The 72,089-nt window shown below is 43.2% G+C and overlaps 1 protein-coding gene and 1 long non-coding RNA gene across 2 annotated transcripts; both read right to left on the reverse strand.

Annotated features, from left to right (window-relative positions):
* Positions 1–44,383: 44,383 nt before the first annotated feature.
* LOC139434098 (uncharacterized) lies at positions 44,384–47,435 on the reverse strand. Its single transcript, XR_011643520.1, has 3 exons — positions 47,346–47,435; positions 46,310–46,457; positions 44,384–44,491 (listed from the first exon to the last, which is right to left on the reverse strand). It is a non-coding gene; the product is annotated as an uncharacterized lncRNA (long non-coding RNA).
* A 4,157-nt stretch (positions 47,436–51,592) lies between these two features.
* On the reverse strand, positions 51,593–52,625 carry LOC139434099 (uncharacterized; the record flags this gene model as incomplete). Its single annotated transcript, XM_071203612.1, has 1 exon — positions 51,593–52,625. A coding segment is annotated over one exon (948 nt), but the record flags the coding sequence as incomplete, so codon positions are not given.
* Positions 52,626–72,089: the final 19,464 nt, after the last annotated feature.

The following is a 72,089-nucleotide window of genomic DNA, read 5'->3' on the forward strand; positions in this document are numbered from 1 at the left end:
TATCTTTCTAGACATAATTGCTTGAATATTGTTGTTCTGGTTATCTCTTTAACTCATATAGGAAGAAGAAAAAGGGCAATCATAGTAAATGCCTGTGTGGCTATTGTGCATATTGATGTAAATTCAGCACCTTTGAGTATCTGTAGATGGGAATGCAATATGTTTCTAAGCATACATGTTCATATCCTCAACACTACTGACACCACCCATCATGCTGCAGATATTTCTGCACCTAAATGCCAACAGGTTTTACCCTACACATACAGCACATAACCGAGGTGTTGCTGTAGCACAACACTTGGACAAAAAGGCTATAATTTGTGTCATAGACATGTGAGATGCACTTCATCATTCCCTGCCACCACCTACCTCATCTCTCTGGGGGAGCAGCCGCCTACAGCCCAGCAGAGAGATATTTGCCATTTCAATCCATAACATGTCTCAGTACTTCTCATCTCAAAACCGCTTAATGAGATCTGTCAACCATGTGCTCATGCCCTGCACATCTCTCATTCTCAATAACATACAATATATAGGAAACAACATACACACAGAACACATATGGCAGCAGATATGAACTTCTGAGAATGTACTTGAAACTTATAAGTCATAAAACTGAGCAGTCTGCTGCTGTTTTATCACCTCTGTGTGTATGGTCACAGCCACCTATCCACTACACTGACATTGGATAATTGGACTTGACATAGTTTAATATTTGATAAAGCTTTCTTACTGCTTTGCTGGTTGACATGGGCTCCAATGTAGTAGCCGGAAGCTAGTAACTTGATGAAACACGTATTGTTGTTCTGCACCACCAGTCTCAAGTTGTAAATCAACTTAAGGACTGTCATTTGCTTTTATTAACCAAGACCATTTTTCTTTTCTTTTCATTCATTTTAAATGAGGCCTTGTTCCCTTTATAGCTTGCTTTGGGACCGTGTTTTATATAGTTTCCAACGTTTTCATATTCATACACATGGGTTTCAGCACACGTTAGTCTTTTTTAAAGCGAACCGATGACACACACAGTGCTATATTTCCCAAACTACTTGAATAACTCATTTCAGTGTAGTTGTTTCAGATATTAAAGGGACATTTTTTATCGGCAAAAACATTTCCCGGCCTGCTGATCGATACGGTTGAGTGTCACCACCAGTATTGGATATGATGATGACCTCAGGCAAAAGTGCCTGCCCTGTAGCTTTCTGCTGCTGTATTATTCTCAAAACGATTTGCACAACACATGTTTCCACACTACTGCCTCAAAGAAGCTACAGTCACCACTGACACTTGAATGTGGTTTGTGGTAAACATGGAGCATACTGTCAGTCGAAGGAAAATTACCACGCCCACAAACATGCAAACAAAATAATGTTTAACATTGATTATCCCTCTCAAAAAAGACCTGACAGCTGTTTTGGAACTGGTATGTGACTGAATGTGTTGTCAAAGCAATTAATGCAAGCTGCCAGTATTGGCCTTTTGTCAACATGTAGTTTCCTTCAGCTGACATTGAGGACATGCCAATACTTTGAGTGATACTTTTGAAGCTACATTTGTTCCCGAAACTCATCTAAATAAAGCCAAAGCTGACAGACATAGGGTACTGAATTAATCCTGATCGTCCTTGTTTCTTTTTATGTAAGGTTAGTAAAAAATATCAACCGAAAAGAGTCCATTACCAATATAGATTGTGAAAATCTTAAGCCATCAGATGTGGAAAGATACAAAGTTTATTTGCTCAAGTGTTGTCCTTGAGTACTAATGTTGAGTTACTTACAGTATACTATTCTTTTGTTTACATAATATGCTGCTTTATACTTCTACTCCATTTCCTACTTTTCAACAGGTCAGCCAGGTTTCCATCCAAAAATGTTGAATATTTGAATTTCAAGAAAGACTGCATAAGAAAATAAAAATAAATTCTTGTTTCCATCCAACAAATATAAAACACCCCTGTGTTCTGCTATGAATCAAAGCCTAATATATAGTTTATTTAAATATTATACAAAGACTGTTAAATAAAATACAGACATGTTCAGAAGGAGATGCCTGCTGTTAATGCGATGTGGATCATGATTTAATTTCCCCATGGTCTCAATCTGAGTCCTTGGAGACTTCTTTGATGGACAACCACACAGTGAGTTGTTAATGCTCCAATAAAAAGATTTAATTAGCAGGCTTTTGAATGTCTGTTAAAATCTACTTGGTTCCTGAGGAGGGGAGCCCACTAGCCATATATATATATATATATACACACGTGACAGTTATCCACTCTGTCCTGCTCTAAATTCTGGGACATGGTCCAAAATCCTGAATGAATATTCACAATAATGCCATGGCCCTTAAAGGCCAGTCAGGGCTCTGTGTTGCAGCCAGTGCTCCTGGCATGAATGATGGTGTATCGCTCCACCTTCCTCCCCAGTGCTAGGTGATTATCAGAGGCAAAAGGTAGCATTGGGTACAGAGTGCAGCTGTTCATAGAAAATGTCATGCATTTTCTCAATTTCAAATAACTCTTTGAATCACTTAACGAAACATGTACGTTTGTGTATTTAATCTGTGGTTTCATATGATGCAGAACGACTTATGATGGATTCACATGACATGCCATGTAGGACACAAACTGTGTTTTTTAGTGTAGGGTGGGTGTGTACAGTATGACGGATAAAGGGTTCAGTCTTCATATAAACACAATAGTATTACTCTGCTATATATGCAGCTTCATTATGTGCCGATGTATACTGTTGCAGTTTCATTAATTTGTCCTTTAGTATGGGCTAACACAATAAATAGGAGAGTGAAGGGGGGCAGTCAATTCAATGTCACTCTCTTATACACTGAACAAAAATATAAACGCAACACTTTTGTTTTTGCTCCCATTTTTCATGAGATGAACTCAAAGATCTAAAACATTTTCTATATACACAAAATAACCATTTCTCTCAAATATTGTTCACAAATCTGAAAAAATCTGTGATAGTGAGCACTTCTCCTTTGCCGAGATAATCCATCCCACCTCACAGGTGTGGCATATCAAGATGCTGATTAGACAGCATGATTATTGCACAGGTGTGCCTTAGGCTGGCCACAATAAAAGGCCACTCTGAAACGTGCATTTTTGCTTTATTGGGGGGGTCTGGGGGGGTCCGAAAACCAGTCAGTATCTCGTGTGAGGGGTAGGGTTAGGATTAGGGTAATCTTGTGAATCGAGTGGCCTGTGTTCGTCGTCCATAACATACGCCTGCCCATACCATAACCCCACCACCACCATGGGCCACTCGATTCACAACATTACCCTAACCCTAACCCTACCCTTCACACCAGATACTGACTGGTTTTCGGACCCCCCCAATAAAACAAAAGTGTTGCGTTTATATTTTTGTTCAGTGTACCTGCACAGTAAAATGAAATGAGGACACGAATAACAAAATAGGTCTGATAAAAAGTCCCCCTATTTTATTAGATTTCCATTTGGGCTTGCAAGTGTGAGCTGCTACACATGTGGAGACATGAACACACAGAAAAACAAAGTAGTGAATTATTCAGGTTGAGAACCGAGAAGCTGACCCTGAAGACTACATATAAATTGGTTTCATGAATGATAACAAAAGAAAGGGCTTTATCTTCAATGATGCCTTCACTGATGAGGTAAGGTTAACCTGACCTCCAATATTTTGAGCCTCAATCAGCCAGCCAACCCATTCCACAAGAAAATTGCAGACAGTTTTAAAAATATGAAAATACGGAAAAGCAATTAGAAGGATTCATTGTGGAAATGTACTGCAAGGACACAATAGGAGTTCACTTGGTGCAACTTTTATACAAATGCAGTTCAATAATAGTACACTTAAATTGGTATAAAAACTCACCATGATAGTTTCCTACCCTTAACCACGTGGTCATTATTGTAACCATGATGACGAAGGTTCCCTAACCTTAACAAAGTATTCATTTCAACCCAATCTTCGATGATACCCCAACCTTAACTAAGTATTTGTTTTAACACAATGCATAAAACAAAACCTAATAAAGTTGTTACTTGTTACTTGATGTGACACTTCCTTTATGCAGGGGTAGACATTAAGGGTAAAATGCCACTGGCCCTCCGGGCCGGTGGAATTGTATTATCACTGGCCCGGAGCATTCGTCCACCAAAAAAAAAATCGACTAATAATGAAGAAAATGAACACATTGTTGCAATAGTAGCCTAATGTATGCACTAACTATATTACTACTTGTACTACAACATTTGAATCATCAGTTCTTCCTCATTTCACCCAACAACGACAAGCGACTCACGAAACGCTATGTTGTAGCGTTAATAAACGAAACAATTCAACTAAATTGCTAGTCAAAATACCAATACCACAGGAAAAAATTTTTAAAGCAATATTTTTAGTGGCCCGAGCGGGCAAGTGGAAAGTACGTTATGCTGGCCCGGGGTGTCTAAATAGTGCTTCCGGGCCAGCGGGCCATTTATAATGTCAAGCCCTGCTTTATGACAAATATCATCAGGATTGAATAAGATTCATTTCTAAGCACAAGTCATTGTTTAAATGGCCCTTTACTGCTGTCTCTAATGTAAAAAAATGTGCTTTAATGGTATTTGGCTAATCCCTTAATCAGTAATACCACGGATAAAATGCGGAATTAGGAGCAGACACATTATATCTTCTGGTTAATTTTAATGCTTTTAAAAAACCAGGCACAAATATTTACAAGAAACCTTCCTTCACTCAGTTTCGCATTATGATCTCACTCTTAAACAAAACAGATTTAATTCACTTACCAAACTTGAACCATTGTCAGTTAGACTAAATGAAATGCAGATTGTTTTTTTGAAGAAGTGGTGTGTTTTAATCACTGCCTGTGAACATCCAAAACAAGGTTTCCTTTGACAGTCCTCATGGGGAGATTTGATAACAAAGCAAAACCCACAGGTGGATGTTGCTCAGAGGGAAGCAGCAGCAGAAAGCAAGCAAGAGCAGTTTGAATGGACTGGGTTTGTTGACGGCACGACAAGAGCTCACTTGACACCGACCTGATCCGGTGTAATTCATTTCAAGTGTTTTAGCTTCAAGACAAACATTATGAAGTTTACTTAATGACACACAGGAAGGACTTGGGACTCATTGAATTGTTTCATGACTCATCCGCAAATAAATGAATGTAGAGGGATTCAAGGACATCACCTGAAAGAGTTGATTATAACATGAGATTTGGCATAGTGTTTGTTGCTTGTCCATGGTTCCTGGGGCCTGTACTACGAAGCTGGTTCAACCTAACCTGGATATGTTTGAGTTAGCCGGTTGGCCTAATCCAAAACATACGCGCTCTCGCTAAACGGTACTACGACGCGGGTTATCAAGTGGATCGCTCAAGCCAGCCGTGTCCTATCTAGTTAGGTGCGCGTTCACATGAAAGGGGTGGTATTTGGAGCATTCAACCAATCACAAACATGGAGAAGCGTACTGACAGCGCAGCGTCATACTTCCTGAATGAAAATTTGTCTATATAATTAGACAAATATGAAGACGTTAAACTTTAAAAATGACTCAAACACTTTATCCAGGATAAAAGCCACAGCTGCACCTGCAAGGTGAACACAGCTGGTAAAACAACAAAGTGAATGCGTACATTAACAGGTTTATGATATCTCTGCCCCGTCTAAGACACGAGTGGATCTGACTGTAATTACATTTGTCTCGAGTGTTTCGTCAACTTAATGTGTTGCTTAAAATAATACTTCTGCATACAGTATGTGACACTGTGAGTGTTGCACGGCCAGATACGGCTCAGCTGACTCAGATAAGGAAATATATTGTAGCGACCCTGGTAGCCTATAGGCTGTTGAGGGTGTCACTCAGGAATCCCCTGTCTCTCTGCCAATCATGGAGCTGCACGGGATGCTGACTGAGGTGCGGGCCTGTGGTTGGGTGAGCAGACGGGGGAGGGCGGGAAGTGTGACGTGTACAATGTGTTATATAGGTGCTGTGTTAGAAGTCAGTGTCAGTGTGTGTGAGGTTGAGCCTCAAGCTATACCCATCCGTAATCATCTGTGTAGAAGTCAGTTATTAAAGCCTAGTAACTTGAAGCTTGCCTCTCGACTCCTTCCTGTGAACGTTACATTGGTGTCAGAAGTGACTTTTCGAACGGAGGACGTCTATCCTGACGGGAGTTCGTAACTGCGTCACGAGCTAGCCGGTAAGCTAGCGGAGATGGAAAAGTTCAGCAAGATGGGAGTGAAGCAAGAAAATAGTGATGGAGAGGAAGATGGAGCATGCGGATGGTCGAAGGACATGAGTGGAGAGTTCAGGAGTGCACAGGAGGCGAGAGAGCGCCTGAGAGAGTCGGCGGTGAAGATGGCTAGAGACGCGGGAATGTCGCCATCTTCAGCGCCATTTCGCGCCATTTCCAAGCGGGATGTAACAACAATGGCGGCGCCCAGCAACCAGTAGCAGCCGCCGCGTCCGTGAAGACACCCAAATACTCGGGTAAGTCAGACTGGGAGGCTTTCCATGCCCAATTTGAACTGCTTGCACATGCCGGGGGGTGGTCAATAGAGACTAAAGCACTACAGCTAGCTTTGTGCCTCACAGACGAGGCTCTTTCATGTCTGCTACTACTTAGCCCGGAGGACCGACTCACCTATGAAGCGTTAGCGTTAGCGGGGGCTTTGGACAGTGTTTCCCACCAAAGCTGCTCCGGAACGAGTTGAGTAACCGCTGTAGAGAGTTTGGAGAGACGCTGCGTGCGCTGGCTAACGACGTAGAGAGCATGACGCGGCGGGCGTATGGGCACATGCCACCCGGAGTGCAGAGTGAGCTGGCACGTGACCAATTCGTCAGGGCTCTTCGCCCTGCGGACTTGAGGGTCGAGGTACAGCTGCAGCATCCACAGTCCTTGCAGGCGGCCTTGGAGATGGCTGTGGAGAGAGAGAAGGTGTGGAGTGGAGCTGCTAGGAGCAACGGAGGGCCGGCAGCACCGGCTGTGAGGAGCTGCAGGGAGGAGGAGAAGCCTGCATGGGTTACCGAGATGACTGAATTGATAAGGGCTGTTTCTCTGCAGCCAACAAGCAGACCAAGTACCAGGGTCTGCTGGGGGTGTGGTCAGCCAGGACATTTGGCCAGGGACTGCCCCAAGACACACCGGACCCAGGGAAACGACGGGGGGCCCGCATAAAGGAGAAGATGCGGAACCAAGCCCGAGGACTCCTCAACCAAACCACAGCTGTAATGTCACCAACTCAGACATCCGAGGAAGGAGCCAGACAGCACAGCCGGGGGAGCCAGACTCTACGGCTTCCTGAAGAAGATGACAGCACATGCGGGGAGCATGTCGTCGCGGTGGGCCGTGCTGGTGGTGGGGAGTCCTGCTATGTCCCGGTCGACGTGGAAGGGGTGCCCTGCACTGCACTGGTGGACACAGGCTCTACAGTAACCCTGGTGAGAGCAGATGTGTTGCCCAGTGGGACTATGTTTGAGCTGACACCGGTGCGTCTACGCACAGTCACAGGAGAGCTGGCGCCTATGAAAGGAAGAGGCATGCTGACTGTGGCGGTGGGGGGAGTTGAAGTGCAGCACCCCGTGTGGATAGCGGATGTACAGGACCCGTGTATTCTGGGTTTGGACTTTTTGAAGGCGGCTGGCTGCCTCCTGGATCTTCAAGCAGGCACAGTGAGTTTCCAGGGGGGGCCGGTGATTACTATGACCCGTATCCACGACCCTGCTGAGCCTGCAGGGAGACCCTCTACACCCACCGTGAGTACCCTAGGAACGGAAGAAAACCCTCCCCCCTTTTCCGTATCCCCGGTGACGGCCGCTCAGGACAATTCCCCATCGGTCACCCCCGGACTGTGCCACCAGATAACAGCCCCCCCTCAGGTACCCCAGGCGGAGGTGGAAGAGGCTCAGTCTGCAGTATTGGAGGTGTGGAGGAAGAACTGTGGCGGCCTGAATCCCGAGCAGCAGGAGCAATTGGGGCAGATTCTGCTAGAGTTCCAGGGCAGTTTCGCCATGAAGGAGGAGGAGGTGGGCCGAACGCACCTGGTAGAACACGAGATCGATACCGGGGACTCGCGTCCCATCAAGTGTCGCCCGCGGCGACTCCCCCTTGCTCGTCAGCAGGCTTTCGACGAGGCAGTGCAGAGCATGCTGCAGGCAGACATCATCGAGCCCTCCGACAGCCCGTGGGCAGCACCTGTAGTCATGGTCCCGAAGAAGACAGGTGGCTGGCGGCTGTGCTCAGACTACAGACCGGTGAACGGGGTCACCAAGAAGGACTCATACCCCCTTCCCTGCATCGATGAGTCCCTGGACCTGGTCGCAGGGTCGTCGTGGTTCAGAGGCCAGACCAAAAACGGCTTTCTGCACCGGCCGGGGACTATGGCAGTTCAAGGTCCTCAGTTTTGGGCTGTGTAATGCCCCGGCCACCTTTGTGCGGTTGATGGACAGGGTGCTGTCTGGGATTCCCCGCCAGCAGTGTTTGGTCTACCTGGTGCATGGCAGCTCGTTTGAGGCGGCCCTGGGATCTCTAAGAGTGGTGCTGGAGAGGATCAGAGCCGCTGGTTTGAAGCTACATCCAGACAAGTGTCATTTCCTGCAGAGAGAGATCACTTTCCTGGGCCACAAAGTGGGGGGTGAGGGCATCGGCACCCTACAAGAGAAAGTGCAGGCGGTCGCAGGCTGGCCAAATCCTCGCAACCAGAAACAGCTGAAGAGTTTCCTGGGCCTGGCCTCGTACTACAGAAAATTTGTACGGGGTTTTGCTTGCACTGCCGCACCCCTGTTCCAGCTGCTGCAGAAGGACAGAGCTTTCCTGTGGTCTGAGCAATGTCAAGCAGCGTTTGACAGCCTTCGGCGTGCCTTGAGTGAAGCCCCGGTTCTCGCCCCAGCCAACCCCGGGCTGCCGTTCACCCTGGACACAGACGCTAGCGGCGTTGGGGTGGGTGGAGTGCTCTCCCAGACTACACCAGAGGGGGAGCGGGTGGTGGCATACTTCAGCCGGGCGTTCAACAAAGCAGAGCGACGATACTGCGTCACCCGCAGGGAACTTTTGGCAGTGGTGCTGTCCATCAGGCACTTTAAGTACTACCTATGTGGGCAGGCGTTCATGGTGAGGACGGATCACTCTGCATTACAGTGGCTCATGACGTTCAAAGAGCCAGAAGGGCAGGTCGCCAGGTGGCTAGAAGAGCTCCAAGCTTTCGACTTCAGGGTGGAGCACCGGGCTGGGGTGCGGCACACCAATGCAGACGCTCTCTCCCGCCGCCCGTGTGCCGCCGGCGGATGCCACTACTGCGAGAAGAGAGAGACTCGGGAAAAGGAGCTGCTGGAGGAGGACATCGTCTGTGCGGCAGCGCGGAAAGTGGAAGAGGTTATCTGCCGGGAGCTCCAGACAGTGGACGTGGCCGAGTGGAAGCAACAGCAGGAGCTGGACGCCGTTCTACAGCCTGTACTGCAGTGGGTTGAGTCGCAGCATCGGCCACCGTGGGAGGAAGTGGCAGTGCTCTCCAAAGCAACCAAGGGGCTGTGGTCTCAGTTTGAGGCTCTACGTCTGTGTCAGGGCGTACTACAGCGGGCGTGGAAGGAGCCAGCAACGGGGGAGAAGAGGTGGCAAGTGGTGGTCCCGAGGGGTCTGCAAGAGGTCGTACTCAAGGCCATGCATGGAACGGCAGGCTCTGGGCACTTTGGCATCACTAAGACTCTCCGGCGCCTTCGTCAGGGCTGCTACTGGGGGCAGTGTCGGAGGGATGTCGAAGACTTTTGTCGCCGCTGTGATTTGTGTATGGCGCGGAAGGGCCCACCTGGTCGGTCCCATGCTCCGCTACAACAGTTTTCCGTGGGGGCTCCGATGGAGAGAGTAGCGGTTGATGTGGTGGGGCCTCTACCCTTGTCAAACAGGGGGAACCGCTACGTTCTCACGGCCATAGACTATTTCACAAAGTGGCCAGAGGCGTATGCTCTCCCTGACCAAGAAGCAGAGACAGTCGCAGATGCTTTGGTGGCCGGCATGTTCAGCCGTTTTGGAGTGCCGGAGACCCTGCACAGTGATCAGGGGAGACATTTCGAGTCCCGGGTGTTCGCCTCCATGTGCTCACAGCTGGGCATGCACAAAACACGCTCCTCCCCCTTGCGACCTCAGAGCGACGGACTAGTCGAGAGATTTCACCGCACCATGGGACAGCAGCTGGCCATCCTCACGTCTCAGCATCAGCGCGACTGGGACGAGCATCTGCCCCTCGTGCTCATGGCATGTCGTTCTGCAGTTCAGGAGTCCTCAGCCTGTTCTCCTGCCCTCCTCATGTTGGGGAGAGAGCTTCGAACCCCTGCTGTTTTGGCATTTGGTCAGCCACCGGATTCCCTGGACACGCCTCCAGGGCCTGAGTACGCCAGGAGACTTCAGGACCGCCTTGATTCCGCTCACGCTTTTGCCCGCGATCAGCAGAAAAGTGCTGGGGTGAGACAGAAGCGGAACTACGACACCAGGACAAGAGGGCAGCATTTCAGGGCCGGGGAGTTGGTTTGGGTCTACAGCCCACAACGGAAGAAAGGGCGGTGCCCAAAACTGGACAGTCAGTGGGTTGGTCCCTGCAGAGTACTGGAGAGGGTGGGGGAAGTGGTCTACAGGGTGCAGCTGCCCCCAAAGGGGAGAAAAGTGGTGCTCCACAGAGACAGGTTGGCTCCGTACAGAGGAGTCGCTTCTCCACAGGCTGAACCCCAAGGAACATCGGGGCCCACAGCCGTTCCCTCGACACCCCCACTCAGGTCCCCCGGCGAACAGAGTAGCAGTCCCCCCATCAGGTACGACCCCCGGGTCGTTTCAGAGACTTTGTTTGGTAGTAAAGTAGAGTGAGACCCCTCGGTTCCTGTAGAGGGCAAGAATGCGCCCTGGTCTCATTGGAAGGGATGGTAGTCCACCCAGACCTTCCTAGTCAATGTACGGGAGTAATTATAGTGTTTGTGCTGAGTTTTTTTTTTTTGTTGTTCCTCGTGGGCGAGGAATTTTGTAGTGGGGGGGTAGTGTAGCGACCCTGGTATAGGCTGTTGAGGGTGTCACTCAGGAATCCCCCGTCTCTCTGCCAATCATGGAGCTGCACGGGATGCTGACTGAGGTGCGGGCCTGTGGTTGGGTGAGCAGACGGGGGAGGGCGGGAAGTGTGACGTGTACAATGTGTTAATATAGGTGCTGCGTTAGAAGTCAGTGTCAGTGTGTGTGAGGTTGAGCCTCAAGCTATACCCATCCGTAATCATCTGTGTAGAAGTCAGTTATTAAAGCCTAGTAACTTGAAGCTTGCCTCTCGACTCCTTCCTGTGAACGTTACAATATGTTACATTATGATGTGATATGCCGCGGACTGTAGGCCTACTTAATGTTACTCTGATCCGGTTACTTATGTTGTGGCAGATATTTAAGTAAGCTTTCTTAACGCTAATGTTATAATAGTCAGATTGCTCTGAAGATGGGAGGTGATATTCTATTAATGTTCACGTTCACACAGTCGGTGATTTTTGCCGGCCGTCTTTCCTGCAACGGCAGCTTTTCTGTATTTCCTTTCTCCTGTAATATGACTTGATCGCTTTAAACTCCGCACACTGAGCTCTGATTGGTCAGCAGGCAGTGCTTTCACTGAGTTGAGCTCTTAGCCTGCAACCTAACCTGGGGGGTATACTACGAAGCAGGATTTTCGCTTAGCCGACTAAATTCAAGGAAAACTCCGGCTTTCCGGTCCTACGAAGCTGGTTATCTTTTTAGCAGGCTAGATCTCCATGGTAACTTATGCTTAGCGGCTAACCTGGTCGGGACCAGGTTAGGTTGCACGCTAAGAGCCAACTCAGTGAAAGCACAGCCTGCTGACCAATCAGAGCTCAGTGTGCGGAGTTTAAAGCGATCAAGTCATATTACAGGAGAAAGGAAATACAGAAAAGGTGCCGCAGGAAAGACGGCCGGCAAAAATCACCGACTGTGTGAACGTGAACATTAATAGAATATCACCTCCCATCTTCAGAGCAATCTGACTATTTAACATTAGCGTTAAGAAAGCTTACTTAAATATCTGCCACAACATAAGTAACCGGATCATAACATTAAGTGCAGTCCGCGGCATATCACTTCATAATGTATCATATATTTTCTTATCTGAGTCAGCTGAGCCGTATCTGGCCGTGCAACACTCACAGTGTCACATACTGTATGCAGAAGTATTATTTTAAGCAACACATTAAGTTGACGAAACACTCGAGACAAATGTAATTAAAGTCAGATCCACTCATGTCTTAGACGGGGCAGTGATATCATAAACCTGTTAATGTACGCATTAAAACACTTTTTCTTTTACCAGCTGTATTCACCTTGCAGGTGCAGCTGTGGCTTTTATCCTGGATAAAGTGTTTAAGTCATGGATGTTTAAAGTTTAACTTCTTCATATGTCTAATATTATAGTTTTCAATCAGAAGTATGACGCTGCGCTGTCAGTACGCTTCTCCATGTTTGTGATTGGTCGAATGCTCCAAATACCACCCCTTTCATGTGAACGCGCACCTAACTCGATAGGACACGGCTGGCTTGAGCGATCCACTTGATAACCCGCGTCGTAGTAGCCTACCGTTTAGCGAGAGCGCCTATGTTTTGGATTAGGCCAACCGGCTAACTCAAACATATCCAGGTTAGGTTGAACCAGCTTCGTAGTACAGGCCCCTGGTCCCGACCAGGTTAGCCGCACAGCACAAGTTACCATGGAGATCTAGCCTGCTAAAAAGAGAACCAGCTTCGTAGGACCGGAAACCCCGAGTTTTCCCTGAAGTTAGCCGGCTAAGCGAAAATCCTGCTTCGTAGTATACCCCCCTGCTGTCAAGTTGTCAGGTTGCCCGTTTTTAAAATTACATGCTGCTCAACACACCACTTTCCTGCAGCACCAGAGGAATATATGCTGCTGAAGCACTGAGAACACATGGTTCAGAAACCATACATGTTTTCAATAGGTTGCTTACTGTAAATGCTGTGAAGTTGGAACATTTACATTCTGTGTGTGTTTCTCTGTGTTATTCAATGTGTGATACAGTAACTCTGCCCAGATGCTAAGGCCTGAAGAGCTTTTCCATCAATCTTTGTCACTCATCCAATGTTAGAGTGAGCATCTGTGAAGCAGTATTTATAGGAAGAATGGGTTTTAACGAACACATCCCCTCAAACAGCAGCCATCATCAATAAATAGACTAATGGAGATTCTCAACATTTTGATAACTGTGGCAGAACTAGCACATCATTTACATCAACTGCTCCCCCTGGTAATTTCTCTGTCATTACCAATGCCCCTCTCCAATATTGTGATGTATTTATGGAGTGAGAAGCTCCCACTGCAATCAGATCTGTATGCCTAACTGGTCTTTTCACTTCAACATTTTGAATATACCATGAGGCTTGTGCTGCAGCTCGACGGTTCCAATTGCGGAGATATAATGTTCCTCATAAGATGTATGAGCTATTAATCTGTTCTTGCAGAATGATTCATGAGTCTTAGAGTTGGGAGACATATGATTAGAGTAATTCATTTGTCAAGGCTGCTGGAGACATAAGGCTTTAAGCTGCAGATATTTTATTTAAAATGCTGTGATGTTGGATCCCAGTCACGTTACTCTCATGGTATTACTCCTCAGTCTGTCAAGTCATGAAAAAGTGACATCTGCAAAATATATGCATGGTCATTGTAACATCTACAAGTACTCATTGTACCACTGCAGAGCAATACACCCACCTAATTAAACACACACACACACACACACACACACACACACACACACACACACACACACACACACACACACACACACACACACACACACACACACACACACACACACACACACACACACACACACACACACACACACACACACACCACTTCAGGGGACATTACATTGACTTACATGCATTTCCTGGAGATTTATCCTAACCTTAACCATAACCAACACATGCCTAACCCTAACCCTTACCCTTAACCAAGTTTTCGCCCTAAAATGAATGATACACACACACACAACAACGTTTAAAAGCCAGGTCATGCAGATAATTCAGCTAATGAACAAAAGCCAGTGACCAAGATAAAGCAGTCAACTCAAGTCTGCGGCTACAACCTTACCAGAACATGCATCAAACGAACGCAGCCTTTTCATCATGGCCACTCTTACTGTAGCTCAGGAAATACTCAGAGGCAATTAAACCTCCAAAACATGTTGTTTGATGTTGCTACGTTTGCACCACCATCAGCTGGAGTCTAACTGTAGTTCCTTTGGCTTCCTTTGGTTTTATCTGCAAAGTTATAAATTATTGGGAAACTCTTTGTGACCTTGCTCTGTGAAATGTGCTGTAATAACTAAACTAATGATGGGGGGAGGTTTGTTATGATTACTGCCAAACCTTTACACCACGACAAACATAAGATCTCCTCTGTTTTTACATAGTGTGATAATAAACCTAAAACCTGATGATTATAAATTGATGATATGGATGATAAATTCCAAAGTTGGATATGCCTCTGGACTAATCTTTTATTTATGGATGTTTCCTTGAAATATCACCATCCTAATATAATAATATTTACTCATACTGTTACTCAACTTTTTGCTCCGACTTGAAAAAGGTCATTAATTTTGAATCAATTTAGTCAGATTTAAAGTGAGGCAACTACACTGCTGCCCTAAACCCCTTACAGTGAATGAACAGAGGAAGTTTCATTCCACTGCACATGCCATCTCCTACTGCACCACATATCTCACAGGATAGAGTCAAGAAACAGTATGATATATACAAAAGGTAGCTTGGTTGAGTTCTCTGTTGAGGGATTATAAAGCTGAGACAAACTCTGTACAATATGACCTTAGCCGACCATCGCAGGAGACTCTGCTGCTCTCTTTCCTTCTTTTGACAGCTGGGATGAAAGTCTATCACACTCTACTAAACCCCTTTATCTTACACACACACACACACACACACACACACACACACACACACACACACACACACACACACACACACACACACACACACACACACACACACACACACACACACACACACACACACACACACACACACACACACACACACACACACACACATATTTATACACACACACACACACCACACACACACACACACACACACACACACACACACACACACACACACACACACACACACACACACACACACACACACACACACACACACACACACACACACACACACACACACACACACACACACACCTTCAAAATGAGGTTTCCATTATATTAAACACTTCCTGACCAAGTGGTTTTTTCTCTTTTTCAGTTATCATTCTGTCTGACTCTGACCTATTTTAAAGCAGTCACATTAACAGTGCTTCACTCAAGCAACTCAGACATTGTTGATAATAGGTGTCACAGAGCAGGGTCACCATTCACTACTTATTATAAGAGTATTGTTTTCCTTCATTTGGCCTTGTGTTCAACATATGTTTGTAGTCACCTGCAGCTCCTGCTTGTGTTTTCATTCCAGTGGAGTAAATGCATTTGGGTTTAGCTGTATTAGGATTCCATTTTGTTACCACCAGTCATTTACCCATCAATTTAGATGACACACAATAACAAACTCCATCAATATGGATCACAGTGATTGAAATGTTAACTCCATAGTCCGTGTGTTGAAAAGCAATAACACATTTAAGAACAATTAACTTGCATAATGCTGTATTTTCTCTTTTGTGAGGCGTTATCCTCTTGCTAAGTTAAAGACTTTTCGTTAACTTAGTGAAATAACACACAGCACAATTGGTTAACCAGCTCATGATGCATTTTTTTTTTACTTCTAAAGAGAAATTCAAGCCAGTAAGTGTTTCAATCTTGCCTCTCATATTACAAGAATGGACGGTTGAAGCACTTTTAGCTGCTTACACTTTATTAAACTTTTACATAGAACGTAGCATAACATTTACACCCTGGCTTCATCCGCATGCCTGCTCCGGTGTGTGTTCCCTCAACAGGGTCCGTGTGGAAACATATAACAACTATTGTAACATCCATTTTCCTTTTCTTTTGAAGTGTAGTTACAAAATCACTTAATTTTCTTTCTTAAATACAAATTTCAAAATACAATTTTCTTTTAAATCCCCCCCAAAGTCCTTGAGTCACATCACATCAGTGAACCCATATCAGTGTGCATAGTCCTGCAAGTACTGTGGCCTAACAACTGGTCGGCCAGCTCTGGTAGTCACAGTCTGTTGTGTGTCACACATGACTCTGTCAGGGGTTGTAACAGTTTCTGGAGTCGTGTGAGTGTCAACAGTCACCGTACGGGCTGTCACACTCGGTACTGTGCCCTGGACCCGTCTCAGGTGACGTCGATTCCTCCTTAGAACACCTCCATTCTCCAGCTGCACCGTGTAGGACCTGTGGTCAACAGGCTCCACCACAGTAGCCGTCCTCCAGATCGTGTGTGGTTCGTAAGGCTGAACTCTAACCCGGTCTCCCTGTTTGAGCATGTCCATGTCCTTAGCTGTCCTGTTGTAGTATGTGGCTTGCTTATCCTGCCTGTCAATCCGTTCTTGTGTTGTCTGTTTCACCTCGGGTTGTCGGAGACTGTCCCGAGTAGGTAGTAGAGTTCTGGTCCTCCTGCTAAGCAGTCCCTGAGCCGGGCTTGTAGTCAGTCCTTGAGTAGGTGTGTTGCGGTGATCCAACATAGCCAGGTACGGGTCCTGTCCCGCCGCCTTAGCTTTCAGCATCAGTCGTTTTGCAGTTTTCACAGCAGACTCGGCCTTCCCATTGCTCTGTGGGTATCCAGGAGACCAGTGCTCGAACTCCCACAGCCGACTGAAACGCTGGAACTCTTGGGACGAATACTGGGGCCCATTGTCTGAAAAAAAAAGAAGTGGAATCCCCTGACGGGAAAAGTGAGCTTTCAGCTTCCTAATTTCAGTACTTGACTTTGTATCAGGTAGGTAGTCAACTTCCCAAAAGTTGGAATAGTAGTCCACTGTAACGAGGTAGTTCTTATCGTTAAAGGTAAACAAATCTGTGCCAACCTTGGCCCATGGTCTGCCTGTTACCTCATGTGGATGTAGTGTCTCTTTTTGTTGTTTCGTGTCAACTGATCTGCAAATTGTTTCATTTCACTATGAACGTTTTTATCTGTTCATTCATTCCCGGCCAGTAGACACATTCTCTCGCACGCCTGAGGCATGTCTCCACACCCAGGTGAGAGGAGTGGATCCGGCAGATGATGTCCCTTTGTAGTGAATATGGGATGACAGCTCTCTCCCCTCTGAAGATGATGTCATCCTGTATACTCAGTTCCTCCTGGAATAAGTAGTAGTGCATAATATCTATCAGTGTGTCTTTCTTATGTTTAGGCCATCCCTTCTGAATGGTGTTGCTAAGTGTCTGTAGCGTTTTGTCTCCTTGTGTAGCAGAGCGGATTGTGCTCAGTCTCTCTTCAGAGATAGGCAAGTAGGCCACCATATTGACCGTCTCAATCTCAACTTCCACTGTTCCTGCAGATGAGCTCTCTGGTAAATATGCTCTACTCAATGTATCTGCAAGTAACATGTCACGACCTGGGACATAAATCACATCAAAATCATATCTCTGAAGTCTGAGCAACATACGTTGGAGTCTTTTTGGTGCACTTAACAGTGGCTTCTTGACAATGTTCTCCAACGGCTTATGGTCACTCTGTACTGTCACTTTCCGGCCATACGTGTATTGATGGAACTTTTCCATGCCATAGACAATAGCTAAACATTCTTTTTCTATTTGGGCATAGCCCCTTTCGGTTGGTGTCAGTGCTCTGCTCCCGAATGCTACAGGTTTCCCTTTTTGAGTCAGTGCTGCTCCCAGCCCCGTTTCTGAAGCATCACACTGCAATGTCAGTTCCTCTTGTGGGTCATAGTACTTCAGTACTGGTGTTTTGGCTATATTGTCCTTGAGCCTGCTGAATGCTTCTTCGTTCATTTCTGTCCATTCCCACATATTTTCCTTGTGTGTGAGCTGTCTCACAATCTCAGTCATCCGACAGGTGTTTGTAGAATTTAGAGAGATAATTTACCATGCCCATCAGTCTCTGTACACCCTTCACGTCAGTTGGTCTTGGCATGTCTCTCACTGCCCTGATCTTCTCGGGGTACATTTTCAGTCCATCTGCTGTCAGCAGGTGTCCAATATATGGCACCTCCTGCTGCCTCAACCTGAATTTCTCTGCATTCAGTTTGATATTCTTTTCTCTGCATCTGCTTAGAAACTGTCTAAATTTATCATCATAGTCTTTGAAGGCCATTTCTTGTGTGTCACCTTCTCCTGTGATCAATACGTCATCAGCTATGATGTAGATGTCTGGCAGACCATCCAGTGCTTGATTCAGCATCCGCTGGAAAATCTCAGGTGCTGGGCTGATTCCCATCGGCATCTTGAGCCACCTAAATCTGCCCAACGGTGTAGCAAATGTTGTTAGATAGCTTGACTCCTCCTCCAATTTCACATACCAAAAGCCATGTTTGACATCACAGACTGTGAACACCTTCGCTCTCGACGAGGTCTGGAAGGATGTCATCAATGGTAGGAAGTGGGAAATGGCTCCGCGTTCAGTGGTCTTGGATCAATACATATTCTTGGCTTGCCATTAGGTTTCTGCACTGTGACAAGACTACTTATCCAGTCTGTGCTTTTCTCCACAGGTGTGATGATCTCTCTCCTTTGTAGATCCTGCAGCTTTAACTTGAGAGGAGTCATCATGGTAACCGGGACTCGTCGTTTGGGGAGTTTCACCGGCTCCACCCTCTCGTCGATCTCGATCTTGTACTCTCCTTCCAAGCAGCCGTCACCTGTGAACACATCACTGTACTCCTTCTGTATTTGTTGCATGTGTAGACCACCGTGGGCTAATTTCACTTCAGTGACAATCAGAGTTGGGTGTAACGCGTTACAAAATTGTTCCTACGAAAATAGTCTGTAGACTGACACTGTAAATCCTGTTTTCCCCAGGTGTTGCTAGCAAATAGTAAGGACATTAATGTGTACAAACAAAGGGTGGCGCGCCATACAGTTGAATTTTGATCTCAGAAAAGTGTTCCCACCACTTTTGAAAACAAATTGACGCCTATGGTCACAATAACAACAAAGTGTATTTCTGAAAAAGGGACTCACTCCGCGTAGATCCCGTCTGCCTCGGCCGGGGGAGCCTCTCTGTCGGCCCTGGTCCCTCAGACAGCTGAGGAGCAGGGAGCCTCCGGGGGCCAGATCCGTCTTCTGGAGCTCCGAGATCCCGGCCAAAGTGCAGGTTCTCCGGGATCACACACACCTCTGTGGAGCTGCTCCACAACATCATATTTAATACATTGAATCATGGGCGTCGCAGCCATTATATGAGGGTGGGACAAGTCCCCCCCACTTTTTGAAATGATTAGTTTAGACCCCCCCACTTTTACCATGTGGAAAGTCCGTGAATCATCGGTCTCTCCACAGAGCGCTGTGTCAGTGCTTCATATCAAATCCATTCCACTTGCTTATTGAGAGAATGCCCAAATCAATGAAACTCCGTACCATGTTTTCACTGCTACTTTGTACCAAGGCAGATTCTCCCATAGCGCGCATGTTGTTGTCATAGTTGGACAGCTCAGATCTGTTGTATGAAGCGATGCCGGTAGCGGAGGTAAGGCACACACACCAAATGTTCAGGAAATGGTTAATACAGCGAAAATCAAAGCTGACGATCTCTTGGTTTGATATGTTTTCTCCCCCAGACAACATGGACATAAGAACACTTCAAAGAAGAGGAAAGTAAGTCATCAGCTGGTAGCAGTTAATCAGTTAACAGTGATGGCGGCGGCGTCTCACTTCTGGAGAGGAGTTTCGGCTTTATGTCATGATAGAGAGATACAAATACGGAATAGTTTAGATGAGAAAAGGCATCGAAATGCCAGGTTACTAGTGTAACGGCCCCTATACACGGCGGCGTGCGTTGCCGCTTCAATGTTTCTGCCCATTCACTTTGAATGGGGTGACGTCACGATTCGCCGAACTGCATTGTGGGAGCAAAGCGTAGCTTCTCTCGCGGTGCTCGCTGCAAAAATAGAGCAATGTTCTACTTTTGCCGCCTCGACGGAGGCGTCAGCCAATCAAATCCCGCGTATGCAAATCTGACAGTACAAGCGCTAGCCAATCAAACCGTGTGTATGTTGGGAGAGCCAGACCGCAGTTATTTCCCATATGTCAACAAAAGGAGGAGAAAATGATCGTGGCAGTAGGGAATCACCCGGTACTATATGACCAGTCCCTCTTTACATACAGGGATACAAACCGGAGGAGCCAGGCATGGGGGGAGGTGGCAGAGACAGTGGGTGAAACTGGTAGGTTTTCGCCTGTTTGGGGAGTTTATATCCAGTGTACTTCGTTTGAATGGACAGCTAGCAAGCATAGACAGTATATTTAGCCAGCATGGATGTAGCATGAATGCTTTGCTTTGTATGTCCGGGGCGGGACATTCATGTGATTGGTTGTTGGTCGCGTTGCTCGCGTTGACTCCCCAAGCTCAAGACACGCCCACCGCCAAGCGGCAACGCACGCCACCGTGAGTAGGCTCCGTAACTGTACGTCCACACAGCAGCTTTAGACGAATCTTCCACCGCCTCCAACGCTTCTCTGCCGATTGACTTTGAATGGGGATGACGTCACTTTGCCTCGCTTTTCGCCGAACTGCATTGTGGGGGAGCGAAGCGAAGATTTCCAGGATTTCCAGGATTCAAAAGTTGAGCAATGTTCAACTTTTGAAGCTGCTGGAAGCGTCAGCCAATCAAATCACGTTTATGCAAATCTGACAGTAGATGCGCTAGCCAATCAAACAACGTGTAAGCAGGGAGAACCAGACCGCAGTTCATTTCCTCATATTCCAAACGAGAAATTACAGTAGCAAATCACCCGGTTCTTTACGACCAGAAATATTAACGGGATACAAACCGGAGGAACCAGGCATGGAGGGAGGTGGCAGAGACAGTGGGTGAAACTGGTAGGTTTTCGCCTGTTTGGGGAGTTTATATATATATATATATTGCTCGCAAAATCCCCGAGGTTTTTTGCTTTGTATGTCGGGGGCGGGAGATTCATGTGATTGGTTGTTGGTCGCGTTGCTCGCAAAAAATTCCCAAGCTTTCAGACACGCCCAGCTCCAAGATTTTCAAGATTTTTGAAAAGCTGCTGTGTGGACGTACCGTAAGCATTGGGTTGAGAGGTCATGTGTTGTGAGCATGCACAGCTCTATCTGGGATGCTCCAAAAAGTACTAAGTTCCTGAGTTTTTGTTACACAGAAGTATCATTGAAGCCTTAACACCTCGGACGTTACACTAGTATTTATAATATCCGTATTTTCACTGAATTGTCGTCTTGAAAAGGGTACTCACAACAATTCCGCAACAACTTCATCTTCACCTTCACGGAGCTGTAATAATGGATATATTGCACATGTTTGCTGTAATTCATCATTTGTAAAATATTATACTACATGGGCTGTATGATGTAAATCTTGTACCGTAAATGTTGTATTAAATAAAGTTAATATTACGGCCCGTCCACACAGCGGCGTGCGCTGACGCTTGCCGGCGGGCGTGTCTGAAACTCGACCAACAACCAATCACATGAATCTCCCGCCCCTGACACACAAGCAGCGGTTTGATTGTCTAGAGCTTGTACTGGCATATGATTCGATTGGCTGACGCCTCTGCCGAGGCGTCAAAAGTTGAACATTACTCAACTTTTGCAGCGAGCCATGCCAGCTACGCTCCACGTCGCTTCCCACGATGCATTTCGGCTAAAAGTGACGTCACCCCATTCAAAGTGAATGGGGAAGCGTCAACGCACACCGCTGTGTGGACGGGCCATTACCGACGTAGATTAACGTTCCTGTAGCTTCTTATATATATATATATATATATATACACAGTGCAATAATTCTTTCATGCTAAATGAAGCTCTGTTGGATATCACTAGATCCTGTTACAGCATAATAGAAGTATATAACGATTGATGTCACATTAGCATTACTAGCGAGCCGCTAGCTGCTAACTGCATAATAACAAGCCATTACCATGCTGTCATGAGCGCACGGTGCTTTTACGTGTACGCAAATTGACGTGCTTGATGTGAACGAGCATGTTGGTTAAAGTTGCGCATGCGCTATGAGCGCACATACGGGTACTTCTCAGGCATGCCGGGTAATCTGTGACGTTTCACTCTCTCAAAAATTGGGCCATTTTATCATCATGCGCTAATGAGCAACTCTCATAGGAATGAATGAGGCCCCGCCTCCCACGCTGTATCCAGTTCTTATTATACATCCATGGTACAAACTGGATAAAACGCGGGCTTGTAGTTGTTGTTCAGGAGTTGATCTGTCTCTGCCCCTGCCCCCGCCTCGACGTAAGCGTGACGTATGTGGTGCTTTTGCTCTGGCCGGACAATTTTTTGGTGCTTGAAACCATATACATCCATACATTTTATAACATTTTATTTATATAATTAAATCGATTTTTTGTTTGTTTTATCTGAGTGTTCCAGGGTATTCTCTGAATACCTTGACGGCCCTGACGGTTCGCCACGTTTTACTGAGTGCTTATAGGCAATTTCCATCCCAGTATTCAGTTAACTATTTATTTTCTGTGCACATTACATAGACTAGCTAATATTCTACCTACTGCTTGGGACTTTGAGTCTTCAAAATGTCCAATGTCACAGACTGGGACTTACTTTAGAGTCAGTTGTATTTACATTCAGTATGACTTGTTATGATTCAATGTGAAAGAGTATACTGCTCAATAAATAATGATCACTTCACCACCTCTCTTGAAATCTTGAGAGTGAGTCAGAGGCAGAACACAGGGACAGTGGAGAGAGGTCCATTGCTGAGGTGAGTGAATAAAGGGAAATGACAGTTTAGAGTAAATTGTGATGTGGACTCTCATCCCAGAATGTTAAGGAAATCAGTGGGGATATTGAACAGGAAACATTTCAGTCAAGGGGCATCATATGACCAATATAGACAGAAGAGCAACATTTATTTGAACATTTAAGTCGATACCATTCCTAGGTGAACTTAACATCTGTATGGATGGAGTCAGATCAGTCTCAATATTAATAAATGCTCACAGAAGGATTCACAAATGTATTTTGCGATTTATATATAAATGACTCCACAACAATATCTCTCAATGCACTCACAAATATGTATTGTTGTTTATAAATGTACAAAAAATGGGCATTTAAACTGCTTTTTATTAATTCAAAGACGGCTCTGAATTAATAATCAAATATGTTTCCTTTCTTTACTACTGGATGAAATTACAAAATACACCCATCATTTCCCTCATGCTAGTATAGCCACATAAAAGTATCAAACCACCTGTTAAAATGCACATGTTAGCTAAATGAAGCTTTGCGCAAGTTCAATAAGGAAGACCCGTAAGCTCCGGCAGTGATTCCGGCACTATGTCGCTCATATATGTGTTAATCTATTATCTTTCCTTCCCAGATCACCAGTCACCCCACAAGGTAAGCAACTCAGTTCATCTCAGTATTTCATACTTCACTGGTTTTGGGGATTTCATCGGAGCGGTGCGTTCCCTCCTGAATGATTATCCTGCAAACCGGGGCCTAATCGCCAAACACCATTACATTCTCCTGTTGTACTATCATGGCAATCATTTCATTCATATGACGTGTAACAATAAATATGTAATTCTTACATCACGTCTCTCCGGTTTGAAATGAAGCTTAGCGCAAGTTCAATAAGGAAGACCTAACACGAGTCACTTACACGTCACTCTATGGCTCACTTCCCCCCTCATTAAATATGAGGGCGTCACCCCTCAGCAGCCAATAGCTGCACATGCTAAATTCCTTAAATGACTGCTCTTCCTCCCTGTCAGTTGTCATTTGCAGATGACCGCAAACAGTAGCAGTAATACTACTCCTCCTCGTGAGAAAAACAAACAGAAAAACTAGCGCAAGATGTCCAACTCGGACAATTCAGACGAACCTGGTATTGATATATTTGATCCCGGTTTGACTCCCCACAGCGGCCTATCATCGGAGGTAGACTTCCTCATCGCCCGACTCCAGCAGCAGGGCATCCCCACAGCTCCAGGCCTCACTCTCTCGCAGCTCCGAGAGCTCTCGGATCAGGTCTCCAGCACAGCTCCCCAGCCCGGGGAAGCAGCTCCCCAGAGAGACCAAGGCGAGGACGCGGCCGAGGCCGCGGAGGAAAAAGGACCAGGAAATCGAGCCCTCCAGGACCCCGTCCGCCTCCCAAGTCCACCCCTTCCCAGGCTCACCAGGCCGGGAGCGGGGTGAGTAGCGTCGCCAGCGCCCTGCAATCCCTGGATAGCTCCATAAGAGCCATCGATGCTCGCCTTCAGGCCATTGAAGACTCCGGCACAGGAGCGTCAACGTCGGTCGCACTCAGAGCAGCACTCGCTGCCCCAGTCCCGCTGGGGTTTTCAGGTCAGGGTGTTCCACGCATCCCAGCGGCAGCTCATCCTTATTCTCTGGCTTCGGCCCTCTCAGCCCCCCTGCAGGTAGGCCTTTTATTTCCCAAGCCGCCAACATCTCCACACGGCTTAGGTCAAAAATTCTCGAAGGGAAGGATGTTAACCTGCTTAGCCATATTCTTCCCTCCCCGGAGTGCGATAAAGCCATCGCCACAGGAGGAAATATCACCGCCGTCTTTAAGACCGCACACCTCAGGCTCATCAGAGACATCAGCGTAGGGCAATTTATGGTAGCTTTCGGCATCTTCCGTGACGTAATCTGCTCCGTCTACCCTGAGAGAAGAGTAGAATTAGATACATACATGGCCATTATCGGAGATATCAACCTTAGATACGGGAAATCCATCTTCTACCAGTATCACAAAAGCTTTTCTAGTAAAGCAGCGCTTCACCTAGCGCATAGCAATATCCACCTCGACTGGTCAGTGATGGACATCGAGCTGCTCGTGATGGCTACCGGCGGGCAATCCGCTATTTCCTGCAACAGCTGCGGAGCGCAGGGCTACATCGCTGCCCTCTGCCCATCAGTGCCTTTCTCCGCGCCCAGAGCCTCTCACATGCAGTATTCCGGAATCGATAGACCAAACCGTCAGTTTCTGCAGGGAGGCACACCCGAAGTCCGTATGCCCCAGGCGTAACCAAAACCTAGTAGCTCTGCGCCAGAGACCTCGTGGTGGAAAAACATTCTGAAACATCACCCCTCCACTCCCATTAACATCCCTCAGCTAGCAGCAGCGCTATCCACCCACCCAGATTCCGTGTTCGTGGACTATCTCCTATCAGGGCTCTCCCAAGGCTTCAGGGTAGGGGTCCTCTCATCTCCCACAGTTACTTTCGTAGCAAAAAATCTTCAGTCAGCCGCTAAAGAACCTAACATAGTCTCCCAGCTCATCGACAAAGAACTCCAAAAAGGATATATAATCGGTCCCTTTAGCTCCTCCCCCTTCCCAGTGTTCCGTTCAAATCCCATCGGAATAGCCACACGCAAGTACTCCGATAAGAAAAGGCTGATGTTCGATCTGTCCGCTACCCGTTCCGGCCCATTTTGCAGCGTCAATAGTATCATCCCTTCAGAGCAGTTTTCCCTTCACTATGCCTCAGTGGACAATGCAATCAAATTGATTAAGTTCACAGGGCACGGAGCGTGGCTCTCCAAAGCGGACATTACTGACGCCTTCAAAATCATTCCTATTCACCCGTCCCAGTGGAATCTGTTCGGCATTAAGTGGGAGTCCAAATTCTATTTCGCCGTTCGCCTAACCTTCGGGTGCAGAAGCAGCCCCTGCATTTTTAACTCCTTCTCGGAAGCGCTTTGCTGGATCCTGCTAAACATAGTTAGAATCCCCTCCGTCCTTTACCTACTGGACGACTTCCTCCTCATAGATCCGCCACAGCACAGCTCAGGGACCTCACTAAGCAAACTAAAACACTGCTTTCAGGAGTTAGGCGTCCCCCTCTCCAAGGAGAAAACGTTAGGTCCCAACACAAGCTTAGAGTTCTTAGGCATCACCCTCGACTCTATAGAGATGAAGGCATCTCTCCCCTCAGACAAACTGCAGCGCATCCGGGACATCACCAAATCATACTGCGAGCAACACATCATCACAAAACAACAGTTGCTCTCCCTTCTAGGACACCTCAACTTCGCCATGCGCGTCATCTGCCAGGGGCGCTCGTTCATCTCCTGCCTCCTGGACACAGCATCAGCGGTGGAAAATCTTCATGACCGCGTTCTCCTAGACGAAGGCTGCCGCTCAGACTTACGTTTCTGGTCTCTCCTGCTCGCCCACTGGAACGGAGTTACTTTTTTCTATGATGACCTTGCGTGTTCCTCCGACTCAATCAGGTTTTTCACGGATGCCGCCCCATCCGTGGGTTTTGGGGGTTTCTTTCAGGGCGAGTGGTTCGCAGGGTCCTGGCCCCCGTCATTCCCTAATCATGCCTCATCCTCCGCTCTGCACGAGATATTCCCGATCTCTGTTGCATGCCACGTATGGGGTCACCTGTGGTTCCGTAAACGCATCTCGGTGCTGTGCGACAACCAATCAGTGGTTGAAATAATCAATAAGGCGCACTCCCAGTGCAGCGACATCATGCCATTCATGAGAAGCATTACGCGTTCCTCCATAATCCACAACTTCATCATCACAGCTCGCCATATCCCCGGTCACCTCAATGTTGTCGCTGACTCCCTCTCTCGCTTTCATTTCCAGACAGCCTCTGCCCGGAAGCCAGCTCGCAACCAGTCGGAATCCCTCCACTTCATCTCCTCTCTCTGCACTAATCAAGAGTCCCCTAGCTTTGCACCTCGAGTCTGCCAGATTCTAGATGAGAAAGGGCTTAGCCGCATCCACCCTCAGATCCTATGATTTTGCATGGAGAACGTTCGCTTTCTTCTGCCGCTCAGTAAATGTTCCCCTCAAACCTGTCCTCATCTCCACCGTGTGCGCCTTTATGGGCTACTGCACCACTGATCGACACCTCAAACCCCAGTATATCCGGAGCCTCTTAGCAGGAATTCAATTTAACGTTCGCTGCTCCGATCCTAGCTTTCCCAGCCTATTCTCAAACCCTACGGTTAAACTCATCCTTAAAGGGCTGTATAAGACATTTCCCCCCGCTGCAGACCCGAGGCTCCCCATCACGCTCCCCGTTCTGCACCTCATTCTGTCCACACTCAGGAAAGGATTATTCTCCCCCTACATCGACGCACTGCTCGATTCTGTATTCCTACTAGCCTTCTACGCGCTGATCCGACCCGGTGAATTCACCACAGCTTCCCTCACGTTCGACCCCAGTCAAGACGTCTGCCTCTCCGACCTAGTCTTTAACACCAACCACTTTAGTCTTAGCCTCAAACACTCCAAATGTGGAGGAGCCTGCTCAGTCATCGCAGCTCGCATCGATTCCCCGTTCTGCCCTTTTAATTCCATGATTAAATTCCTGCGCTGCAGACCCTCCACCAATCCGTCCTCACCACTTTTTCTCATCAAAGGAAATGCCCCCCTAACGCTTCGCCTGTTCACCTTCTACCTCAAGCAAGTCCTCACTAAATCCGGCCAATCACCTACATCATACTCAGGACATTCCTTTAGGATAGGTGCAGCCACCTCGGCTGCTAATCAAGGTCTCTCCACCTCATCCCTTCAACAACTAGGACGGTGGACCTCCTCCGCCTTCGCAACCTACATTCGCCCAGACATCAGCACCGTACTGGCTTCCCAAAGATCTCTCTGACCCTAACTATGGTATTTATACATATAACTGGTGGTGGCTCATAAACACATTCACAACATGTCTCACTAAGGTTCCTGATATTCAAAACTGCATTCCTGTCCTAATTCCGCGGGCCCCGCCCACAGGGAATAATGTCTCGTCTCACGCTGCAACTACATGTAACAGGCTTCATCTCCGGCACACAGGTATTTCATTCCCAGGCCTTGCTCAAACGTATCAGTGTAAAATGTATTTCCTGCAGTCAGGCGTGGACTCGGGCCACCGTACACCCCCGTGGCAGTTACAAAACAAAGAAAATAAAGAAAGAGTAAAGAAGGAAAAGAAAGAGATATCCTGTGAAGTCAGGCGTGGACTCAGGCCACCGTACACTCCGGTGTCAGTTACAAAACAAAGGAAAAAAAGAAAGAGAAAAGAGTAAAGAAAAAGATATATATATATATACATATATAGCCTGCGAAGTCAGGCGTGGCGGAAGGCCACCGAACACTTCGGTGTCGTAGCTTCGGGCTACCGTACACTTCGGTGTCGTGGACGTTGGGCCACCGTTACAAAACGAAACCGCTCGCTCCTCGGCGTAGTCAAGCCCTGCTGGCCAGGAATGCGACCCGCAGGTCGTTTTCAGGTAAGACCGGCACTGATTTCGGCTGTCAGAGTCTCAGCATGACCCGTAAGCTCCGGCAGTGATTCCGGCACTATGTCGCTCATATCTGTGTTAATCTATTATCTTTCCTTCCCAGATCACCAGTCACCCCACAAGGTAAGCAACTCAGTTCATCTCAGTATTTCATACTTCACTGGTTTTGGGGATTTCATCGGAGCGGTGCTTTCCCTCCTGAATGATTATCCTGCAAACCGGGGCCTAATCGCCAAACACCATTACATTCTCCTGTTGTACTATCATGGCAATCATTTCATTCATATGACGTGTAACAATAAATATGTAATTCTTACATCACGTCTCTCCGGTTTGAAATGAAGCTTAGCGCAAGTTCAATAAGGAAGACCTAACACGAGTCACTTACACGTCACTCTATGGCTCACTTCCCCCCTCATTAAATATGAGGGCGTCACCCCTCAGCAGCCAATAGCCGCACATGCTAAATTCCTTAAATGACTGCTCTTCCTCCCTGTCAGTTGTCATTTGCAGATGACCGCAAACAGTAGCAGTAATACTACTCCTCCTCGTGAGAAAAACAAACAGAAAAACTAGCGCAAGATGTCCAACTCGGACAATTCAGACGAACCTGGTATTGATATATTTGATCCCGGTTTGACTCCCCACAGCGGCCTATCATCGGAGGTAGACTTCCTCATCGCCCGACTCCAGCAGCAGGGCATCCCCACAGCTCCAGGCCTCACTCTCTCGCAGCTCCGAGAGCTCTCGGATCAGGTCTCCAGCACAGCTCCCCAGCCCGGGGAAGCAGCTCCCCAGAGAGACCAAGGCGAGGACGCGGCCGAGGCCGCGGAGGAAAAAGGACCAGGAAATCGAGCCCTCCAGGACCCCGTCCGCCTCCCAAGTCCACCCCTTCCCAGGCTCACCAGGCCGGGAGCGGGGTGAGTAGCGTCGCCAGCGCCCTGCAATCCCTGGATAGCTCCATAAGAGCCATCGATGCTCGCCTTCAGGCCATTGAAGACTCCGGCACAGGAGCGTCAACGTCGGTCGCACTCAGAGCAGCGCTCGCTGCCCCAGTCCCGCTGGGGTTTTCAGGTCAGGGTGTTCCACGCATCCCAGCGGCAGCTCATCCTTATTCTCTGGCTTCGGCCCTCCCAGCCCCCCTGCAGGTAGGCCTTTTATTTCCCAAGCCGCCAACATCTCCACACGGCTTAGGTCAAAAATTCTCGAAGGGAAGGATGTTAACCTGCTTAGCCATATTCTTCCCTCCCCGGAGTGCGATAAAGCCATCGCCACAGGAGGAAATATCACCGCCGTCTTTAAGACCGCACACCTCAGGCTCATCAGAGACATCAGCGTAGGGCAATTTATGGTAGCTTTCGGCATCTTCCGTGACGTAATCTGCTCCGTCTACCCTGAGAGAAGAGTAGAATTAGATACATACATGGCCATTATCGGAGATATCAACCTTAGATACGGGAAATCCATCTTCTACCAGTATCACAAAAGCTTTTCTAGTAAGGCAGCGCTTCACCTAGCGCATAGCAATATCCACCTCGACTGGTCAGTGATGGACATCGAGCTGCTCGTGATGGCTACCGGCGGGCAATCCGCTATTTCCTGCAACAGCTGCGGAGCGCAGGGCCACATCGCTGCCCTCTGCCCATCAGTGCCTTTCTCCGCGCCCAGAGCCTCTCACATGCAGTATTCCGGAATCGATAGACCAAACCGTCAGTTTCTGCAGGGAGGCACACCCGAAGTCCGTATGCCCCAGGCGTAACCAAAACCTAGTAGCTCTGCGCCAGAGACCTCGTGGTGGAAAAACATTCTGAAACATCACCCCTCCACTCCCATTAACATCCCTCAGCTAGCAGCAGCGCTATCCACCCACCCAGATTCCGTGTTCGTGGACTATCTCCTATCAGGGCTCTCCCAAGGCTTCAGGGTAGGGGTCCTCTCATCTCCCACAGTTACTTTCGTAGCAAAAAATCTTCAGTCAGCCGCTAAAGAACCTAACATAGTCTCCCAGCTCATCGACAAAGAACTCCAAAAAGGATATATAATCGGTCCCTTTAGCTCCTCCCCCTTCCCAGTGTTCCGTTCAAATCCCATCGGAATAGCCACACGCAAGTACTCCGATAAGAAAAGGCTGATGTTCGATCTGTCCGCTACCCGTTCCGGCCCATTTTGCAGCGTCAATAGTATCATCCCTTCAGAGCAGTTTTCCCTTCACTATGCCTCAGTGGACAATGCAATCAAATTGATTAAGTTCACAGGGCACGGAGCGTGGCTCTCCAAAGCGGACATTACTGACGCCTTCAAAATCATTCCTATTCACCCGTCCCAGTGGAATCTGTTCGGCATTAAGTGGGAGTCCAAATTCTATTTCGCCGTTCGCCTAACCTTCGGGTGCAGAAGCAGCCCCTGCATTTTTAACTCCTTCTCGGAAGTGCTTTGCTGGATCCTGCTAAACATAGTTAGAATCCCCTCCGTCCTTTACCTACTGGACGACTTCCTCCTCATAGATCCGCCACAGCACAGCTCAGGGACCTCACTAAGCAAACTAAAACACTGCTTTCAGGAGTTAGGCGTCCCCCTCTCCAAGGAGAAAACGTTAGGTCCCAACACAAGCTTAGAGTTCTTAGGCATCACCCTCGACTCTATAGAGATGAAGGCATCTCTCCCCTCAGACAAACTGCAGCGCATCCGGGACATCACCAAATCATACTGCGAGCAACACATCATCACAAAACAACAGTTGCTCTCCCTTCTAGGACACCTCAACTTCGCCATGCGCGTCATCTGCCAGGGGCGCACGTTCATCTCCTGCCTCCTGGACACAGCATCAGCGGTCGAAAATCTTCATGACCGCGTTCTCCTAGACGAAGGCTGCCGCTCAGACTTACGTTTCTGGTCTCTCCTGCTCGCCCACTGGAACGGAGTTACTTTTTTCTATGATGACCTTGCGTGTTCCTTTTATGGGCTACTGCACCACTGATCGACACCTCAAACCCCAGTATATCCGGAGCCTCTTAGCAGGAATTCAATTTAACGTTCGCTGCTCCGATCCTAGCTTTCCCAGCCTATTCTCAAACCCTACGGTTAAACTCATCCTTAAAGGGCTGTATAAGACATTTCCCCCCGCTGCAGACCCGAGGCTCCCCATCACGCTCCCCGTTCTGCACCTCATGCTGTCCACACTCAGGAAAGGATTATTCTCCCCCTACATCGACGCACTGCTCGATTCTGTATTCCTACTAGCCTTCTACGCGCTGATCCGACCCGGTGAATTCACCACGGCTTCCCTCACGTTCGACCCCAGTCAAGACGTCTGCCTCTCCGACCTAGTCTTTAACACCAACCACTTTAGTCTTAGCCTCAAACACTCCAAATGTGGAGGAGCCTGCTCAGTCATCGCAGCTCGCATCGATTCCCCGTTCTGCCCTTTTAATTCCATGATTAAATTCCTGCGCTGCAGACCCTCCACCAATCCGTCCTCACCACTTTTTCTCATCAAAGGAAATGCCCCCCTAACGCTTCGCCTGTTCACCTTCTACCTCAAGCAAGTCCTCACTAAATCCGGCCAATCACCTACATCATACTCAGGACATTCCTTTAGGATAGGTGCAGCCACCTCGGCTGCTAATCAAGGTCTCTCCACCTCATCCCTTCAACAACTAGGACGGTGGACCTCCTCCGCCTTCGCAACCTACATTCGCCCAGACATCAGCACCGTACTGGCTTCCCAAAGATCTCTCGGACCCTAACTATGGTATTTATACATATAACTGGTGGTGGCTCATAAACACATTCACAACATGTCTCACTAAGGTTCCTGATATTCAAAACTGCATTCCTGTCCTAATTCCGCGGGCCCCGCCCACAGGGAATAATGTCTCGTCTCACGCTGCAACTACATGTAACAGGCTTCATCTCCGGCACACAGGTATTTCATTCCCAGGCCTTGCTCAAACGTATCAGTGTAAAATGTATTTCCTGCAGTCAGACGTGGACTCGGGCCACCGTACACCCCCGTGGCAGTTACAAAACAAAGAAAATAAAGAAAGAGTAAAGAAGGAAAAGAAAGAGATATCCTGTGAAGTCAGGCGTGGACTCAGGCCACCGTACACTCCGGTGTCAGTTACAAAACAAAGGAAAAAAAGAAAGAGAAAAGAGTAAAGAAAAAGATATATATATATATACATATATAGCCTGCGAAGTCAGGCGTGGTGGAAGGCCACCGAACACTTCGGTGTCGTAGCTTCGGGCTACCGTACACTTCGGTGTCGTGGACGTTGGGCCACCGTTACAAAACGAAACCGCTCGCTCCTCGGCGTAGTCAAGCCCTGCTGGCCAGGAATGCGACCCGCAGGTCGTTTTCAGGTAAGACCGGCACTGATTTCGGCTGTCAGAGTCTCAGCATGACCCGTAAGCTCCGGCAGTGATTCCGGCACTATGTCGCTCATATCTGTGTTAATCTATTATCTTTCCTTCCCAGATCACCAGTCACCCCACAAGGTAAGCAACTCAGTTCATCTCAGTATTTCATACTTCACTGGTTTTGGGGATTTCATCGGAGCGGTGCTTTCCCTCCTGAATGATTATCCTGCAAACCGGGGCCTAATCGCCAAACACCATTACATTCTCCTGTTGTATTATCATGGCAATCATTTCATTCATATGACGTGTAACAATAAATATGTAATTCTTACATCACGTCTCTCCGGTTTGAAATGAAGCTTAGCGCAAGTTCAATAAGGAAGACCTAACACGAGTCACTTACACGTCACTCTATGGCTCCCTTCCCCCCTCATTAAATATGAGGGCGTCACCCCTCAGCAGCCAATAGCTGCACATGCTAAATTCCTTAAATGACTGCTCTTCCTCCCTGTCAGTTGTCATTTGCAGATGACCGCAACCCGCCTCCACCCCTCTCGCCTCCAGTCTCCTCCAGGACAAAGCTAAACCTTCCTTCTTCAGACCGGTCTCACCTACTCAGCACCACCACCAGTGTCTAGACCCCGGGGATTTCATTGGAGCGGTGCTTTCCCTCCTGAATGATTATCCTGCAAACCGGGGCCTAATCGCCAAACACCATTACATTCTCCTGTTGTATTATCATGGCAATCATTTCATTCATATGACGTGTAACAATAAATATGTAATTCTTACATCACGTCTCTCCGGTTTGAACTAACATTGACTGAGCAAGTTGATGTAAGTGCTGTTTCTCTGGCCGTTACTGTGGGTTACCTTTGTGTAGACTGAATAGAACATCTGTGATCTATTAATATCCCTCCTACCATGCATATTTCATGTGTTTTTGCAGCTATTCCTCAAATCTGCTATGGTGAGTCATGTAGTCGTACATTTAGATGTCACTACATACCTTGGCAAATCAGGATCCATTTCCTGCACAAATTACTGCTCATGTTTAATTCACGGCCAATACATACATTGTAATTTGCCCATACTAAATTATGAAAGTAAAACGTGATAAATGATTTGGAAGCATTAGTTATGTGACTTCATCAAACTGAATATTTGAATGCAGAACATAAACTGCACACTTGGCCATGATAATACCTAAGACTAATTACTCCCACTCCCACAATATATTTGCCAAGACAGTACAACATAAAGTATTATCAATTGCACTGTTCAACCAATCAGTGCAGTGAATGATTCAACTGAGGTAAAAGGCAGTACAAAAACACAGTAAATGAAAAGTGCACACAGTATTATTAGAATATGAACTTAACCCGTTCAGTTCCCTGTCCATTTCAGTCAACATGACTTTTCTGGGATTTCTAGATCTATGATCGTTGTGATTGGACTCCTGCGAAATGAACACACATTTTTGATTGGATGTCTATAAGCCAATCAAAGTTTGTCACATCATTTAAAGTGGCCTGCATTGGAGCTATGCCCCCTTTTTAAAGCAAGCATGGCGGACCATGCTGAAAGGAAAAGGACTAAGGTATGTTTTATTCATCATTAAATTACATAGTTTTTGTTGAAAACTGTTTCACTGCTTAAAAAAGTGAATATATCATATGAGATATGTATAGCATTTGCAAGCATTTACTCAGCCAATGAAGATTAGCCGGCTCAAAAAATCTGACAAAATGCTGCATTCTTCATCCAGTTCATGGGGCAGCATGGTACCTCATTAGTGGACCCTAACGGAGCCTACACACGGCGGCGTGCGTTGCCGCTTGGCGGTGGGCGTGTCTTGAGCTTGGGGAGCCAACGCGAGCAACGCGACCAACAACCAATCACATGAATGTCCCGCCCTGGACATACAAAGCAAAGCATTCATGCTACATCCATGCTGGCTAAATATACTGTCTATGCTTGCTAGCTGTCCATTCAAACGAAGTACACTGGATATAAACTCCCCAAAACAGGCGAAAACCTACCAGTTTCACCCACTGTCTCTGCCACCTCCCCCCATGCCTGGCTCCTCCGGTTTGTATCCCTGTATGTAAAGAGGGACTGGTCATATAATACCGGATGATTCCCTACCGCCACGATCATTTTCTCCTCCATTTTTTGACATATGGGAAATAACTGCGGTCTGGCTCTCCCAACATACACACGGTTTGATTGGCTAGCGCTTGTACTGTCAGATTTGCATATGCGGGATTTGATTGGCTGACGCCTCCGTCGAGGCGGCAAAAGTAGAACATTGCTCTACTTTTGCAGCGAGCACCGCGAGAGAAGCTACGCTTTGCTCCCACAATGCAATTCGGCGAATCGTGACGTCACCCCCAGTGGCGGCCGGCCCATAGGGGCGCCGCCCCACCTCTTGCCAGATACAAAATAAAAAATAAAAAAAAATATTAAATAAAAAAAATATATTTAAAAAATATATATTTAAAAAATATATATATTTTATATTTTAATTTTTAATGAACAAGGTAAATATCATACAATTGGTATCACAAAAATGTATAATCTACAATACAATCTCGTTTAAAATTGTGTTACGATAAGTCACCTGTTTCCTGCCTGGCCTTGCCCATGGCATTAGTTTATCATTACCGGGCAGAGCCCCCGAGCGAAACAGCAGCAACCAGCAGGTTGCAAAAGTCTCAATAGTAAACTGTGCCGCCGAAACATAATTTCAGCCAATCAGCGCCGTCAAATATTTTGGTCACGTGGGCGCTCACGTTGATGCCCATGTTGCTTACGTGCGTTGACGTGAGTTGTTTTTTAGACTCGTGAGTGACCAAGGTGACGCAGTATTTGGATGAGAATGGTGTGAGTCGCCGGAACCTCGGTCCGCCCAAGAGCTACTCTCCAATCCTTTTGAAAGGAGAAGTTTGGGAGATAAATTGATACTTAAAAAGAGTCACGTGGGCGCTCACGTTGATGCCCATGTTGCTTACGTGCGTTGACGTGAGTTGTTTTTTAGACTCGTGAGTGACCAAGGTGACGCAGTATTTGGATGAGAATGGTGTGAGTCGCCGGAACCTCGGTCCGCCCAAGAGCTACTCTCCAATCCTTTTGAAAGGAGAAGTTTGGGAGATAAATTGATACTTAAAAAGACCTTGGACCGGACCAACCCGATTTGTATATATCACAGCAAGCTCGTGAAAAAGACAAAACGTAACAAGGCTTCTCACATGGCTAGCTGGATGCAAACAGGTAAATGCTATCTTTTGTTTCACATGCTTGCTCTTCAAACAGCCGGGGACAGATACGATCTGTTCAGAAACTAGACAAAAGTTAAACAAGTACAAACCACAGACTGTCTGTGTCATGGAGAATACAGTCGCTGGTTTATCTATGTCCGTAGGCCGTTGTTGTGAGTGTGGACGGTCGGAGCATATATAGCGTTAGCTTAGCCAAGCTCCATTCAGGGAACAAGCATTCTAAAAGGTTTTTCGCCTGCCGTCTGTCTGCAGACTTGTCAAAGCATTGATTCATGGTTTTTACTAACCGGTATCAGTATGTTGTTACGTCGGCATCATTTAGAAACGTGTATTACAATTTAATCACGGTAAAATATGTTCATGTTGTTGTAGCTCCCGAGCCAGCGCGTCTTGTTTGAATGATGCGAGTAAACACAGCTGGCAGCTGTGGTGAAACTCGAGCGACTAGAGCGATGCGATAGGAGCGTTTAGAGCGAAGCGAATATTCGCATCGCGTCCGGTCTGAACGCAGCATTAAAGCGAGCTCCGCGCTGCACTGGAAACGCGCCATTACATCACCAGAAGTCCTAATTTAATTTTTTTACTCACTCTATCAATAGCCCCACCAAAAATATTTTCCACCAGCCGCCACTGGTCACCCCATTCAAAGTGAATGGGCAGAAGCGTTGAAGCGGCAACGCACGCCGCCGTGTGTAGGGGCCGTAACTAACACACACCAACCATTTTATATATTTCTACCTCTAATATAACTCTATTCCCTTCTGTTTTGAACAATGACTCCACTGACCTGCTGCAAAAAGATCAGGCTGACAACTTGCCAAGCACGGGTCTGATTACCAGCCACTGTGCATACAAATAAGTCAGCCAGGGTCAGAGACTCCTTCACCCATTAATAGTGGAAAGGGAGCTAACCTCATGTTGTGCCTGTCAATCCTTAGCTGCCAGGTTCACAGGTATGACCAATGCAGTGAACGCTCTCAGTTTCAGTGCCCAGTGTTAAACACAATGTGACAGTGTAACGGTACATCCACACAGCAGCTTTGAAAAAATCTTGAAAATCTTGGAGCTGGGCGTGTCTGAAAACTTGGGGATTGTTTGCGAGCAACGCGACCAACAACCAATCACATGAATCTCCCGCCCCCGACATACAAAGCAAAAAAACCCGGGGATTTTATGCGAGCAATATATAAACTCCCCAAACAGGCGAAAACCTACCAGTTTCAGCCACTGTCTCTGCCACCTCCCTCCATGCCTGGTTCCTCCGTTTTGTATCCCGGTAAATAGTCTGGTCGTAAAGAACCGGGTGATTTGCTACCGTAATTTCTCGTTTGGAATATGAGGAAATGAACTGCGGTCTGTCTCTCCCTGCTTACACGTGGTTTGATTGGCTAGCGCTTGTACTGTCAGATTTGCATAAACAGGATTTGATTGGCTGACGCTTCCAGCTCAGCTTCAAAAGTTGAACATTGCTCAACTTTTGAATCCTGAAAATCCTGGAAATCTTCGCTTCGCTCCCCCACAATGCAGTTCGGCAAAAAGCGAGGCAAAGTGACGTCATCCCCATTCAAAGTCAATGGGCAGAGAAGCGTTGGAAGCGTTGGAAGATTTGTTTAAAGCTGCTGTGTGGACGTACAGTAAGCGTAAACCATCAGCATTATCCCAGAATTTAGTTAACATTGGAAATATACCCAGACAAGTCCAACAGATGACACTAAATCCGTACGCTCCACTTACTGTAATCTGGTCACTGATTAAATTAGGCGAAGATTATTACAGTATAAATTCAAAGAAATATAGTTCATTTGTCTTTTAAATCTCTTACTGTACATGCCTTTACATCTATTTGTAACTTACCTTAAAATGAGAGTGCTGATTCTGATTTGGACTGTCAGCAGGACTGTCAGTTTTTGAAACTGACAGTTTTTTAAACTGATCTGAATTCATTATTTAAAAAAATGTGTTTCATTTTATGATTAAGGTTTGTTTAGTTCTACTCGACTGTTCTGGTTACTGTTAAGAAAACCAAAACCTTGACTGTCGGTTGGGAAAAGGAAACCAACAAGCCCCATTCATCCACCTAGACCTGCAAGTGTTCTTTAATAATGGCAAATGTCCTCCTCTGTTGCCCTGTCATAATTACTAAGGCTGCTAGAGTGCTGTGAAAATAATGCATTTACAGGGAACTGCTATTACAACTGACGTTTTAAAAAAAAAAAAGCTGAATTGTTGTAAACACAAAAAGAGGTGGTTAACCTGCCAACTGAGCCTTTGTCTGAATGACAAGAACATGCCCTATAGAACCAGAATAACTTTTTATTATTTAGGAACACGTTTTGACCCTTCCTTTCCTGGGACAATGAGGATTAACACAAATAGAGAAATCCGCCATGGGTGAATGTTTGCGGAATTGTTAAATGTCAAGGGTGATGGAGGCTCTAATCATCTGCATTTCGACAGTGAGGTCATGACACACCTTGCAATGGTCATGTCAAACTTTTCGGTGTGAGATCCAAAGTCAAAGGTGTAAAATTAAACAAATTTCGCAAGCTGGCACAGATTCTTGCCCAAGCGCCCCAGGTTGTGAGTGGCCTTTGCTGACTGTGCTGCCAGGCAGATTGGGTCTCCTACTCCCTGACGAACAAGCCAGGCCTAGCAAAAATGAACAGCTAATTGCAGAAGAGGTGTTCCATAGTGCAAAACATTGATTATTTTAAATGAATATGACCTCTCAGATGTCACCCAGACTCCAAAAGTGTCACCCATAGTCCGCAGTCAGCAGCAACAGCTACAGCTTGAGGCATTCAAAATTGTTTAAATGAAGCTGGTTCCTCTGAGGAGAAGGAGCCCAGCAGGCTGTGCATTTCCAGATGTTCCTTTACCCCATGAGACACAGGCTCAGCACTGTGACACTCAAAGCATTGCTCATGGGAAATGAAAACAGTGGTCTGACGGCATCACATCAAACAAAGCCACCCTTGAATAAGTAATCATCGCAACAAATTAAGCTATGTACGAGACCAATTTATACACACAACAAATAAACAACACTACTGTATGTGTAAAGAAGGCTGCACCAGGCAGCCTACCGTGCCTGGAAGTGGGATCACTACATTTGAAATGTGATTATTACATTACATGTCACTTTTTAGACGCTTTTTTCCAAAGCGACTTACAATACTGAGGGCAATCCCCACAGGAGCAATTTGGGGTGAAGTATCTTGCTCAGGGACACAACGACATGCTGACTGCAGTGGGGTTTGAACCTGTGACCCACTGATCCCAACACCAAGGCTCTATCCACTGCGCCACACGCCTCATTATGATTATGTGTTGCACAGCCAGAAACTGCATTGGGAAATACATGTTTTTCAATTACTTTGGCACAATTCTATGGAGCCCTGGAGAAAAGACAAAGAAATGTATACATCAAGGCTGCAATTGACTAATTTGTGTGCAAAAGATATAATTTATTACATTAATTTAATGAAATCATTACCATGTTTTGATTAATGTGTGCACACAAGATAGTAATTTGTAGCCTCAGTCCAATTAATTAATTCCCTATGGAGTTCCAGATGACATTCTGGCCAGCCTCGTTAAAAAAAGATGATGGCAGCCATTACCCGATGTTTAGGATGGAGACAGCGGCTAAAAGAACAGGCGGTCCTGAGGGAGTTGTAAGCCGAGCAAGAAGTTTTTAATCTTTCACCAGTTTTTTTTCGAGCTGCATGAACCATTTCCAATGTCATTCTCCAACACCTGTTTTTTTGCAGAATAATCAGAGTAATTACTAAGCCAAATGACATGTTTGATGTGCACGGGGAGAGCTGTGGTTAATTTACAACATTATGATGCTGCCTGCATAAAACATAACTTACAGGTCTGTGGGTCATTGCGTCATTGCGTCTGCATGGCATAGCAGCAGGCTGCGGAGGGCTGGCTTTTGTACATACACTTATCCGGTGATGAAAAATGACCAAATTGTGGAATTAAATGTTAATTTGAGGCCACAGATTACCTTTTATATATATCTTCTTAAAATAAATTATATAGATATATTTTCACCTTCTTGTATCACTCACAGGGGTAGACCATATTACCAGGTCTCACAGTGGCAGTGGTTTTTCTAATACAGTTAATGTATGTCTGAAATACATATTAGGAATACATGAGGTAACCAGTACAGAATACATACAGTAATTGTATGCTATTCAATTATATATCTTGCAAATGATGTGCATTGTTCTTCATAAAACAGTGTTTACATCCTGCGTGATATGATTGCATGAGTCAGTTTTTGATTAAATTGTTTATGCCACTCTACAGCCTTTGGTGTTGGTCACATACATTTTCTTACAGTACATTTTTGCAGATGAACAGTTGGTTCAGACTGAAAGTGGGTCCATTCATTAATGTGGGCACGCACAGTGAACATGGGGAAAGTCAGTGCAATATGTACCTGCGGTCGATCTCTATGTAATGGAGTCATAATCATTGCATCCCTGGTCATAAATCTCAATCAGAGGGGGACTGTTGCACACTCTAACAGTACAGTACGTATCAAGGTGGATGGATAATGACGTAATGAATCATGGAGAGGTGATAATGATGATGAAAATGATGGTGACAGCAAAGGTGATGATGATGATGATGACGACTACGGAGCTTGTTTATTGAATCACAGTAACGCACTAACATATTACTGACTGAGCTTTCTTGAGTCACACGCAGTATTTTCAACTGATTTATTAGGAAAACATTTTACAGTAAGTTGAAGGCTTAATAGTGTATTTTCTTGAATGAAATCCAGAAAAGGAAGAGGTTAAATTAACAGACAGTCACCAAAAGAAATATTTGACCATTGTTAGCATATAATGTAAAAACTCTGAATCTCTGTGTGTGTGTGTGTGTGTGTGTGTGTGTGTGTGTGTGTGTGTGTGTGTGTGTGTGTGTGTGTGTGTGTGTGTGTGTGTGTGTGTGTGTGTGTGTGTGTGTGTGTGTGTGTGTGTGTGTGTTTAATGAGGTGTTGTAGTAATCAAGCAGCATATGGTGAGGGCCGTATTGCAAGCACTGTTAAGAGGAACGTGAAGCAGCCGCAAGCTGATTTAGATTAGCCCACTTAGGAAGGAAAAGGCAATGCTTACTAATTTCTCTTAAACTCTTAACCCATAGGGGTTAGTTAGTCTGCTGCATCCATTCAAGGTACTAAACAGCACCAAGACTCAATAGTAACATATACTATATAAAAGGGAAGTACCACAGTAAATGTATCCAGTCTCCATTAACTTTGATGTTAGTTTGGTCTGTCCATGTTCCACAGCAGCGTTTAATTGTGCATTTATGGACATGGGTTGCTGTGTGTTACGATGCAGAACTGCTCAAAACCGCCTTAGGCAAAGACACATATTGTGATTGTGGGCAAATTAGAAATACCATTTGGCTGTCACGCCTGATAAGACTAAATTTGACCGAGCTGTTCTAGTCTGGGTGAGTTGATGTGGACTGTCGAAAGACGAAATCATACAGTGTTGAAGGATTATAATCAGGGTTGCCTGTCATTTATGTTCAAATAATTTTAAACATGTTTTATATTTTTTACACAACTATAAAAAAAATATTAAGAGTATGTTTATGTTAGCAGATCTATGTTTAGGCATGGCATTGCTTTCAGCAAGACATATATTATACCAACACGTTCTCACTCCCATCCCGTCATATATTGACGGACGGTCAGGGCCCCTCCCCGTCGCTATATTACGTACAGGGTACCCCTTGCCCGTCAGGCTTCTACGGGCAGGGCATCCCATAGACCTTCATTGCGGACAGCGGACCCCTTGACCGTCAGGCTTCTACGGGCAGGGCGTCCCATAGACCTTCATAATGCCTATTTTAAGGTTCATTTGGCCATTTGATGTGATTTTATGCGAGTAATGAGTTTTTATTTCTGATTATTTGTGCAGTACATGTACATGATGTTTAGTTTGCTAGTTATGACGAAGATTACTTCATGAATGTGTACACATTCATGGTTGCTAAGGTGGTTGCTATGGATGCTGCAACAGCTCCCAGACCACGTGATCAACAACAATGGCCAACCTTCGTGTTATTCTCGGTGGAAAATGCCTATTTTAAGGTTCATTTGGACATTAAAATGTGTTTTGATGTCATTTTATGCGAGTAATGAGTTTTTATTTCTGATTATTTGTGCAGTACATGTACATGCCCTTAGCAAAAAAATCTATAGAATACTATAGAAAAATCTATGGACAAATTCTATAGAAAATTTCTATAGAATAATACAGGATTTTTGCGGATATACTATAGAAATTGCCTACGTGTTTTACTATAGATTCTGGGAAATAATCTATAGAAAAATCTATGGACAAATTCTATAGAAAATTTCTGTAGAATACTACAGGATTTTTGCGGATATACTATAGAAATTGCCTACGTGTTTTACTATAGATTCTGGGAAATAATCTATAGAATACTATAGTATAGAAAATATACACTGTAGATGGTTTTTTTGTAGAAAATAGTCTATAGAATCCTATAGAAAACCCCATGGATGCTTTCTATAGAACTGTTCTGGAGAATACCATAGAATTTGTGACCTATATTCCATATAGGTCACAAATTGATGTTTCTATAGAATTTCTGTAGAATATACTGCAGAATATTGGCAAATATTCTATAGAATTTACCTATGGATTTTACTATAGATTCTGCAAAATAATCTATAGAACATTGCTATTGTTTTCTATAAAATGGTTCTGCAGAATTTATAACATTAATTTACGGGAATTGTCCTTAAATATTTTACAGGTTTTACAGATGTATCTGCTCTTTTTACAGTCAATAACGTTTAATAAAAGTACAGCACTAAAACTTCTATGGGCAAAAAAAATGGGAAAAACGGTCAAATGACTGGCAGCAGGCTGCCAAACAAAAACCATAAAATTAAAGTAAAAATACTTTAACTGAAATAAAGTGCAAAAGCAATTAGTATACAGAAATTGTCCTTACATATTTTAGAAGAAACTTTCCTCTCTTTTCAAAATCCATTGTCTTAAAATGTTACATTAAAATACCTTAAATAAAGTTCTGATGAGAAAAACAGTTTTTTACATTTTCTTTTATTAGATTTGTATGATCAAACACTAAAATAAATACAGAACCTAAAGAGCTAGAATACTGTTATTTTACAGCTTTTTCTAACATATTCCAATCAAACAGGTTCAACAAAATGACATCACAAAATGTTCTGTAGGAAACAATTACTCTGAAAACTTAAAAATATTTGTAAAATTATAGTACAACTAATGAATACAGCATTTCATATTTAAACATCATACTTATAAACAGTAGAAACAAAAAGTAAGTTGAATTTTTTAAGATTACTTTGAAACATTCAACTGAAAATAACAGAAATGGCAAAATGGCGACATATGTTCACATTGTCAATGTGAAGGAGCAGTGTGCAGGATTTAGTACGTCTAACAATGGGGATGTAGGTTCCAACCAATGGATAACTTGTTCACTCACCCTCCTATCCCAAGTTTGTAGGATAATGTATATTGGCTGCAAAAAACTTGAGGCCCAATCATGTTTCCTCTGTCCATTCTGTGCTACTGTAGACGTGGCAGTGCAACCTAGAGGACAAAAAGATCAGAATTAGAAACGGGTTTATTGCCAGGTATGTTCACACGTATGAGGAGGTGTCGTACATACAAATAAAAAAATGTAAAAACTACAGAGATAGCGAACTATATTAAGAAATAGAATGCAATAAATTATAGAATATAAAATATTGGCAGTAAGCAATATTTAAACATTGCATTATTTACCATCCTGTGATCTCCATGCAGAGTCTGCGTTGTGGCTGAGGTAAAGTGTCAGTGGGGGGGGCGGGCCTTGTTGAGGTGCCGAGAGGTTCTGGTCCTGATGGAGAGAGGTTTTGGTCCTTATGGAGAGAGGTTCTGGTCCTGATGGAGAGAGGTTCTGGTCCTGATGGAGAGAGGTGTTGGTCCTGATGGAGAGAGGTGTTGGTCCTGATGGAGAGAGGTTCTGGTCCTGATGGAGAGAGGTTCTGGTCCTGATGGAGAGAGGTTCTGGTCCTGATGGAGAGAGGTGTTGGTCCTGATGGAGAGAGGTGTTGGTCCTGATGGAGAGAGGTTCTGGTCCTGATGAAGAGAGGTTCTGGTCCTGATGGAGAGAGGTTTTGGTCCTGATGGAGAGAGGTTCTGGTCCTTATGGAGAGAGGTTCTGGTCCTGATGGAGAGAGGTGTTGGTCCTGATGGAGAGAGGTTCTGGTCCTGATGGTGCGCAGCCTCCAGCCAGAGGGTTGTGTTGAAGGCAGAGCTGAAGTCCACAAACAGGATCCTGGCATAGGTTCCTGCTGTGTCCAGGTGCTGGAGGAGGAAGTGAAGTGATAACTATTAGTAAACCATAATGATGGATGTTATTATCAGGGCATTGATTATTTCATAAGTTTAGAAGGGGGGAACATAGTCTAACAACAGTTAGCTTTTGTTAATTTTACCTCGAGACAAAACTTGTGAGACTTGTTTCTGAAATCCCTTTCTCTTAAAGTGAATAAATAAAAAATAAAACAATGGAGGTGACCCTAAAACTAACCACTGGATTGCTTGTCTAACATGACCTAGTCCATAAGTGAGGTAAGGGTGGGAACAATCAAACACACCCTCCCAGGCACTACGTGTTAGCGAAGTACAACTGGGATTTCGAAGAGGAAGATATGCTTGCTCAATTCTTAATAATAAAGAAAAACCAACAAATTGAGCACTTGAGTTTTCATTAGCAGCGCCTAGCTACAGCTGTGGAGCTTCGGTCAATACCACTAATGCCCCTTTCACACCAGCGCCTTTTCAGCTCCGGCTCGGAGCTAGAGCCTGAAAAGCGCCGGGTTTTCCTGTTCACACCGCAGCGGCGCCGGCTCTTAGCTCCGGAATCCGCTTCATTTTCAGCTCCAAAAAATTGTCGGTCCAGAGGCAAGAGCTTTGGAGCTAAGAGGCGACGTCGCTTACGTCTCTCTTACGTCGAGGCGTGCAGGAAACTAAACCCACCTCCCCTAAACATGGGTCGACTGTTATGCCTGCCTACAAGCAGTAGTGCCTATAAACACACTTTATAAAGTCAGGCAACACTAACCAGGTTTCGTGTGATTCTGTTTATTTGTACCTTACTTTGACCATCCGTTCACTGTTATCGATCATTGTGGAGAGAGGCAGACGTGTTGTTTTGTATTATTGCAGCTATCGGATGCAAGTAGTCAGTTTAGCTTCGGTTGCTATGCTAACATCACCCGTTTTATACCAGAGAAACTTTCATAACAGCGTTGTGATACCAACAGTGTCAATTCAGACTGACACACATTCACTTAGGCTAAGGGGAACTGGGGATATGCATCAGCTGCTTGTGTGAGTCGGACAGTGAATACTTTAGAGCGGCCGCTGCAGTGTGAGCTAACCGGGAGCTAACGGGAGAATAAACTCCCGTGGAAGAGCAGCACTGCAGCGGTCGGTAAATTCTGCAGAAACACATTAATAAACAATGAACCACGGCACTCTGGAGCAAAGTATAAGGTTGGAGAAGTCGTTATTCAATTTATTCTGGCTTCGTGTGATTAAAAGCAACACGATCATCGACCCGACGCAGTTGTTGTTGTGAGCGCCGTAATGGCTGCCGTTGGGGAGCAAATCAGCGATGTAAACGGTGACGTCATGACGCAGCAGGGGCAGCTCTGGAGCGCCAGTGGGCGGTGTGAACAGAGCGGGAGCTGAAAAGGGAAACCGGAGCTGAACCAGAAAAGCTCCCGCTCGGAGCTAGAAACTGAAAAGCGCTGGTGTGAAAGGCGCATAACAGTCTATTTCCTTAAAATGGTACATATCGATGAATCTATATTTTCATCTTCAGGTGATTACATCTGCATAATGTCCCTGTACAATAAGATTCAAGCATTTTGTAATCCAGTGAGGAAATTCAAGACCAGTAAATATTGATTGATTAAACAACACTAAATAAAATGTTAGTGCTTTCTTCAAACTCAGACTCTCTGCTGCGGCTGTACCTCAAAGACAAAACAATTGTCTTATGATCTTTGTTGAACAAGGTCTGATTGTCCTGTACATGTACAATGTGGGGTATTTTTAAATACTTTACTAAACCACATTCAATACTATGTTAGACACAAGTTAGTTATTACTCACATATCGTATAAGTCTTTTCATCTCCAAGATGGAAGAATAGCTGGGTGCTGCCTGGAGAGACTGATGAGGGACACAGGCTGGCGTCAGCAGCTTTCCACACAAAGCCATCACATCTTCTCTTCCATAGTCCTCGCTGTCCACTGGTGCTCTGTAAAAAGAGTGAACATCACAGCCGTCATGTTAACCCTTTGTTACACAACAACATACAACCAACATGTGTCAAAAGTGACCCGAATTAGTTTTAATTGTAAATATATTTGCAATACATTACTTTAACCATTCAGGATTCCAGGTATTCCTCAATTAACCTGTTTTGGATCAACACCAATTTGTATTTTTCCCTTTCTTACTTTTTGAATAAAAATAATGTTTGTATCACTACACTTCTAAGGCACAACATGGGTCAAACATTACCCGTGTTATTTCATGCATGGCTGAGTGTTTCTTTACTATACATTTTCAAAAATAATTAATTTTAGCAGTGATTTGGACCAAGCATGTATGATGTAGTAATACAAAAAGTATTTTAGTTCACACAGTGTGACATTAGCTACTAGCTAGTCATGTTAGCTTGTAATATATAGAGCAGAGCTAACTAGCAAGTTAGCCAAACGTTAGCGGTTAGCTGTTTATGCTATGCTAGCTGTTACTGAACATTAACAAACTAGATTCCGCTATAAGAAAGCTGTGAAACTTTACATTAAACTTGGCGACAACATTGTGACACCCCGCTGCATGTTTATGTGTAATTCTCCCGTGTTGGAGACGAGAGGGTGGGGGGGCAGCACTGCAATAAACTGTAAGCTAACGTTAGCAGCCACCTGTTAAGCCAGGTTTTTCGGGCGCAACATCTTGCAAGAAACAGCATGTCAGGGCTTCTTAACATTTAACAACCTATTAATGATGAATACCAACTTAACGGGAAGAAACTCAGCTAACTAGAAGAAGAAACGTAACCTTAAATAAAAAATAAAACATTCACAAACTAAGGATTATCTAAATACATATTTAACTCCATTACAGTTGCAGGACTCACCAGATCTCAAGTCTTCTGTTCTTTGTTGACGTCCCGATGCTCATATTTAACGTGTAAAACGATCCCGATATAAATCCATAAAATCCTGCAGCAGACTTAGACAGCTGTAGCTCGCAGGAGGAGACCCACTCAAACTGACGTGGATGTTTCAAATGTGAACGACAGGCGCGGACAGTTCTCATTGGCAGGTTTCTTCGATGACGTTTATATTAACCAATCAGGAATGTTGTGGACTCATTCCAAACATGCCTGACTTGTCTGCCGTGTTTTGGCTGAATTCTATTTCAATTGCCGTAGCTCTGGCTGTCGGCCAGAATCCGAAAACCATACATTATACTGTAAAACTAAGGCTTATTACTGTGTATTGACCAATGGGAGAAAAAAAAACAGCAACATAAATAAAACAAGGATAACTGTGACTTGTTGAGTAAATAACAGTGTGTGTTCTAAACCTTGATCCTCCCTGCAGAAATGTCTCCACTTTCTATCATTTTAATTTGTTTGAATGATATTGTCAATTGTAGATGTTTACAATATAGTAAGTTAGGAATTTAATGAGAACATATTTATTTACTTTTGTTTCAACATTGGATATTTTGTGTTTGTGGTGGATTCAATCGAATATTGAGAAAATTATGTATGTAAAAAGGTTTTAATTACATTTTACGTTTTTTTTAGTTGACGCTTTTTTTTTACAGTTTTATGATTACCTTAAAATTACAAAGAAAATCTTAAAGAGCTTACGAAATGCTTTTAGCACCTGTTAGTGGGCTTAGTATATGATAGAGGTTGCATTTGTATTGTGGAATGTGCCATATGATTTTTTTATTATTGATCTATTTTGAATAAATCACGATTATAACAGCATACAAAAGTTGTCAGTTAGTAACAATCGTTCGTTGCGCCGGAAACATCAACTTCGGCCATTTCCGGCGGTGACGTCATGAGTGGAACACAGCTGAGCTCAGTCCCGTTTGAATGCATTGAAGGGCCAAATATTACGACAAAGGATGCACAGCAATAAGACGCCAAGAATAATTGGCAAGCGATATGTTGTATGGGGATGTGGGGCCGTCTCAACATCTGGTTATGGGATGTTTTTGTGGCCAAAAAATGATCAAATGTTGCGTATATGGACAAAACAAGTGCGTCATACGAGGCGGACGTTTGCTAGACCAGGTAACCCGGGGTCGATGAAACCGACGATGTGTGGGCAGCACATCGAGAGATCGTGTTTCGAACAATCAACAATGCCCGCTAAGGAGAGAGAGTAAACGCTTTCTCGAAGGTTCGTTTTGCTTTCTTACAACGTTACGTTAACTCAACCTTACGTTTGCCATGAGGCTATGTTACTTCCCTTAAGAGCTAGCTGTCTTAGCTAACAACAGTTAGCAGCTAACGTTTTCTGCAGTTTGTGTTTCCACTGAAAAACGTGATGTAGTTATTTAAGGGTAAGTTAACTAAACGTTATCTTACAAGTAGAGAGAGTTAAGTTGTGTTTAAAATCGTCAATGTAATGCACGTTAAAGGTTTTGTGTTGAGCATGAAGTTAGCTTTACTGTAGCTCACCAAAGGTTAGCATGTTAAGCTGCACTTTCTGTGGCAGCTCGCTTAATACAAAGAGGGATTTTGTGCTTCATTGTAAACATTTCTTACAAATGTGTGTTAATCTACCTGAAATTGTAGGGACAGTTTTTTTCTACTCAACTATACAGACCATTATTGAGGAGATGCAAAACATACTGTAAATGAGTTGGGTCTGACATATACTTTGAGTAATGTTACTATGCTGCTAAAAAATGAAACATTATCAGATGAGGACATCACCAAAGTGTGTGAGTCTGTCAGGGGATTAGATCTGTTCTTTGCATGTCGTACAGGGCCTGTACACACTGCTCTGGTATGAATTAAAAATATAATTGTAAAATGTATGTCTCTCGCTCTTGTCATCATTCAGGCTTTGCATTTGAACTCCTATGACTGGTTGCGGACTTGAAGGGAACGACTCCATGGCCTTCCTGACATCCAGGAAAAAGGTGAGATTCTAATCCATTTCAATGCCAACAGCCAGTCATTGTTTTTAACTTTTTTAATAGGATTTTTTGAGGAATTTAAGTTGTATTGGACAGTAGAGATGTACTGGAAACGGTGGAGAGGGAGGAGATGATATGCAGCAAAAGGCCGAGCCGGATGGTTGCTGCTCCGTGTGGAGCGTGTTCTATCAGGTAAAGCACTTTGGTACCCAGTTATTTATGGTATTGAGTTTAAATTTAGCCTTTGGAAGGTCATTTCTGCATTGTAAAGACTGAAAAAACATTTATTTGTCTCAACATTCCTGTAATAATTTGTTTTTTTTATTGTTGATATTGTTTTGTTCTTTATTTTTGTTGTGAGAATCACTTTGCAATTGTGTAAGTGCTATATACATAATTATACATAATTATACTAATATTATTGTTGTTACCATCATTACCATTATTTAAAAAAATGTCTTTGTTTTCTTTATTTATCGCTGCAGAAAGGATCATGCCAGCCCACATCAAACACCTGATCAAGAACTTGTGAATCTTCAGGCAGAAAAGATGAAAACACCTGTTCAAAGTTCCAGTTTCCTGTACATGGAACCATGCCTGTCCTCTGTTCCACATGTCTTCAGTCAGTCCTGAGGCCTGTACTACGAAGCAGGATGTTCTCTTCGCGGCTAACTTCAGGGAAAACTCCGGCTTTCCGGTCCTACGACGCTGGTTCTCTTCTTAGCGGGCTAGATCTCCATGGTAACTTATGCTGAACGGCTAAACTGCCCCGGAGCAGGTTATGTTGCAGGCCAAGAGCTCAACTCAGTGAAAGCACCGCCTGCTGACCAATCAGAGCTCAGTGTGCAGAGTTTAAAGCGATCAAGTCATATTACAGGAGAAAGGAAACACAGAAAAGCTGCCGTTGCAGGAAAGACGGCCGGCAAAAATCACCGACTGTGTGAACGTGAACATGAACAGAATATCACCTCCATCTTCAGAGCAATCTGACTATTAGAACATTAGCGTTAAGAAAGCTTACTTAAATATCTGCCTCAACATCAGTAACCGGATCAGAGTACATTAAGTACAGTCCGCGGCATATCACTTCATAATGTATCATATATCTCCTGATCTGAGTCAGCTGAGCCGTATCTGGCCGTGCAACACTCACAGCGTCACATACTGTATGCAGAAGTATTATTTTAGCAACACGTTGAGTTGAGGAAACACTGGAGTCAGAGGTAATGAAAGTCAGATGGTGTTTTAGACGGGGCAGTGATATCATAAACCTGTTGATGGACGCATTCAAACACTTGTTCTGTTCCCAGCTGTATTCACCTTGCAGGTGCAGCTCTGTGGCTTTGATCCTGATCAAGTGTTTAAGTCATGGATGTTTAAAGTTTAACTTCTTCATATTTGACTAATATTAAAGTGCACTTTTCATTCAGGAAGTATGACGCTGCGCTGTCAGCACGCTTCTCCATGTTTGTGATTGGTCGAATGCTCCAAATACCACCCCTTTCATGTGAACGCGCACCTAACTAGATAGGACACGGCTGGCTTGAGCGATCCATTTGATAACCCGCGTCGTAGGACAGGTTAGCGAGAGCACGTATGTTTTGGATTAGGCCAACCGGCTAACTCGAACATATCCAGGTTAGGTTGAACCGGCTTCGTGGTATCAATCAATCAATCAATCAATCAATCAATCAATCAATCAATCAATCAATCAATGTTTATTTATATAGCCCAATATCACAAATGTTACATTTGTCTCAGTGGTCTTCACAGTGTGTACAGAATATCAGTATGACAATACGACACCCTCTGTCCTTAGACCCTCACATCGTACAAGGAAAAACTTCCAAAGAAAACCCAGTTTAAAGGGAAAAATGGGAGAAACCTCAGGGAGAGCAACAGAGGAGGGATCCCTCTCCCAGGACGGACAGACGTGCAATAGATGCCGTGTGTAAATTGAAAAGATAATACATTTGCAACATAGGTAGTCCAAATGTTTGGAAATGCATGTGTGTATAATAGGAAGATGAATCCACGAGGATATCCATCCAGGACCTATGATCCAGGACCACAGCCACGACTCAAGATCCAGCGCTCGCGATCCAGGACACAGGACCGCAGGATCATCCATGACTCCGGATCCCAGCGTATATAGACACCACAAAGAAAGACATGTGGGGAAGCTGGGTTAATCGGAACATGAGAGTACACGGGTATAGACAGAGAGAAGGAAGAAGTAAGATGTCCCCCGACAAACTAAGCCTATATCAGCAAAACTAGGGGCTGAATCTAATCAGCCCTAACTATAAGCTTTATCAAAAAGGAAGGTCTTAAGCGCACTCTTAAAAACGGATAGGGTGTCTGCCGCCCGAACACAAACTGGAAGCTGATTCCACAAATGTGGAGCTTGATAAGAAAAGGCTCTGGCTCCCATTGTACTTTTAGAGACTCTAGGAACAACCAACAACCCTGCATTCTTGGAACGCAATGCCCTAGTAGGACAGTAGGGTATAATGAGTTCTTTAAGGTAAGATGGCGCCTGCCCATTAAGGGCTTTGTAGGCGAGAAGAAGAATTTTAAATTCTATCCTGTGTTCTATAGGGAGCCAGTGTAAGACAGCCAGAACAGGAGTAATGTGGTCCCTTTTCCTAACTCTGGTTAGTACACGAGCCGCAGCATTTTGAATCAGCTGAAGCGACTTGATTGACTTCTTAGTACTCCCTGATAATAAAGAGTTACAATAATCCAGCCTAGAAGTAACAAATGCATGGACTAGTTTCTCTGCATCGTTTTGAGGCAAGATATGCCTGATTTTTGCAATGTTACGTAGATGGAAGTAGGCGGTCCTTGAAATTGATTTTATGTGGGCGTTAAAGGATAAATCCTGATCAAATATAACACCAAGATTCCTTACAGTCTCACTGGAGGCCAAATTAATGCCATCCATAGTTAGTATATCTTTAGATAATTTGTTTCGTAGATTCTTCGGGCCAAGTACAATAACTTCAGTTTTGGTCGTGTTTAACATCAAAAAGTTTAAGGTCATCCACGTTTTTAAGTCCTTAAGGCAGTCTTGAATTTTATTTAGATGATTAATTTCATCAGGCTTGATTGATAAATATAGTTGAGTATCATCCGCATAACAATGAAAGTTTACAGAATGATTCCTTATAATATTGCCTAACGGAAGCATATATAATGTGAACAAAAAAAGTAGTAGTAGTACAGGCCTCTGGACCCTATGACTCGGACACTAGTTCTACCAAGGCTTATTAGAGGTAAGAGTGGTAGGAAAGGAGTGGAGTTATCTTTGTATTTAGGCTGCAAGTCGACAAAGGTGATCAGATGCTAATAATGATCCGATTCATTTGATATTGATTGTCTGCCAATACCGAATCCTGATCCGATTCTTCTATTTCCCAGATAATACAGCTGCACCGTGTACACTAGCTCTATTTGTTTTTGCCATTGTAATTCACCATAAGCAATTGTTGACTGTAACGTCTAGACTCTATGCCAACCAACTGTAATTTGTAATGTATTATACTTTAACGGTTCTGGCAACCACAGCAGCCCAAATGTTAACGTAAATATTAAGTTTTCTTTTTACAGTGTACTTATATCTGTACATTTCTTTTCAGTTTGCTTCAAGAAGTGGCTTCAACAGACAGAAGTGCAGGCCAGATTGGGAAAGGCTGGACGCTACACAACGGGAAACATTATAGACATGAACAAGGAAAAACAACAAACACTTTCTTTGTTGCCTTGTTCTTATCATACATAGTGTTACGGTTTTTGTTACCATTTAAATATTGAATTCTATGTATTACTTTTATTTTAAATCAAATGCACCGGTTTTAGATAATATATTTATTTTGATGTGTAGGTTGATTTGCAGGTTGGTTGTTATTTGTATAATTATTGTATTGTTACTGTGTATTTTATTATATTAACTAGCTATTTATTAAATTAAAATACTATTATGAACACTATACAATGTCTTTATTTTGTAGATACCAGAATACATGACACAATGAATCTTTGTAATATATTTATGTTCTCTTGTTTAAATAATCATACCAGTATTTAATGTATGCTGGTCACCTGGAATCCTGGTAAGCTCCCAGCAGGGTATATTTAATACTATTATTAAACATAAGCTGGTGATAGATGGATAAACCAGCCATCCTGGCCAGCTGAAGTGTCCAAAACCCCTCTCCAGCCAACCATTCCAGCCTAATATATACTGGCTGGTCAATTTACAACAGCCTGACCAGCTACATGTATCTAAACTGGTTATTTCAGCAGTCATTATTATTTATTTACTATTTTTTGAGAATCTCTGAATTTTAGTCAAATGTATATACCAGTCTCTGTTCTGTTGCCTGAGCCAAGTTTGCCTGCTACATTACGATGTATTATTATTGATTTACTATTTTTTGAGAATCTCTGAATTAAAGTCAAATGTATACCAGTCTGTGTTCTGTTGCCGCATCGGATCTCCGCCAAATGAGTCTTGTCTGTCACTCGATTCTGTCTCCAGAGTCCGACATCAGCCACAGAGGTAGTGTATTATTCAACAGGTGTTCTACTCGTGACGTGCGTGACGTCACTAACCGGCGAAAGCTGTTTTGTTCGGAGCGGTCGTGTAACATCGGAAGTGAGCATGGAAAGTTGTAATAAACCACGATTTATAAATACTGCGGGCATATTGTCATGAATGACATGATTTCCCATTAATAATAGTATTTATATTATCGTAATAAGAAAAGTATTGTCCTTCATTTCGTAAGCTCTTTAAAGTCTTATAATAGTAATACACTTTTATATTACGAGTTACATATTTAATTACAGATAATACTTTTTATTTGACGTACATCTGCATTTATTTTCTGAAAGTGCAAAAATACTGTAAATATTATATAGTACATTTACTGTAAAAAAAAGGAAATAAACGTTATTTGTGGTTATTGTCAAAATACTGAAAATAATGTTTTGGGTTGTTAATTTATAGTTAATATCTGCCATTTTACAGGATTTTGCAAGTTATTTAAAAAAACATGATACTTACTATAAACATTTACAGTTATTTCCTGTAAAATTACAATCTTTTTTTACAGTGTATAATAGACTGCAAAACAGAGTAGAGTACTGCAGACTCAAATGAGTTGTTTATAACAGACTCACACTAACAATAGATATTGTTATATGTCACTTAGCTTTAATCTCCAGTTGTAACAGATAATTAGTTACATAACAAAAGTGATCAATGTATACATACAGATGCGGTCACAGAAATTCTGGAGCATTGACATCAGATTACAAGGACAGTGACATTCATTCAGTTTAGAGTTCCATTCCAATATGTTGTATGGTTGTATATGGTTATGTATAGGTTACATAATTTAATTGGGCACATAATCCAGTATACAGTTGTAAAGATTTCAAAGGGACCCATACAGCTTTTGCAAAGCAGCTCAGTTCCACAAAATGATGTAGATTACTATGATTTTCTCTATTCCAATTTAAAGACGAGTTTTATAGAATTCTATAGAATTCTATAGAATTTAGTATAGGTTGCATCAGAGAGAAAATGTCATGCATGTTTTCTTTGAATGCTATAGATTTCTACACATTTCTATAGATTTCTACAGATATGTCATGAGTCGGTTCTGTCCTATAGAATTCTTTAGATTGTTATAGTTTTAATTATAGAAGTTTATAGAAAAGTACACATTTATAGTATTCTACAGAATGATCTAGAGATTTCTATAGTATTCTATAGAATTCTTTAGCATGGCTTACAAATACGACTATGTTCTATAACATGCTATAGATTTCTACAAGATTCTATAGGATTCTATAGGATTTTATAGATTTTTATAGATTTTTTTGCTAAGGGTGATGTTTAGTTTGCTAGGTATGACGAAGATTACTTCATGAATGCTAACGTTTTTTTGGTGGAAATGTGTTTTTTCACAGCAAAGATCACCCTCTGTACTTGGACTTATTGGGAGAATTTAAAGGCAAGAACATCCCAAATATTCATTTAGGTCCTTATTTTAGACCTTTAGCGTTGCCGTCTGTGAGGGAAATACATGGGGCTCAGAGCCTCGTATTTTTAAAATCTTTTTTTCCTTCTAATTTGTTATTCTTTTCAAAATAACACACTGTTATTTACTCACCAATAACACACAATTATCCTTGCTTTTATTTATTGGTTTAATTCCATAATCTCGGGCTTTTTTGGCGTTCGTCAGGAACTGAATTTCAAAATAAAAATAACCGGAAACAGACGTAGGCCTATAAGAGACATTTCGAGCATCATTGCGATTGTCAACATTTTTGAGTTTAGGATGGCCGAAGACACTACACTACCCATAATCCCCAGCTATCGTTTAGGACTACAGTCCCCGTGATTACTCTTCAAGGTCTGGGATTGGATGTTGGAGTGGCAGTGCGCCAAGGTTACGCCGAGCGTCAAACAGCTGTTTGAAATGGAACGAAACCACGCCAGACTATCCAAAACCGGAATCGAACGCCCCCCCAGAACTACACACTACACTATTGTGTTTCGCAAAATGTTCTATGGGACGTCTCTACTGAACGTTTTCGTTTTTCCCACAAGTAGAAGTTGCCAGTATTAAACACATTGGTGTTATCAAATGTAAAACATATAATTAATAAATGGGTGAAAATCGCTGTCCATAATGCGCAGCATCAATATATAGCATTAATATATACCCACATGACAGCTCATTGATACTTTGTAATTCTACTCCACTACAATTCAGAGGTTAACCAGGTATTTTTACTCCACTACACTTATTTGAGTTACTTTGCAGATTCTGATTAATGATGTGAAATATAAACAACCCTTAAATCAGACTTTAGTTACACCTGAGTAAAATTCAGGGAAGTTGATTGTCAAGTGCCAACAATCAGGAGAGATATTTGATAGTTGGTGCTTGTGAAGACTAAACATGTATCTGCAATTGACATTAATGGAAACGAATAATAAAGTATATTAATTACTCGTTATTCTCTATAGTTAATTAAAGACTATATATTATGGCTATTTTGCACATCCCTTTCAAGATTTCAAGATTTTAAAGGTTTATTGACATATCATATACACAACTACGGTGTAGTTATGCAATAAATGAAAAACTTGGGTCACAGGTTTCTCAACAGTGCATTACAAGACATCTATCAATATGTGTGTACCTCCACCATTAAACTGTCATATTCTGCACATTTCTTATTCTATCTACATACATAAGAGTATAATCCATATGTATAATATCAGTTAAAATAAGTGCTTCAACATAGTTAACATTGCAGGAAAGCAATATATTAGACGTTAAGTACTTTGTCAGGCTTAATATTTATCTGTTGATAGATACCCCCAAAGTGTTTTTCTTATTTAAAAGAAGACCTTAATCTGTTATTTAATGTTTAAATAAAGGTTAATTCATTTTTCTGTTTTGCACCTCCTCCTATTAATATCTTAAACTGTTTTATTGTAGAGATCACTTTTAGTATCTTCTTGATTTTTTATATTCTATATTTCTATCACAGACCTTCTACTTTTCCCCTATGAAAGTATATGTACTCTTAATATTTTTTTAATCAAATATAACACATAAAAACAATAATTCAATAACGTGCTTTAACCACTAGGCGGTGCACACAAGGTACACACAGCCATAATAACTTTGTATTATTAGTGTAGGACACTTGTATGTACAACCTCTGAAGATGTGTAGTTTTATTCATGCTTTCACATAATTTTACAGCATTTTGCTATACGAGGCTCTGAGCCCCATGTATTTTCCTCACAGACGGCAACACTAAAGGTCTAAAATAAAGACCTAAATGAATATTTGGGATGTTCTTGCCTTTAGATTCTCCCAATAAGTCCAAGTACAGAGGGTGACTTTGCTGTGAAAAAACACATTTCCACCAAAAAAACGTTAGCAACCATGTGTACACATTCATGAAGTAATCTTCGTCATAACTAGCAAACTAAACATCATGTACATGTACTGCACAAATAATCAGAAATAAAAACTCATTACTTGCATAAAATGACATCAAAACGCATTTTAATGGCCAAATGAACCTTAAAATAGGCATTTTCCACCGAGAATAACACGAAGGTCGGCCATCGTTGTTGATCACATGGTCTATGAAGGTCTATGGGACGCCCTGCCCGTAGAAGCCTGACGGTCAAGGGGTCCGCTGTCCGCAATGAAGGTCTATGGGACGCCCTGCCCGTAGAAGCCTGACGGGCAAGGGGTACCCTGTACGTAATATAGCGACGGGGAGGGGCCCTGACCGTCCGTCAATATGTGACGGGATGGGAGTGAGAACGTGTTGATTATACATACATTACATTATATGGTCAGAATTGCTAATGATCACTTAACATAAAAACATCGTTCTTGCAGGAATTTGATCATATAGTTGAATATTAGGCTCATTAAATTGTTGTTAAAGTCAACTTTGTCTTGATATTACTGCTAGATCAGAAGGCAGGTCTCGAAAAGTCAAAAGTTAGCTTTTGTCATGTCCCTTTGTCCTGTGCCTTCCCTGTTTTATTTTTGAAAAGTAATTCTCCCTCTCGTTTCAGGTCACTGTGCTCCCCGCCCCTATGTGTCTCCTGCGTTTGTGATTGTTTACCCCGCCATGATTGTTTCCACCTGTGCCCCTTACCTCTGGTGAATATATTGTCTGAGTCTCCACCTGTCCTGTGCCAGTTCGTCTTCTTTCATGACTCGACATACCAGCGTACATTTAAGCCTGATCCATGTTTGTTGTTTTTTTATAAGTTCCTTGTGGAAGTATTTTGTTTCTCCTCGAAAGAGTGATTTTCTGTTCTTTGTTTTCTTACTGTGGAAATTCAAGTAAAGTACGTTATTATTTGAAACCATCTGAGTCTGAGTCTGAGTTGTGCATTTGAGTTCATGCCTCTGAGTTCACCCCTTGACATCAGTGAAGTAATTACAGCCCTTTGTGATATTAAAGTGTGTTTCATATTTAATGTAAGTTCATCCAACTGTTGTTTGGTTGTTTCAATCAAAACTACAACATGTTATGCTCATGGTGGCGGTTAGAAGATAAATCTGGGCATTACCAAAGTTATTAGGATTCATACTCTGAGAAGCCAAAATGTCTTGACAAACTTTATAAAAGTTTTAGACATATTTTTCTATTGGACCAAGGTGGATCATCTGACCAAGAGGCCAACATTGTCATACTACCTCGCTGGTGGTAACAGCAAACTAGTTTTATGTTTTGTGAGTGAGCAAGGTTATCATTGTATGATTAACTTCTTCAGGTTTTAGAGCAGAGCTACAGCTTATCTGAAGTTAACCTCACTGACTGAGTTCACTCACATCCAGCTCTCTCTGCACATTTTGTGTTGCCCTTATTTATCCATCTCACTACCTCACTAAATTAAGCATTTGTGTTCTCATTGATGCTTCTGTAAGATCTTTAGATAAATGTTTGTTGGTTTTTGTCCAGGAACATAAAATAATGAGTGTTTTTTCAGCCTAACTAATTAAAGCCAACCTTTTGCCTTGTGTCTCTTTATCGACTCATTTTTTTTCAATGTCTTGAGGAAAACTAAAATAACATTTTAAATTGGTAGAAAAACAACATTATGTTTGGTTTGTTAATTATCAGTCAAGTCAGGTCTGTCCCTAACCTGAATTGGCTCTAGTAGAACTATCAATGGACCATGCACGCACGCACGCCCGTACACAAATATATAATTCCTTGTGAATTCATAATATCCTTAATGATAAAACTGGGTTGCATCTGCATGTATTATGTGTCATTTGTACCCTGCTTTTCCTTTGCCTAGTTCTCATTGACAAAGAGCCGAGATCATTAAAGAGAAGGCTAATTATCAACTCTAGAGAAAGACCTGACAGGTTAGAAAAACACGGCCAGTGCTGATCTGCTTTATAATTATTCTGTACGCTGTACATTAATAATCAGAGCTATGTGTTATGATAATCAGTTGTGTTGTGCTGCATATCTAAATCTGTGTGACGGAGGCAGCAGTGTCCCATATGTATGCCAACATGGAAATGCAGTCCTGACAGAGAAGAAAGGGTCTTCACTGGTGGAACTATTTCTCTCACCTTTACAAAGTCAAACCAAGGTCACTTTGGGGCTATTGTAACAGATCCAGACTAATTTGCCAGTGCAAAACATCATGACCACTTGATTATTTGGGTGAGTCCCTATTTCTCTATTCTGATTCATTCAGCTGGAGTGGGATAAGGAGAAGGGATAAAAGGCAATGCAACAGAGGCATGGAAGGATTGATGAGATGGAAACAGAAGTCAACCCCTGATTGAGTGCTAGATCAGTAAACTCTGTTTGTCTCTCAGCTTGGCTTCATGTTACACACGCGTACACTGTACACATTTCACAAAGTCACTCAGCAGGATTTGGACAAAGGCAGATTTCTCACAAAGGTTGAGTTAAAAAAAAAAACAGGAAATGGCTGCTTCTAGGATGTTGAGATCAGGAACTGGATTAAAGAATTATTTTTATTGTCTGGTGAAGAGATCTGAAACATTTGGATAATGGACAAATAGTGTTTTTTCCCCCCTATTTGTCTGTTTCTAACCCATTTTTGTCTGCCTCAAACCTGACAACTGTCTGAGAACAGAAGGGTACATGGGGGGGGGGGGAAGTACTTGTGCTTTAGGGCATTATTTCAGTGCATTTTACTTTTCAACCTCAAATGTCCTTCTGTTCTGCAAAACACATAGACTAAAGCAGAAAAACACAGACATATACTTGAATACATATTTTAAACGCTCAACCCTGCCTTTAATCATTAGCCAATCTAATAGCAAATCATTTGAAATGCGTTTTATGTTCCGCTATTGATAGTTTTTTGCCCCAATAAATGCTTGATTTATTTGCCATTCTGCTCCACACTACTATTTTTTAATTGTGTGCTCATGGTAAATTGCAATGTCCAAGGTCGGAACATTTTAAAAATAATTTATGACCAGGATAAAATGTTCCTGATATTCTCTTTTGAGTGTATTGACCCCTTTAACCCAAATAACTGACTGCTATAAAACCTGTGAAGCATAGTGGTACCCTCTGCAGTTAAGCTTAAGACATTGTGGTGAATTTTCATTATCAAAGAGCAACGACCAATGGGAAACTACAAAACTATGATTTGCCCCCCACCTCTGCATAGCCCAGCTCTCACTGCCTCACCAACTGAATCCCGTCCTGCAATCATGACTCTTACAGAGACTCAGCTCTGACAAATCCACCTTGCTAGATCCTCCCCACCTCTGTCTCCAGTCTCTTCCCCTTTGGCCTCTGTTCTGCCCTGGATTCACGGTTAGTTCAGCTACACTTCAGATTCCCTTCTGGACCTTTTTCTGTTCATTTCCCCCTTCTTGGACCCTAGCTCAGTTCAGACTTTCTCTCAGCTCCAAAACCAGCCACTAGGTCCAAACACCCTCAGGCTTCCCCTCTGCTCATATCCATTCCGTTTTTACCCAGCAATAAACAAATCAGCTTTTATTTATACTCCAGTCTCCTGACTGCCTGAATCATGCACTTGGGTACAGCCTTCACACACCAGACCAATGATTCAATTTCATCACAAACTCACTTACCCTTTGGCATTTGTAGAAATGGCTTAGCTTTCACAAAACTGGAGATGGTACTATTTTGCTGAAACTTCGTTAAGATCAGGGAAAAACTTCTTTACACCAGAGACTAAATATTATAAATATCTATAACAATACAATTTAACAACACCAGTTGAATAAACACCTCCTAAAAATAATAATGATAAAAACTACAATGATTGTTATAACTTTTTGTGAAGGTAGGATTTATTTCAGGGCTGTTGTAATGTAACTATACCTTGCACCTACTTGTACTGAGTGTAGTTACTGATACATGTGTGTGTTATCCAGCACCGTATAGCCTACTGCTTGTTGAGGATTACAAATCTACTGTATGAGTTTTCTGACTTTGGGTATGATGAAAAAATATATTCCCCGAAACCTAAGAGAGCCCTTTAAAAAGACAGGATTTATGGAGCTGAAATGTTATTATGGGGCCACTATGCTCCATTAGAAGTTATTGTCAAATGTTCAGACGACCTTTCCGAAAGCGACCATCCGACAAGCTTTGACCAAGTTATTGGCCAGGTTTGTGGAGAGGAAGAAAGATGTGATTGAACTTCTCTCTTGAAGCTCACCTATATTATTCTTTAAGGAAAACTAAACTTTTGGTATGAACAAATGTGTGCAACACCAGAAACGTTTTTCAGGAGTAACTTTTTATGATGTGTGCTTTCATTCATCTAAATTAGTATTATGTCTCGCCACCACATGTGAGGGTGGACATTCTGAATGGCAATAAACACTTCTGCCTTGTGACGTGACTGCACGACCCATCCAACACATCCTCACTCCCAGGTCGGCCTATGTTGACGTTATGTCAAGTCCCCTGTGTCGGCTTTTTCCAACGCAAGGGGGGGGGGCCTTAGCGTACATTTTGAACTTTCCGGGATGTCCATAGTCCTATAGGCTATAGCTCCCTAAACGTATGTTGTAGACGACTTGAGATCGCGAGCGAATGCTACCGCAGATCCATTCTCACAGCATTTATCAACCTTTTTCTTACTCAATATCAAGCCACACTTATTGTTTTTACTTCTTCATTTTAATTGAATAATGTAGGACTTTTGTTGCCGTCAGTTATGTGGAGAGTATGCTCAGAATACTGAAATCTGTATCTGTCTGTATTAATGGACATGCCGTTGTGCGATTAAGTGATTGCGCAATAATTTACAAACTCTTCAACTACAACCCTAATTATATTTTAAAACATTTTAGAAGGCCTCACGAAATACTTTAATGTAAATTAAAATGTAAATGTGAAGGGATGTGTGTAATGTGGTGATTGACATTATTCACCCACGAATCTATGGGTTGGGGTATTGTTGCGCACGGACATTTTAGTTTACCGGACTTCCTGTTGATGTGAAATACGAAAAAAGGAATTAATACTTTATTCCGAGTGTACTTGCTTTTCTCTTAGGAGGTCATCACATAACGGCATTGTAATACACGGTTCGGCTGCATTAAATATTACATATCTGCCGTAGTTCTCTATTTATAGAGCCCTGATGAGAAGACTTCTAGACAAACAGGAAGAACTGCTGCCGAAACTGAATATGTGACGTGGATCATAAATATATCAGCAATCAAACAACATCTTACATTTCTCTTCACACAATATGTCTCCTTGCAGTATCAATACTAATTCGGCTGACTTTTATATTTGATCCAATCGGTATATTGGTATATTTACACCATAATGGACCACAGCTGATAGAAAGGGACACCTGGTGGTTAAAGCACGCTATTGAAATGTATTATTTTTATTATTAGATATTAATAGGAGACACAGACAGACAAACTAATAAGGCTTTATTTAAACATTAAAGAATACTTTAGGTTAAGGTCTTATTTTGAATAAGAAAAAAGCTTTGGGGGTATTCATATTAAGCCTGACAAAGTACTAATATATTGCTTTCCTGCAATGCTAACTACTGTATGTTTAAGCACTTATTTTAACTGATATTATACATATGTATTATACCCTTATAAGATGCATGTAGATAGTATAAGAAATGTGCAGAATATGACAGTGGAGGTACACACATTGATAGATGTCTTGTAATGCACTGTTGAGGACCCTGCGACCCAAGTTTTTCATCTCCGACCTTGTCAGGTATTGAACATTCAATAAATAAAGAACACAGAATTATTAAATATAAAACACAGAATTTGTGTGATTATACTAAATGATTTACAAATAAACACCACTGCATATATTTACAACTGTTACACATGCTGATGTAACGCAAATGTTTCCAACTTAGGATCAATAAAGTATCTTATCTTAAGATGATCGATGGCTACTGCCATATTTGCAAATAGTGCCTCTGAACCTTGACACGTGCATGTTTCAGGCTTATCAATGAACAACAGGAGGGGTCACAAACATAAGACCAGCTGTTAAATAAAGCTCTTCTGACCTTAGCGGTCATGTGGGTATATATTAATGCTGCCCATTATGGGCACAAGCAATTTTCACCCATCTATTAATTATATGTTTTAAATTTGAGTGTTTCCTATCCCCTAAACCTCCAGGGATGTACACAGTTTAATACTGGCAACTTTTTATTATGGGAAATACGAAAACGTCTTTTAAAACTACAATTCCCAGTAGAGACGTGCCATAGAGAGCATATTGCGAAACACACAATAGCCAGCATGTGTAGTTCTGGGAACGGGGTGGGGGAGGGGGGGACGGGGTGGACCCGTTCAAATCCAGTGTTGGACAGTCTGCCGTGGTTCCATCCCATTTCAAGTGCTGTTCGATGCTCGGCACACTCTCCAATCACAGAGCTTGAGGACTATCACGGGGTTTGTCAAGCGAAGCGGAGAGAATACTTACTTCCGGGTGTAAAATTCTCTAAAGCAACTACTGTGAGCTGCTCCGACCCTTGGTCCTGAGGGACTCCAACTTGTGTTTATTAGTCAAACAAATAAATAAACACAAGGATAATTATATGTGTTATTGTTGAGTAAATAACAGTGTGTGGTTTAGAAACCCATTAATACAGATAGAGATTTCAGTATTCTGAGCCCCTACTCTCCCCATAACTGACGGCAACAAAAGTCCTGCATTATTCAATTAAAATGAAGAAGTAAAAACAATAAGTGTGGCTTGATATTGAGTAAGAAAAAGGTTGATAAACGCTGTGAGAATGGATCTGCGGGTAGCATTCGCTCGCGATCTCAAGTCGTCTACAACATACGTTTAGGGAGCTATAGAGGACTATGGACATCCCGGGAAGTTGAAAATGTACGCTAAGGGCCCCCCCCTTGCGTTGGAAAAAGCTGACACAGGGGACTTGACATAACGTCAACATAGGCCGACCTGGGAGTGAGGATGTGTTGACCCATCATACAAAGTGATTATTTCTAACATAACCAAGCTCTTAGTTTAAATTGACTTTCTCTCCTGTGAGACTTGGGTTTGGTCTCCCAGCCCCTTCTGGGACAACTATCTTTCTTCACAGAAAAAAAAAGCATAGGACATTTTGTTCATGCCCAATGCACAATCATTTTTTTGGGTCAATTCTGCTATCATGGTTGACAGTATTGGGCCAGCTGAGTGTTGTGAGACCTGGGACCGGCTGCATTGTGAAAGAAACTACTCCCACTCCCCTAATATCCAACTGCAGGTGACACCAGCTCCTGCAGAGTGTAATGGAAAACCTGTGTTTTGTCCGAAAACTGACCCTGGTGTGCTCTTGACAGAGAATTAATGCTCCTCACTGCACTTCAAAATCACACCCACATGTCATCAGGGGTGTGGATGCAGGGGGCCCTTGGGCAATGGTCAGCATACCCTTCAGCCTCATTCCTGTTGTTTACATGAAAGAGCAAAATGTAAAAACTGCGGGGGGGTGTACTTGGGGGGGGGGTTAAGATTCTCACTTAAGACTCAATGCCCACAAATAAAGCATTAGCATTCATTATATAATATTCCCTGTTTCACATTTGATTTAGTACCAAAATGGATGACCATAATTTGAAATCAGGGCTGGTACAAGTGTAGGGGTGTTTGTAGTTGGTAGGAGAATGCTCAACTGATTACCCAATGGCATACCTTTTAGAAAACATTCGAACATATTTACATATTTGATTTACTTATTTTTGGAGTTCTTTTGTATCCTTCTCATTAACAGCCACATGCTATGAATGGGCACAGTTTTGTTCCAAGTAGCTTCTCATTGGAGTGTTTCTCTCAGACATGCTTTTGAAGAGTAAAATATATCCTCTTCAAAGTGAATCAATGACTGATTCTTATTCCTTGATTCTCCTTTGGGATACTCAGCATATAGTTGATTAATGGCACTCTTCATAGGATTGTCTGCAACAGCAAGTGTCTTGCTAAACAGGCCTCAAGGAGAATAGTGTAACACATTTGCAAGAATTCTTTGTGAAACTCTGATTTGACTTCATGTATCATCAGTGTTAAGCTGTTTGGAATAAGCTTATGCAACCCTTTTGGGGCAGATCAGCAGTCGTTGTCTCCTGCCGTGGATTGGCTCAAAAGACCTTCGCTTTAAATGTCACATGTTGACGCTGATCTTGCTCCTGTTCGCATCTTGAACCCACTGACATTAGTGCATTAGTCTTACACTCATGGTGCTCCTGTGGAATGACAGTGAGGCTTGGGTGAGGCTTCTCTCTTATCTTTCTTACAGTGCAGACGCTTTTCTGCTTGCTCTTGCCTCTGCTTACTTTTTATGCTGATTTTCCTATTCTTATTCTCTGAAAACTTCGAGCAGCGGCTCCTGGACATTAACTTATCACTGGGACAGTTCATCTTCGTAAATAGACGGAGGATTTCGGCCATATTTCAACATTTTTACGACGACCTCAGTCTTACAGTAGCGTGGCCTAGCAACAGCTAAAGCCTGGTAGGCTACTGCATGCTATTTAGCTTAAGCTAGTTGGTAGCAAAATGCCTCCGTTCTCTACAGATGACTTCCACAAACTTCTACAGAAGATGGCTGTGTTGGAAAGGAAAATGCAACGGTTGGAAGTTAACGTGGAAGTGAATGGACTATGTCGTGGGAATGACACCACTTTACCAGTGTTGCAAAAATAATGAAAAAGGGTATGCTAACTCACAGCTAGTTAGCAGCTACAAGGATTCCAAGGAACAGGAGGGCTGTGTACCGGGTAATAAATCTACAAGTGGTAGTCCTCCCTGGAACTCTCTGGGTGCAAAGCCAAGAAAATCAGACAAGCAGTCAGTGCCTCTGCATCAGGAACAGCAAATGTGTTGTCTCTGTGTCCACTTAACATCAATTCAGACATCATGACACAATTCCATCAGATTAATGATAAAAACCTAGAGGACATTATACAACTTCTGAAATCCTCCCCTGCTGCCTTGATATTATTCCAACAGGATTTTTCAAAGATGTTTTGCCTTGCATGGCCTCAGAACTACTTCATATAGTAAACAAATCTCTTCACTCAGGTATTTTTCCACAGGCCCTGAAAACTGCAGTCATTAAACCGCTCTTAAAAAAGAATAATCTAGATGCTTCAGTAATGAACAATTACAGGACCATATCAAACCTCCCATTTCTAGGTAAAATCATTGAAAAAGTTGTTTTTCAACAGTTGAGTAATTTCTTGCATTTAAATAACTGTTTCGATGTGTTCCAGTCAGGCTTTCGTCCAAACCACAGCACTGAGACTGCTCTTGTAAAGGTCTTTAATGACATCCACTTAAACACAGACAGTGGCAGAACTTCAGTGTTAGTATTATTAGATCTCAGTGCTGCGTTTGACACTGTTGACCACAGCATATTACTAGACCGACTGGAAAACTGGGTGGGACTTTCGGAAACAGTTCTAAATTGGTTTGCATCCTACTTAAAGGACAGAAACAACTTTGTTTATATAGGTAAATACACATCTGAGTTGACAAATATGACATGTGGGGTTCCTCAAGGCTCCATCTTGGGGCCTCTTCTCTTTAACATCTACTGCTAGAATCCACTTCAAGACACTGGTACTTGCGTACCATGCTGCGAATGGATCTGGCCCTTCCTACATCCAGGACATGGTTAAACCGTACACCCCAGCACGTGCACTTCGCTCTGCATCAGCCAAACGACTCAGAATTAGAGGAGTCATACTACTTTGCTCTCAGTCTTGTGCCCATGTTGCAAAGACTGGACAAAGACAGAAAACATCAGGCAAAAATCTCTATTTTAAACACCTTCCACAACTTGGAAAGAGACACCCAACACCAGCAACATTGGCAGCCCATTGACCATCCCCCCGCCACTCAACATTCCATTCACACCTCCAGGCCAGTAGCCTTTCGGCCAAGTGTACCCCAACCCCCACGCGCCCAATCAACACCTACAGGGCCATCAGACATGCTGTCCTCCAGCAGTAGCTCAGCTTGGCAGGAGTCTTTTTACGAACAATAGTTGAGCAATTGAGTTCATTGTTTTTTTTACTGTAAATAGTTACTTTTTTTGTGTTGATTGTTTATATTTGATGTTTCTGTTTAAAGTGTTGTTTGGGGTGAAATTGTTAAAAAATAAAACCTTTATTAAATGTGTGGTCAGTGATGTATTGTCTGTGAAATGGGCATTTGACCTAAGTGCAACAGCCAGTCTCTGCTTGGGTTCAATGGCAGCTCTGTAATTTGTGGATTGTCTGGTCAGTTCAGGGCCCAGGAGGGACAGCAGTTCATCCATCTGCTCTGCACTCATCCGAAAATATTGGTGATGTCGTTGGCTGTCCAGCCTCAGCTCAGCCACGAGGTGATGAAAATCACCTTGTTGTCTCCTTTGCTGGTTGAGGGGGTGCACCCAAAACCGGCTCCCCCCATCCCCCCGTAGTCTTTCAAGTAGGAGAATACATGCCAGCGTTCTCCTCCGGTTTACAGGCACTGTAAATTATATATATATATAGAATAATTATGATGATGAATGCATATTTTTTTACCACTAAAATACAGCAACACATCTTTGATTCATGTCGTTTATAACTGGAATATTACAATTATTATTAACTGTGTCTGTAGTCTACAACACAACAACATAGGAAATAACAACAATAAACCCGATTTAAACAGACACAAACATAAACTATTTAAGTACGTAGCCTACTTACTTGTAGAAGTACAAATGTCCAGGAAATATTCCAAAATCAACAACAACTGCGAGGCTAACATCAAAGACATTTATACCAGATACAAAGGGAAGTGGGAACAGGAAGCACTCGGGGAGTAGTAGAAGAGAACAGAGCATTAACAGCAGGATAACATTGGGTCACTCTGGATTAAACTCATCACTGCATCTGATTGGAAAACATCCAAATGGCAATTGTGATGGTTGCCAACAACCAGAGACAATACAATATACAAGGCAAAGACTCATTCTGAAAACTGCAGTGGAACAACTCAACATCAAGGACATGGATTTCAAGTCAATATATGTAAAGTAAATCAAGAAATGAAGCAAACAAGCTGATCTTCAAATTCCTCAAAAGCACTAGTTTGAGGATAAGGATTTAATATGAACATTTAATAACTCAACAGTAGGTGGCGATATATGCTCCAAGTGGAAGCGATTCGCCATTAAAGAGAAGAAGAAGAAGAAGAAGAACTGCAGGCTGCACACACGACGCTCCGCTTCCGCAACATTTTGAAACGCGCCTGGTGTGTTAGGTCGCAGGAGGAGGTCGTAGCGCGGCGCAGCCGCAACGTAACGCGGCGCAGACGCTCCTGGTGTGTTTAGGGGGTAAATCAGCCTACTATCACCTAAAGAACATATCTAGGATTAAAAGACTAATGTCACAGCAGGATTTGTAAAAACTTGTCCATGCCTTTATCTTCAGTAGACTCGACTACTGCAATGGTGTCTTCACAGGTCTCACTAAAAAATCTATTAGAAAGCTGCAGCTGATTCAGAACGCCGCTGCTCGAGTCCTCACTAACACTAAGAAAGTGGATCACATCACTCCAGTTTTGAAGTCTTTACACTGGCTTCCTGTGTGTCAAAGAATAGATTTCAAAAATATTGCTGCTGGTTTATAAAGCTTTGAATGGTTTAGGCCCAAAATACATTACTGACCTCCTGCTAAATTATGAACCATCCAGATCTCTCAGGTCTTCAGGGACTGGTCAGCTTTCTGTCCCCAGAGTCAGAACTAAACATGGAGAAGCAGCATTCAGTTATTATGCTCCAAATATCTGGAACAAACTCCCAGAAACCTGCAGGTCCGCTGCAACTCTTACTACTTTTAAATCCAGGCTGAAGACTTTTCTTTTTGTCGCTGCTTTTAATTGAACCATTCATATCTTAAACTGCACTGTAACTTTTATCCATGTATTTTTCCTTTTAATGTTTATTTTATTAGCTTTTCTTTTTTAATGCTTAATGTCTTTCATTTTTTGTAAAGCACTTTGAATTGCCTTGTGTTGAAAAGTGCTATATAAATAAACTTGCCTTGCCTTTCCTTGCTTCATTCTCAGCAATGGAATAACAACCTGTGACCTTCATGTGATCACAGTCATGTTCACCAGGCATGTCCAAACAGAGAGGATCATAGGTGCACATTTTTCAAAATTAAACGTGGTTCTTTTCCATCTCAAGTCCATATTGGAAGACCTTTTCCAATCACTACATCAGTGTCTCACAGTGGCTATTGTGCCGCACACACTCCTCAGAAGGAACTGACACGCCTATGATAGCTGGCACTTATTTCACGGATCTCTCTGTCTCTCTCTCTCTCTCTCTCTCTCTCTCTCTCTCTCTCTCTCTCTCTCTCTCTCTCTCTCTCTCTCTCTCTCTGTTTCTCTCTCTGTCTCCCTCTCTGTGTCTGTAGTTTGATTGAGAGTTGTTGACACTTGTTGTTCAGCCATGACATCATGTTCACCGTATTAGTTAGATGATTTCTTTACTCCTGAAAAGTATAGTTATTTTTGTATGTTTTTTCCTTGAGTCTGGAGATGAAGACTCCCAGCACGATAATTCTCCAAGTCTTACCTGTCTGAAATGTGTAGGCATTCAGAGTAAAAGAAAGGAGAGAGACAAGTGAAGGACATCGCTCTATATTGGTGTAATTTCATGATAAGAAATATATTTTTCAATGCTCCACAGTGTCATAAAGCTCCAGTAGACCTGGGATTGTGAAATGTTAGAGAATAAGACCAACACAATGGGCTGCTATTCAAACAAGACACAAGGGATTCATCACCATAGAGATCCACAGATTATACCCTTAAAGATACAGTGCTGGATGATGTATAAACTGCTAAGAGGCCACGATGTGAGCAACTTTGAAACATTAGGCAGGCAGCTAGTTGGCAAGCACAACACATTTTTATAGCATTAAAGCCTTCAAAAGCTGTTTCACTCTTGCTTGTCACTCTAATTGCCACTTTATCTAACCCGATCTCTTGAAAGGCTTAGAAAATGTCAGTTACCACCACATTTAATTAGTTTTACAATGATACTTAGGGGAATCAAGTTTAATTAACTTGGCTGAATAATTCCAATGACTAGAGTTAATGTGTATTTCACACAGCTATATTGTTTAGCTGTTGTGTTATTAATTGTATGTGTAGGCCTGTTATGAAATTAGTTTATTGCTGTTTGTATGAATTTGATTGAAGTTGACATTTAAGCATTATGCTGTAATTTCTCTAGCGGATTATTGAATGATTCTGAGCAAAGAGTATGTACGACAACCTTAATCTATAATTACACTGTCTAATTGTAATTATCTACTTATTCATGTTGTAAATACAACTTTTAAGTGACTGGCCTTGGTTCTGTTACTATCATGAGAACTGACAAGATATGAATACATGAATATTTGCTTGCAAAGAAGTACGTGTTATGTATGTTGTCATAACAATTGATCCACATCATAGAACCTCTACAAAAACACATATTTAAATTTGACCTCAGGCATCCGTGTGGACCACCGGCTCTTTTGCAAGAGTCTTGAGGAACCTCACTGTGTGATTATTATAATTGTTTTGACCTTAACATGAACTACCTGCAGAGAAGATTTGTGTGAGTGTGTTGAGGGCTGTGTGCACATATCTATGAATGTGCATGTGACTTGCACTTTGTGTCATATGCACATACACACTGTGTGTGTTCTCTCCTGAGAGTTTCACAGTAGGGGGGCGCCACAAGGGTAGAGGTCCAAGGTGCTATAGTATAGAGTGTGACGTAAATGCACAGTGCTGTCCAGGACCTGAAGCAATGCTCTGCATTTTGAAAGGTCATGCATGTGTTTGTGTGTGTGTTCAAAGTCTTTCTACATTTTGGCAAATAACTTTGAATGCACCAGTAGGCCCCATTATTTATGTAACCAGTTCAGTTTATGGCCTTTACTGTTTTCATTGAGAATATAAACAGTATTTTGTATTTATTTGTTTGACACATTCCCCCTTCAATACATTATTTCTATGTAAACGAAAACCAATATTGGTATATTTGGAGATCTGTCGGAAAGTGGTTTTGATATGTGTTTAGTATAATTACAAATTCACAACTGTTTGTTAAAGTGGTTATGACTTGAATACGATCATCTCATTTAAAATAGGCTGATTATTATGCTGGATGGTCATATTTTCCATCTCGAATACACATTTTAAAGAATTGTCTGTTTTTGTAGATATTTTCAGTGAAAAAATACACTTTGGTAGAAATCTACTGGTTTTGTGCAACTTTTGATAATTTATTGACAAGTTCCCCTGTCAGTGTTTGTTCATGAAATCTAACACGGTTCGGTCTCCTATCTGGTTTGTTATTTTAGATTCTTCCTGCCTCTGCTGGGAAGCCTTCTCATGTTCCCATGTCCTTATGTGACTCCAAACACCACATGCTTTTCCACGTGACAATCCCTTGTATCGATGAACACATGAAACTGTAGAAAAAACAAAGCAAGCACATCTAATGAGTAATATGCAGAATATTCACCTGGGAAAATGGTAAAGGACATCATTGGCTGAGTCAGACATTGAAACCCTGAGAGGGAATTAACACTTGTATACTTATATTCTCAAG

This window comes from Pseudochaenichthys georgianus, chromosome 7 (assembly GCF_902827115.2).
Source record: "Pseudochaenichthys georgianus chromosome 7, fPseGeo1.2, whole genome shotgun sequence".
In the NCBI taxonomy this organism is placed as follows: Eukaryota; Metazoa; Chordata; class Actinopteri; order Perciformes; family Channichthyidae; genus Pseudochaenichthys; species Pseudochaenichthys georgianus.